Raw genomic sequence first — 70,718 nt, forward strand, 5'->3', positions numbered from 1 at the left:
GATATGAAGATATCATCAAATGATAAGCCTCAGAAAATCAAGGAGGGCTATGTGTTGCATCCTTGGTGAAAGAAGAGCAGTGATCTGTAAGAAAAGATTCAGTAAAAATCAACTGGCATTTTAAGACTCTTGGTAAAATCCAAGAGAGGTTACATGACGTAACTGTTGTAGGAACCCCAACTGAGAGAGGCTGCATGCTTACTTTTGATTTAGTCTAATGCTGAACTTGGAAGAATCCCTGCAAACAGAGGCTAATGTTAACATGAATAAACAATCTGCAATGTCTAGTGTAACATTAAAGAAAGTCTTAGGAAGTCTTCAACATAAATGAATGTTTAAACCTGTTGCTAAGCAATGTGAATAATCAAACTTAAGTTTTATTGTTTTAAAACTCTGGTCTTTATAAATAAAGCCATCTGATAGTCGAGGTATAGCTAAATGACATCTGTTATGAAAGGCACCACACGTACTTTTACCCACACCTGCCAAACCTTTCTGTCTTTCAGTCTTGCTACCAGGAAGTACATCATTGTGCATTAATGGCTGCGTATTAACAGCTTGCTCTTCCCTTTTTTATCTCCATGTCAGATATATTTGATTTCTGCTTGGGCAAACATAATTATTCTTTCAAACAATAACTTTCCGGGAATGAATTATAATGTGCTTTTGCAATTTGGAATCACGGTATATCCCAACTTGCAAGGGACCCACAAGGATCATTGAGTCCAACTCATGGCTGCACACAAGACCCTACAGAAATCAGACCTTATTGTCTGAGAGCATTGTCCAAGTGCTTTTTGAACTCTGTCAGGCTCAGTGACGTGACCACTGCCCTGGGGAGCCTGTCCCAGTGCAGAATGTCTCTGGGTGCAGAACATTCCCAGCCTGACCCTCCCCTGTCCCAGCTCCATGCCGTTCCCTCGGGTCCTGTCGCTGTCCCCAGAGAGCAGAGCTCAGCGCCTGCCCCTCCACTCCCCTCGTGAGGGAGCTGCAGGCCGCCATGAGGCCTCCCCTCAGCCTGCTCTGCTCTGGGCTGAACAAACCAGGGGACCTCAGCCGCTCCTAATACGTCTTGCTCTCTAGAGCCTTCACTATCTTGGTAGCCCTCCTTTGGACACTCTCTGATATTTTTATGTCCTTCCTCAAGTGTGGTGCCCAAAACTGCACACAGTACTTGAGGTGAGGTGGCACCAGAGCAGAGCAAGACAGTCTCTTCACTCAACCAGCTAGCAATGCCATACTTCATGCACCTTGGACATGGCTGGCCCTCTTGGCTGCCAGGGCACACTGCCATCTCATATTCAACTTGCTGTTGACCAGAACCCCCAGATCCCTTTCTGTGGGGCTGCTTTCCAACCTCTCATTCACCAGTCTGTATGTGTAGGAGGGTTGCCCTGTCCAAGGTGCAGAATCCAGTACTTGCTGTTGTTAAATTTCATACTGTTGGAGATTTGGTTATGTTACCTGTTGTGTCCAACTCAGTGTAAGAGCATCTCTGAGAAAACTAGAGAAGATAACTACTAACCAAGTAGGGGGTGGAAGGAAACAAATGTTTGCACATTTTTGACCAATTTTTGTACAGTTTCAGTTTGTCAGCTGGGTGACAAAACAAAGTATTAGGAATTCTATGGGGCCGGTGAACCTAACTGCTGCCAAGGTGAGAGCTATATGGATCATGATCTATAGGATCTCTCCCGGGCAGAGCCAATGACTTCCATACCTGGCCAGGCCCTGCTAAGTGGTGTGAGGGCTACTTTGCAGGGTAAACTGAAAAGAAGACGGAGTCCAGCTGTCTGAATTCAAAACTAGATGTACATCTCTTTCTCTGCAGATCCACAATCGGCAGATGTAAGCTGACGTACCAACATTGATTTTAGTAGTAGTATATCTACTTCACTGTCCCCATTTGTCTTTATCAGACCTCAATAAAAAGATCGTTAGGTTAAGATGTTTGGCCCTTAGTGGAGACAAACTGAAAAAAGGAAAGAGAGATATGTTAGATGATATGTTAGATGTTAGATAGCAGTATTTAGCTAGTACAATAATAAATGCTATCTGAAAAACTTTGGAAGGTCTCTAACAAGGATTGGGGAGTATATCCTACAAAATCTATGACGTAGCAGTGACTACCTTACTAGGCCTAAAATTCACTCTATTTTTTTTGCTCAGTTTAAGGGACTTGGTGCTAAAATGTCAAAGCTTCTTGTTATTATATATTTACCCTAAGATTTTCATAAATGTTTCAGAATGATGTTTTGATCTTTTCAAAGCTATTCATAAATTTGACAGGAATTACTAGGGAAGTTTTGCCTGAAAATTAAACTGAGCTGGATATTTTGGGTGATTGGTGTCTGTGAGGAAGAAAAAGAATTCAAACAAAAAGTTCCTGCATTCACAGTGAGGGTTCAAAATCACCGGAATTGCGCAAGCCCCTAGATGATCATTAAGGCTTTGCAATACTTCAGTTTTCTCTGAAACTATGAGACTTCCTTGCTTTTTTTCCCATGAATACTCATCACAAATTTTTATCAACACAAGCAGTGGGCATATGTTTATGTTACACCTGAAACAGCAGCTGACGTTTTGCTTTCCCCACAGACGATTGAGGGAATTAGGGTTTGAGGCGCAGATATGAACCTCACATCCTAGCACATGGTAGTCCTCATGCAAACAATTAGTTCAGCTCCTTGCCAAGTTTTAGCTCTTCACTAATGCTTATAATTCCTCAATAAGTCAACACAACTTTAATGAAAAGTTACACCTGTGTGTAGTATTTTTCATTACTGAAATCTATTTTCTAATTTCTACCTAGCGGGTTGGAAGATAAGTGCATAGCTGGTTAACTTTCTTAGAATTCAACATAAACTCTTCCAGGTGAATAGGATTTGTTGCATTCTTCTCCAACTTCAGAAAGATTTTTATAAATTAAAAAATAAATTATAAAAATTAAATTATAAATTATAAAATATAAATTTCAGTGGTATTTGAAAGCTACTATGGTCTATATGACGAAATATCTTTCCTTATTTCCTTATTTCCTGCTTTGTTTTAGTTAAGAATTACATTTACAGACAAATATTTTATTGTCAATTCTATTTCATAGATTCCTTTTCAATTAATAGAATACGTAGTAACCTTCACTATGCACAGTATCAGATTATTCCAATTTTAGTTGGTCTTGTTCTGCCATTAAAAAATATTAACTCCTTCCTACACTTCTTTTTACTCCTGCATCCTTACACCATCAATGCTACAAGGCTAGGAGGTCATCAAAATACACATTAATGTTAAAAGCAGCAAATGATGATGAGTTATAATCATGTAATTGTAATTACAGTGTGTTTTTTATATTGTACATATTTCTAGTACAAATTCACTAATGCCGTGAGAATATCTGGACAGTTCAGATAAGTGTGTAAGTATGACTTACACACTTAAAATATTGCATGGTTGTTGTAAATATTTTAATACTTTCACAGATGGAGGCTCCAAGTGCCTTTGTTAATTATCAATTTTTTTCTGAACTGACAGATAAATTAAGATATTGCTGTCAATAAGCTAAGCTTCTGCTTCACAAGACCTATCATCTCTATTTTTTCTAGCTGATACACAGGTAGACACTAGGTAAGACTGTTATGGATATCTGTGGCTTCTGTAGGAAGTGCTGTTTGTCTACAGCATCAGTTTTTGAGAGGTTTATTTTTAGAAGGCGTGCTGTAATTACTTCTCTATGGGCTCCATGACATATTACAGACTTCAATAAGCCACTGAGAAGTGTTCATATATTAGCTGTGGTAAGCCTTATAATAATTACCTTTATTAACCTTTGCAAGTCATTGCTCTTTTCAGTTTTCCTGCTTTGATGGTGGACAGTGACCCGGCAAACAATATCTGGATGAGGTGGGGGCTACAGTTTGGTTCTTGGTTAATTAGAAATGTATGAATTCTTCATCTCAAACACAGGTCATGACCTTTCTGTCTGTCATCGACTAAATCTGCACTGAATCTGTGTACTTAGGAATGATTACTGTCGGTAATTCACATATGATAACATGAGTTGTTCGTAAATGTTTAGTATCGTATTATTGTGGCTAATAGTTGTACAATCTCTGATTGTGCCTCACTGGTCCATGCTATTTAATGGATAACTTGAGGTTATAATGATTAAAATATGTGTACAAGAACAAGGCTGTAGTGTCCTGTTCTCTTAAAAATAACAGATTATTCTGATTCTGTCACTCTACTGTTGCTCAAGATCTGCTTGCCTTAATTCAATGTGGACAATATAATATATTAGATTTTACACAGAGCTTAAATTTTCCCAAAGGTGTTACCAGTCTTACTTAAGTCAGCCATAAGATTTGGATTACATTTGTTTTAATGCAGTATTTTTCTACCTTCATCTGAAGTCTTGCATCAGTAAAACCTCTTAAGGACTTGTTTTTCTCTCTGTATGATCAGAGACACTGTGTAAAGGCGTGTCTTGTTTGCTTTGGCCACCACGAAGGAAGCGTATTGACAAGAGAAGAGAAAGCTTTTCCAGTTCCAAGAAGGATGGAGTTCATGAGGATACCATCTGGAGTAGCTTTTGGGGTGGAGTCACAGACATGAATTACATTAAAAAATAATTTGAGTCTTCTTTGGCATGTTTACCCCAGAGTCAGCAAACACTCTTGATCTTTCAGAAACTCAAATACTTTCCCCTAAGGAAAACATAAGAGAGGCTATTTATTTGTTTGTATGTTTATTTATTTATTTCACAAAAGATCAACTAAATTCTCTTTTCTAATTTCTACCTAGCAGCTGGTTAAATTTCTTAGAATTCAGCGCAAACTCTTGTAGGTGAATGGGATTTGTTGCATTCTTCTCCAGATTCAGAAAGATTATTATAAATTTCATGTCAATTTGGAATGCATGAAATACTCGGGATTTAGAGTATGAGCATCTTGAAAAATGCTGTTTTGCGAGTGACACTGGTGATCTGTGAAGCATGGAACATCTAAAACGTCCCAAAATAACTCTTTTTTTTTTTTTTTTTTGGATTAACATGTAAAAGTATTGATGCCAACCAGTGAAATAATATTTTATTCAGGTGATTTGACTACAACAAAAACAGAAGTCAAATTATGTTCACATGCAGCTACAGTAGAAGTTCCTCTTTTTTTTTCCCTCTCTCTCTCTTTTTTTTTTTTTTTTTTTTCTACCATGCTAGTAAATCTAGGCAGGTTAATAAAAGCATATTTTGCCTGAAGTGCTGAAGGTGCAGCTGAGTAAGAGATGGAGGTGAGTGGCAGGGTGCATAAGGAAGTCCCTGGAGTTTGCAGCTCTTGCAGCACCTGTGTGGTAAGAGGGCTGCAGGAAGCAGCCTTTTTAAAATTTTAAGGTCATTTTCAGTACCGGAGTTTCAATGTCAGGGTAGCACTTGCCTTTCTCAGAGCATTTGTGAGGCTTTAGTTACTCTTTTACCTCTTTAGGGGCACATGGATGAGTGAGCAGCACTCGGAGAATGGATGGGAAAGCACCACCTTAGGGACCACCCCCAAGGCAAAGCTCCTGGCTGCTCAGCTGCAGAGACACTTCTCAGTCTATGTATGTGGCTGATCACACCCAGTGCAAACCAATGGACCTACATGGTCAACAGGTTGACACTGCAGGTCTTCATAACCAACATGCTTATTCTTGTTTGTCCTTCAGAAATTGCTGCTGGTTACAAACCATAAAAGTTCCTGGAGTGTACCAGACTGGCTTGGGGAGCAGGGATCAGCTCCCACCCATCAGCATGGTCTTCTACATCTGGATATTGTGAACCCTGTACCCATTACGCACCCAACAGTACTGCTGTTGAGGAGTCAACTGCTCGCTTGACCAAAACCTGTTTGATGAAGGACTGTCCTGGGTTACAACCTTAGGCCAGGTGAGAAAAGGGTGAGATGCTGGACAAGCCACAAGGAAGCACAACCCTGAGGGCTTGCAAGTTTGAATAACTGCTCCCAAGTAGCACAGTCCCTCCCCTGAATATAAACTCAGCTATTTTATTTCCAGGATGAAACAAATCCTAGGAGGAATCTCCAAAGTTGGACGCTGAGAATCAGCACCACAAGGAAAACAAAAATAAGAGGATTACAACAAATTCTGGATAACGTATGTTGGTGTGCTTGTGGTGGGAAGCCACAGAGTTTTTCTATTGTGCCACAGTTAGGGCAGCTCAATGCTAAGCATAGTGCATGCTGTATGCCAGTGATATGAAGGGCAGTAGATGCAAAAGTCTATGGGATAAGTATTAAGGCAGGGAGTACTCCAAGGCATACATGGTGAAATGAGGCCTATTCGCTGCAGAACATGGTATATATAAACCAGACCCAGGGCTGCCAAGTTTCACATGACCCAAGTAATGGGACGTAGATATAATAACATCTAGAAGTCCCAAATAATGCACATTTCTCATACTACATGGTCAAATGTGTCTCGGGTACTAAAACATTACATATTTCATTCATTTCCAGAGTTTTGAAGAAATTTTCCAAATACCCAGTGGAACGTTCTAGTATACTATGTTTAAGTATGATCTGAAATGCTTGGACCCAGCATGTGTATGCCATGATTGCCATGTGTGCCATGCAAGCTCAGAGAGATTGCAGAACTGAAGGTCCTTTACGGAGCAGACTTGGTGTCTGTGTGGGTCATGGAGAACCACTTTCTCTCTCTGAGATTGCACCTAAAACCATTACAAAGCTGGTTTTTTCTTCATAGTTAAGTACCTTGGTCTGAATGCCATCAAGGCCCATTGAGCATTAGGAAGGCCCTGCTGAATGGTGTGTAAGGCTGAGGAACATGGACACTTTTTCATGCAGTGTTCATGCAGTCTGAAAAACAGGAAGGGACAACAAGGCTTCTCTGGGGAAGATTTGTTCAGCATTAAATTGGCAAACTTCACGTCACACATTTTAGTATCAGTGTCTGACTAGTGTTATCCTGGCAACCTACATTATATCTTTGAAAATAAAAAAAAAAATCTAATCAGAGACTTCATCTGACTGAGCATAAATAATAATTGCATTGGCTCAAGCACTATTTAAATGATGTACCACTGATATAGGTACACAACAGAGTGTTCACATCTCTTTCTCCTAAATAAACCCAATTGCTACAACTGCTAAACAGAAGTGTAAGACTGCAGAACAGGAATGATACAGGATAACTGCCACAAATCATGAGGAGCTCATGGTCACCGTGGGAAATTCTCATTCTGCCTATGCTAATTGTGTAACAGTTAAGGAGTTACATTATGGGGAGTTTCGCAGGGGATGCTTCAGGTCCTTTTCGTAATGTCTTCCAAAAAGTGTTGCTGTTAGGAGTGGTTTTGATGTGCTATTCTTACTTTCCAGACGTCCATCAGGTAGCACCTAAATGAAAAGAGAAAGAGTGATTCTATTACCCACTAACAGAGTAGCAGTATTGCATGGTACAAAAGGGATAGGCCTTAGTGGTCAAATAATTATATACAGAACTTTTTAAAGAAAATCCTCTGTTTCATGCATGGAAATGTTCTTGCACTTCAGGCACTGAAACAGAGCTCAGAAAATTGAAGTATCATGCTCAGCTCTGCCACTGCCTTCCCACATTTCAGTGGACCTGAAAGTCTTTAAAGTCTTTCCAGCTCCATCTTTGTAAGAAAGATAATTTTCTCCATCTCTAAAGAATACAAGAGTGGCAATAGCTGGTTTGTTATGTTTTCATTAGTTACTTGTACATGGTGATGTAGGTTATATCTAGGACAGTAATATTAAATCTTTTTTTTATTTGTAGACCCCTAAACAATTTCCAGATGGAAGTAAAAAGAATTGTGGTCTACTGGACATATGTTGCTTTTCTTAGCTACTTTTTACAGATCTGTCTGAAATCATTGTACACAACCTATGGGTACCTGTAACCTTTTTAGAGCCTCTATGACAGTAGTACGCATGTGTATGATAAGATAAACTTGTTTCCTCTAAAGCTCTATGAGCTTTTTTCACTGACTTCATTGTCTCTTGCAAGCTATTAAACAACTCTTACAAATCAATAAAGATTTCATCTAGTCTTTTACATAAATGTAATCTGAAGTTTATGAATGGAAACATATTTTGACAAATATATGAAATTTCATGTAAAAAAAGTATTAAACCTGACAAATTACTTAAAAATACCTTTCCGTATTTTTAACTGCATTGGATGTCTACCCTTACGCATAATACTCATTACTAATTGAAAGCTGCTATTTATAGCTTTGGGCTGTGAAGTGGGAATGCATACTTGCTAAAGAAAACACTGAAGAGATTATCAGCTTTAGCATCTATATGTTCTTCTCGATGAGGATGAACTCAGTACATGTGTTTAACTGTCCTCTTCTGCAGAACCGGAGTGGTTCTGACTTAGCTGCCATAGCAGTTTCCCTTCCAGTACCACAGCCTTGAAAACCTTGTGTCAAACAGTTTTGGAGTGTCCCATTACCTCAAATTCCCCAGGGGCCAGCTGCATGTCGCTGTACAAGACCTCTGGAAAGACGTAGTTAGTGCCAAACGTGCCACTGAGAGAGAACATGTCAAACTTGGTCTGCGCAGTCTCCACTGGCTGCCCACATGTGCTCAGGTCTGTGCTCTTACACTTGAGCAGTGTGCATACCTGTGGTGAGAGGATATAGAAAAGTAACATGCAGTAGGATTTCAATAACCTAGAGCTGGACTTGATAGAAAAAAAAAAAAAAAAAAAAAAAAGTTCTTATGATGCAGGAATGAGCAAGTGTTTTGGAATGATTCATTAATTTTGGTATATACAACCGATTCTCAACCCTTCTGAACCAATTACCTGCCAGTGGTATTTTATGACAGAACCATGAAGCCCATCAAATGCACCAAGTACATAAATTTCATCGTTGCTCTTGTTTGACATCCTGTAGGTCAAATGACAACAGAGGTCCTTCTGGCAAACTGTATAATTTCCATCTTCGTGCTTGAGTTCACTGAAAGTGAATATATCACGCCGGACAGCTCCCAGAAAAGTGCTATCTTCTGTAAAGTTTTTGACACTTGTAGCATATGAGCTCCAGTTGACTGCAGGAGGGTAGGTGGGAGAAAGACGGGGTCGTGCACTCAGCTTGGCTACCAGGAGACGTCCCTCTTCTGTCTTACTGTTGTAGTAGTAGGCGGCCGCTCCGCCCGGCGTGAACAGCCCGCTCCCTGCAAAGGACACGCACGGCACCCACTGTTACCACCTCCCGGCGGGTGGCACCATGGGCTCTGTCACCTGTAAACACGAGGCTGTCTTCAGACAACTCGTTAATGAAAACTGCGGAAGAATTTTAAAGTGTGGAGACACTAAAATACACATCATAATTTAAAAAAATGTAAATCTAAAATCCAAAGGTTTTTTGCTTCATTGCATCTTGAATCTGAGCCTTCAGAGGCAATTTCACACAAGGCCATATATATTTTTAATGACTTACATAAATTATGACGGAAATTAGAGCTCTGGAAGTGATATATATGCCAAGAAGGAAACTGTGGGCATAATTACATTTCATAAAAGGAAACCTAGAGCAGTGCCCAAATTCAACGCAGTATTTTAACGGCAGACAAAAATGTTCCTTTGTGGCTTTTACTTCTGCTTTGGGGAGTAGCTACATATGCAGCTAGAACAATGTTTTCTCAGTTAACAGAAAAAAAAAAAAAGGCAGTAGACATCTATTCATATCGAACCAAAATATATCATCTCGAATTCTTCATCAGCAACAAAAATCTGAAAATGCTTTATTCAATACAAAGGAGAATTCCTTTTTTTTTTCTTTTTTTTTCTTTTTTTTTTTGGGGGGGGGGGGGTTATTAAGTTCTGTTTAAAACATTTTTATCCATTTAACTGTTGATTGAAATTTAAAAAAAAAAACAAAAAAATGCTGCCTCTACACAAGATGGTGAACATTTAACTGAATATTTGTGCCATTTCTGAAAGAAAACCTTGCTTTTGAAATACCAAAATTTAATGTCATTCTAATTTTACCTCTCCCTGAACTTTCATCATTTTCTTGCCAGTAGTGGTTTACTGCATTCAATACAGCATCAAGAATATTTTTAATCTTCTTGAAATACTGTTTTCCAGAGACTTTGCTATTTTAAAACAATGTTGCCTGCTTCTGAATCCTGTACTATGAAGACTATTCCCCTTTTCCCCAGGGCAACTCACCTGTCATAGACATTCCGATGTTGTGAGTATTTGCTGACAATAAATTGACTCTCATGCCCATTGCCCATGCAGAATGAAACTCCACAGCAGTCAGAAAGGGCAGGACATTCATCCAGGCTGTTGGGAAGAGCACCGTGTCCACCTGGAGCTCACTCACCAGCACCACAGCAGGCTCCCGGAAAAGGATGTCGAAGCAAGTGAAAATGCCAAACTTTCCAAAGGGTGTCTTGAAGGTGACAAGTTCTGGCTCTTTAGGGTAATTAAACTGTGTTTCTTGTCTAAATAGGTTGTACTGCAGGCAAAGAAAATGGCATATCAGAAACTATAAATAAGGCAATATTATTAGCTGCCACTTTTTTATCTGAGATTAAAGCAAAACTGTGGGTTGAGATTTCTTTGGGTAAAGGAAATCTCAAAGCTTCCTCGACAGCCACTGGAGATGTCCAGAGGAGGCTCAGTGGTGACTGGGAGTCAAAGGAAGTAAAACCCTCACCCAGAGGTTTGTTGAGCAGGAGGTGGATGTGTCCCTAATGTCTACTGGCAGCAGTGCTGAGCAAATGCTAACTGCTAAATGCTGTCAAGGCATCACCTGAGAAAGTGCTGCCTGGTTTGGCTAAAACCGTGCTGAGAACCAGCTAAGATTTACTGAGCATGGCCAACTGTGCCAATGTTTCATTCCAGTTTGCTCTCATTAATGTAGTCTTGAGGCATTTGATAGCCAGCATGCCTTCTGCAGCTGCGGTGCTCCTGGGAACAGTGCCCGATGGATCAAGTGTTTGCCTGCTCTTCCCTCTGGCCACAAGAGCCTTGCATTGGATTGGCTGTCACTCTACAATTACCTAACGTTATTGTATAAATCTGCTGAAATCGGTGCCAAAGAGATGAAATGTATACTGATGATCAATTACAGAGTGATGCAGAAGTGCCTCTTTACCTTGTGGTAACGAGCCACCAGTTTCCCTTCTGAGTCAAAGACAACATTGGTGTTGTACTGGTAGCGACCGTCACTGGGGCAGCTGGGATCACTGGAATTGCACGACTTCTTGTCCCCGATGTTTGCAACCACATAGATGGAGTTATTCCTGGCCATGCAGCTGAGTCGTTCCAGCACTGCTGCTGGAGCAAATCTAAGGTGTTTTATATGAAATAAACAAAAACATCAACAACAAAATTACAAGTTTAAGTTTGAATAAGGAATGTATTCAAACTTACTATTCCACTAACTGCATATCCCCAGGTGGCGTAAAAGGGAAAGATTGCTTCTGTTCTTTTTCTCCTCTCTGTTCATAGCATCATTTTAAATTCCTGGTGTCTTTTAGCTTTAAAAAAGGGGCTCCCTGTGCTCTTCTTTCCTGTACCCTTAAAGAAACTAAGTTGTTGTTTTCTGTGTGCATATAATTCCCAGCTAACATACAAACAAAGCTATGGACAGCTTCAGAAAACAAGGGAGAGAATAAACCAATATATAGGTATAAACTTAAAATAACTTAAAAATTAATTATCAGGAAAATCTGAGTCTCAGTTTCAAAAGACCTTTTTAAAAACTCTTCACTCTGTTTAAGGCAGCTGTCTATAAACCATTGGTAAAGAGTGGTCACAACATTTACAGACCCTTGAAATCTTGCTACATAAAGCCCCAGAACAGAAGAATACTAAATCTTAGTTGAGAGGCAACCCTTATCCCCTTGGTGTCCCCTGCTGACACACATTCAGAGAAGCCTGGTGTGCCATAGCAGACTGTGTAAGTAGTTGGATTCCTGAAAGGCATTTCATTCAAATCTAATTTTGTGCTATTTGATTAAGAAATCATCCCAGCCACATGAGCTGAGATCTGAATCACATTGTTTAATCCATGCTTTTGCCGTGATAATTAACTGGTTTATAGTTACAGAAAACTTTCTCGAGTAGTCAGAAGTGGTAAGCTTTTGCATGATTTCAAAATAATGATGTTGCCTAAAATTTCCTCATTTTCCTCCTCTTCTAATTTTCAAAAGTGAAGTTGTCTCAATGCTTTTTATCTTGCATATTTCAATTACATTTAATTAAGAGTTCTTTTTGAAGCATTTAATTTATACAGCATTTGTGATTTTTAAGAGATTAAAAAATTCATCAGTTCTTAGGCATTTTTTAGGAACAGCTCACAACTCCATGGGACACCAGCTTAAAATCAGACAAACAGCTGCAGAAGGAATCACCTTGTGGGATCAGTGCAGGGAATCCAGTTCACCTCTGGATCGGGAATGTCCTCCAGGTACGGGTAGATGGCTTCTCTTGTGAAAACCCAGCCATAAATGCCATCCTCAGGAGTCACAATGATGTGCGCGCCCTGGCAGAAGAGGATCCGTTAAGAAGTCTCCATCAGTACATCCCCGCGGAGGGGTGTCAGCGGGAGAACACACGATTAACACCACTCGGGATACGTCTCATACCTGCTGGGCTGCTTCCTTGATGGCTCCTTCCAAGATGTCCATGTTCTTGTTCATCAGGGCCAAAGCATCTTCAGGAGAAACTGTCTCTTGAGTGGCATGTGGCAGGATGACAGCGTGCTCGTACACGGCCGCAATGAAGGTGTCTGAGGCCAGAGCCTGCAGGGCTGCCAGGGCAAACACGGCAGCATGCACCACAGGCCAGGGAGGGACCATGGCTGCTGCCTGGCAATTGCTTGAATGCTCTGAGTCTGGAAGAGTCATGAGGAATATAAAGTAGATGGGAAGAGGAGGAGTAAAGTTTGTAACAGGTTTGTTTTGGAAGTAATCTTCTATTGAGTAATCTGGGGAAGTACAGTGCATGTCAACATTCAAGAACATTCATTTATGGTAAGAAGAGAAAGAAACAGTTGCATAAATTGGATCATTTCCAATTTAAAATGTCATAAATAAAAGGTGAACAAATGGCTAAGAGAACGTGCTAGGAGCAACACAGGTCTACAAGAGTCTTCACAGAAGGATCGCTTACAAGCTCCGTTCGCATCTTTCTCCAGGCTTCCACACTGATCTCTGCGCTAGCCCAGGCTCTCATGGTGAGGGCACACTGTTCCACACAAACTCGCTCTCTTTGGCTTCTATCAGTTAAAAATGCAGCCAGGGCTGAGGGCAGACCACCTGCATGCAGTGGAGCGTGGCTGCACCTGATATCACATACAGTTATAAGCTATGTGGTCTTGCCATGCTATGCTCTTGTGGCTAATAACTTATCATAGCTAGAGTACTTTAGAGCATCCTCCCTCCCAGGTACACACTGTAGTATACACTAACCCTTGAACTGTTCTGATCTTTCTGTCTAGAGCTGAAGTACTAACTAGTTTTGTGAAGATTAATTAAACAACAAACCTTTTTTGCTATTTTATGAAAAGCAATTTTTTTCACAGTAATTAATTAGAAATTGCTTATAGCAAGCAATTTTTATTCCTCACAAAGAGTAATTTTTTGCATATTTTGGAAATAGCACTTTACTACAATAGCTCCAGGTGCTTCATTAACAGTCCACTGTTAGAAGCTGCATCGTGCCTGTGAGGATGAAGGAACATAACCTGGCTAATCATCTTGACTTTTCAGTAAGACATCAACAAACGTACTCTTCATCCTGACAAAATCTTCCTCTTCACTATGCAGCTCCATCCAGAAATCTTATTTATATCCATCAGCATCAAGGCCTTCTCAGGAGAAGCAGGCAAGAGCACACTGTGCTCATAGACGGCTACAATGTAGCTGTCCAGGGCCCAGGCCTCAAGAGCAGACAGCACCAAAACTGGACAGCAGAGGCATGAGCCCTCAAAAGCCCCATACCTGAAATCTGGGTCACCCAGGAGGAGGACCAGGGTGAGCAAAATCAGGGGACTTTAATAATTTCTTGCAGAAACCTGGGAATTCTCCAGAGTGCCAGAAAGTTGACACCATGCGATGCAATCACTGTGTCCCTAAAGACTCAAACATCAAAGGTCGGAGAGCCACAGGCATTGAGCAATCCTGCCCCATGGTTACACCACCGACAGAGAAGTCGCCACTGTGCTGCAGCTGAAGAAACGCATTGCCGGCCAGATTCACCAAGTGTTCAGGCCCGGCATTACTCTAATAAGGTGAAAGCAAGCCCAGGTCACAGTGGGAAAACAAGCCAGAGGAGTTTAGGAAATCACAGCAAAGACCGGAACAGACACATTCCTGGCCAAAGTGCAGGGTGTGGGGTGCAGGCAGGGCTGCAAGAGGTGGGTGCTTGGGCACCGCCTGTGCCACCCCTGGCTCAGGGCTGTGGGGCCTCTGGAGGCCACTCCACATCACAGCAGGGATGCCAGCAGGCTGCTTGTCTGGGCAAACCTGTTAGCACACCGCTCCATAACTGAGCTCGGCGGATCTCTAGTCCTCAAAGATCTCTGTTAGAGCAGCATTGTCCTTGGGAGCCATAATTCCTAAATTTTGCCCATTGCACCCTGCTTTAGTTACATCTACAGATCACCCCATTGAAAATCTTGAAGCTGAAGCTGCACATGCAGAAAAAAATCACATTTGCTAAGGTTTCTTACCTTCTTTGTTCCTGATTCAGCTGTCAGATAAAGAAATGTTTTTTGTTTTTTGTTTTTTTTTTTTCCTGTACTGGCCTGGAAGAACAGTCTATTGTTATCAGTGGTTACGCACAGACTTATCTTTATGCACAGTGAGTTGGTATGTGGATGAATGGGTAGATTTGAAAAGGATTATACTTTGTATGCCTGCCTCACTTCATACAACAAAACATTTCATGATTATGAATATTATGCAATCTTTGCGGTAAAAAGAATTTAGTGCAATAACGGCTTATGCCAGCCTTCTATGAGAAAACATTCAACATTCAAACACATAAATCTACCTAGTCAGACAGCAGTGGTTTTTGAACCAAATCCTAAATTCAAAGTACTTGCCAGGTTCAGGGTTGGGATCATATACTACGTGCACATCCATTTCCTTAGCCAAAAGACTTGTACCAGCAGGGAACAGTCCTGAAGGAGCTGCCTCCCAGCCTCACCACATGCTCCCACTACATCCTTTCTACACTGCAAGATGAAACCTCCTTGCATACCATAGCATCCTTTAAACTCAGATCCTTTCCTCAGGCAAGTTGCATCATGACCCGCCAGGTTCCTTGGGGACAAGGAGTGTCTGCACTGAGTCTGTATACCTGGGAAGAGGATCAGACTGAATAACCCTTGTTAAATTGAGATCTGTCTGGGGGCAGGCAACAACTGACTGAAACAGCGAAGAAGGTTTCGAGAGAGCGTGGCTCTGGCAGCACTGATGTTGAGCTTCCATGAGTCAGAGCACGGTATAGGGTTAGGAAGATTTGGGATTTTGATGAACAAGTTCATGCTATTGTGTTGTGTCACAACTGTTTACTTGTCTTTGAAAGCAGAAAGGTCATATGGTGCCCAGCAGTGATAACTAGTGCTGGAGTCCAGATAGGATTTGCATTTCTACCTTCTTGTCAACTTTGTAACCAAAGTACGAGGAACTGAAGACCTTGAGAGTGCTGTGCTGGGACCAGAAATGGTGCCTGTGTGGGGAAAAAGGAAGTGGAATTGGGACTTATAGGGGTGTCTGACCCCTTTTAAAAGTCCACAGAAAGAGATGCATATCTCTATACACCAATATGCTAAAGGAAGAGGATATGCTTCCCCTGGTCACAGGGGAAGATGAGGAAGCAAAGACATGAATAGTGCTTTCTCACCAGGAGTTGCTAGTATCTAGTAGAAATCTAAACCCCCTAATCCCAACAGTTAATGCACTTGCAGGGCAGCACCACCCATCATTATGATCAAGAAGCAAAGGGTAAGGCTTATTTCACATATGTTGGTGTTACATGACAAGGAAGAAATAGAAAAGATAGGAGGAAGAAGCTGCTACATACACTGTCACTCAGTGACCTCTTATCTGGCTACACACAGTTCCAGCACTGTATCCAGTACAGCCAGAAGGTCTTGACAAACTTGTTCAGAACCGGCAAGTGGAATATTTTGGGTTTTCAGTTTAAAGTTTTGGTTTAACAGAGATTTCTGAAAAATGATGATTCATCTTCAGTTCTGTACAAGAACAGACAACAGATTTTGGCTCAGGGTGGGCTCTTTGATTGGAGTTCTAGCTTAGCCTCCATGATGCACTGTTCTGTGCTGCTACATGCCACACAATGGTAACCTTTGGCATAAAGACAACAAACACAAAACAACACAAACAGAAGAAAGAATTGTGTAACTGTGATAAAAGAATAGACTTGTAAAATAATTAGCATTAGGAGCTGCATATCAGAGACAAAACATTACTGAGCTTTGTTGCACGGAGCTGTCACAAACTGCATCTTTCAGTGTTTTATTTACTGATCTCAGCAATCTGCAATTATAAAATATGCAATGCAATTTTAGTAAGAATTTATCTTCTGTCCCAAAATACAGAATTTGAGGGCTAGAAAAATAAAAATTCCAGAAAACAGTGAGAGAAACACAACTGCTATTTTGTACTAATAAAAGATTAATATTCTTATAATATAGAAATAGTTACTTCTCAATAAATGGTAGCAATAAAATAATGTTGCCGATTTTTTCCTAAACAAATCACATTGAGAAGTTTGTTCAATGTGAAGAATGAAACAATCCTGATTATTGTTGTAGAGTATCTCATTTGGACGTGAGATTATTAGTGTACAGCTTCAGTTATGGTAACATCACGGGAAGGCTGTCAGTTGTGGGTCTTGTTATAGATGATCCTTTTCATACCACCGACCAAAAAGTGTCACAGTGACAACTGGTTTTGTTGGTTTTGTCTTACTTATCAAACGCCCATCATTCAATACCTGATTGGAAAAAATAAGAGAAAGACATAATTAGAGAAATACTACTATGAACAAACGAAGTGCTCAGAAAGATGTAAGAAAACAAGAAGAAGGTACATCAGACCATATCACGGCAACTAGTGACTTCATTGAAAAGTATAAAATATGTCTGATTATTCACTAAGAAAAAGTTCTTTTTGGCTGTTTTGATGTAGTTATTCCACTACTAGTACACAGAAAGTCTAACATGAACCAGTTCCGGAGTGCCCCATTACCTCAAATTCCCCAGGGGCCAGCTGCACGTCGCTGTACAAGACCTCTGGAAAGACGTAGTTAGTGCCAAACGTGCCGCTGAGGGAGAACATGTCAAACTTGGTCTGCGCAGCCTCCACTGGCTGCCCACATGTGCTCAGGTCTGTGCTCTTACACTTGAGCAGTGTGCATATCTGTGGGGAAGTCAAAAAGACAACATATTAAGCAAGACAGAAATATTCTGATATGAAAGCCTTGTGCCATTAAACCTTGTGCGTGTTGGAGTAGGTGACAGTCACTTAATTTCTTTTATAATCTTAAATCAAAATCTCTTTCATAAACTTCAGTTGTAGCTTACTTTTTCACCCTTGACCTGACTGAGGGTATTACACACCTGTACTGCCATAATAGTTAGAAATAACCTTTGTTTCTGATGTAAGCACTACCAGAGTTCTTTACTTGATTCCTGCAGGCCAGTGGCATTTCCACTAATTCTTCTAGTTGCCAGTTCTTATTTGAAGATTCCTTTCTCACAAGTCTTATTAAGATGAATTTGTGAATGGAAATTTTAGGAAAATGAAACCAAGTCCTCCTCATGTGTGCACTGGATTACCGTACACACAAGTCCTCTTACTGGTATGCGTACGTGTTGCTAATAATAGTTCATTAGATTGTCTAGTCTATTGTGAGAAATCTGGATTTCATGTTCTCCATCCAACTTCTGGTGAATACTGCAGTATCACACTGAATCACCTGCAATACTGTGTCCAGTTCTGTCTGCCCCCTCCCTTGCTCCCTATACAGGAGACACTTGGACATACTAGGAGTCCAATGTAGGGTTACCAAAATGATCAAAGAACTGGAGCACCTCTCATGTGAGGAAAGACTGAGAGAGTTAGAACCATTCAGCCTGGAGAAGAGGAGGCTCAGGAGGAATCTTACCAATGTCTACAAATATCTGATGGGAAGGTGCAAAGAGAATGAGGACAGGCTCTTCTCAGTGGTGCCCAGTGCCAGGACAAGAAGCCATGGGCATAAGCTAGAACACAGGAGGTTCTGCTGGAACATCAGGAAGCACTTCTATACTGTGCAGGTGAAGGTACTGTGCAGGCACTGAGCCTGCTGGAGTTCAAGAAGTGTTTGGACAACGCTCTTAGACATCTGATCTGATTTTTGAGTGGTTGTGTTGGGTGCCAGGAGTTGAACTCTATTATTTTTGTGGATCCCTCACAACTTGGGATATTCTATGCTTCTATGATAGGGTCCTGGGCAACCTGGCTCTAGGTGCCTCTGCTTGAGCAGAGGTCCCGTCCCACCTCAACCATTCCATGACTCTGTAATAGATGACCATGTAATGAAGTCAGCATCCTCTGTTACAATTTTGTATTAGCAGCTGCAGCACATAAAGGAAAGTAGGAATGGTAACGTTTTCCATTTGTCCTTATGGTTTAACCATAAGCATTCTCCATCTTAAAGCTGATAAATGTTTAGAGACACTATGATGAAATATGAAATAGGGCTAGCACTTCTGTGAAGATTCAAGTAACACTGGCTGGCTTTGCTGCCAGGTGATGGAACTGTTTTGTCTACTCATGCCAGATGTTGGGAGCCAGAAGAAGCATAGCTGCAAACAACCAAAGTATTATTCATCAGCAAATATGCTTTCCTATTGAAATGCAAATATGCAGACAAAAAATCTAATTCTCTCAGTGTGTTCTGAAGAAATTAAAAAAAATATTAAAACAACAACAAAAAAGTAGAAATTCCTATCTGCTCTATCATACTCAGTACTGGCAGAGACCATTTGGCAGCTTTCACAATCACTGAAATAGATTTTCCAAGTGAGCTCACCAAGAACTGATTTTATTCAAGCTATCTTCTTAGATGCATTAGTTGAGCTGTTCATTGGCTAAAACCTCTCTACATATCCTGGAGTCTATGCCAGCTGGTATGCAAAGGCCCTGCTGGCAGAGAAAAGTAACTAAAAAAAAATAAATTAATCTGCTGGCACAATAACTTAATTATGAAGGCAAAAAATACAGCTTTAAACAAACTATTATCTAGGATGCAACTCAGTGTCTTCCCACATACTTGATTAAAAAAGAGGAAGAGTGGATATTCCAAGTAAAAGTTATATGCCATTTCAGTAAAATTCATAGCTATAATTTGAAAAAAATGACAAAATATTAACTTCTTCATGAATCCAAATTATCAGAGCATTTCATAAATATAGATAATCAAGTGATTTTTTTAACAGCAACCATTTGATAAAGATTAAAGGAGAGATTCATAACACTTACTGCAGATACTTACAACAGAAGATTAAAGCGTAACTCCCTGTTTAGCCAATACTGTATGTCTAAAAAGTAGCATGTGGTCTCTGGGAACATAAAAGAAGTTGAGAGACCTCTGCACTGCATTTCTTGGATTTAAAGGCACATGTGGATATTTGGACATTTTAGCAACTACTTCCTATTGCTACCAAATAGGACACCAGGACCATAGCATACAAGAAATAAATTATTGTCCTTATCCCCTCCTGCCCCAAGGAGCTGAAGGTTTCTCCCTGCAAAGAAACTTCCTAAAATTTCTAAAATTTCTAACCACCATCCCTCCACCCCCCAAAGAATCTTTACCTGCAGATAGTATTGTCCTTCAACAACATGAAGCCCATCAAAAGCACCAAGCACATAAACTTCATCTTCTCGTTTCTCTGCCATCTTGTAGCTCAGGTGACAGTGGAGGTCTTTCTGGCAAACAGTGATACTCCCCTCAGGCTTAGTGAGCTCAGTGAAAGTGAACTGGTCATAGAAGATCAATCCACTGAAGTCATGTTCATCTGGTATGCATTTTTCTACACTTGAAGCATATGAACTCCAGCTGACAGCAGGAGGGGAGGCAGGAGAAAGGCGAGGGTGTGAATCTAGTTCAGCAATGAGAAGACGGCCATCCTCAGTTTTCATATTGTAGTAATAAGCTCTGGCTCCATCTGGTGCATAAATGCCGCTCCCTGAGGAGAATGCAATTTTCAGTCCAAAATAGTTCAAACACTTCACATTGTCCTTTTAATTGTCATTATTGCTAGCTTATCCAGTCTTTTATAAATATTGTAGAAATTTTATTCTCACCGAAGACAACTATTATTAACTCAGTATAGAGATCATGCTTTGGCAAAGAGTAGCATTTATTTCTCTACATGAGGTCTGCTCAGTATAGCCTAAAGGCAGATGGTGTTATCTTATGATTGTATTCATGACCTCCCCAGTAACAACAGAGTTGACTGAAAATTCCTTCTTTCTTGGCAATTTGATGTAAGAGGACTAACTACTGATTGAGACCATCCAAAACACCACACAGACAAGCATCGCAAGCCCATCCTGATGGGCACAGCAAGAGATAATAGCTGTCTAGCTCAGTTTATACCATCTGAAGACTCCACACTTGGGTAATTCACACCTGGCCAGTGCCAAGTGATGGATGAAAATCAAAGAAAATCTGCCGTGCCCATTACTGTCAAAGAGCTCTGCCCTTCAGCTACACAAAATGGACAACAAGCAGTATCCTATTAAGGATTTCAAATGAGAAGCCCCAATCCAATATTGTGACCTCAGGGCACAGTCTAGCTGAAATATATTATCCCATAAGCTAAACTCTAGAAAATCAGTGTCAAACTTTTAAAAGAAAATGCACACTTCTTAGCAGTGTTACTACAATAGGTCTGAAAAAATGATTTCAACACTTTTCCACAACTGTATTTAATACAGCTACAATGAGTATTTCATTTGTCCAGAATAAATGGAGCTGTGCATTGGGTGTACAACACAGTTCTGCATTTAAGAACAGACTTGAAGGTCTAAAGGAAAAGAGCTTAAGTTTCAGAAGGTTCTACTCATGTAGAAGCAGCAGTAACTTACTACTTGTTTGGAGGCATTAAAAGAAAGAAATGAAACTCCTAAGAAGCTAGGGAGGAAAAAAGATAATACAAGAAATTTTGCTATGCCATATATGGCACCAGTAGGGACAGGGTTTGCCAGGTTTAAAATCTGTTGGCTAAACTCTTTACCTTCCAGATAAACACATTATAGTCCTCTGCAAAATGACATTGCAAAATAGGGGATAAAGATTCCTGGTTATAATGATTTTTCAGACAGAGTTAAAATTAATTACCTGTCATGGACATGATGGTGTTGTGAGTATTGGAAGCTAGGAAATTGACTTTCATGCCCATTGCCCATGCAGAATGAAACTCCACAGCAGTCAGAAAGGGCAGGACGTTCATCCAGGCCGTTGGGAAGAGCACCGTGTCCACCTGGAGCTTGCTCACCAGTACCACGGCAGGCTCCCAGAAAAGGATGTCGAAGCAAGTGAAAATGCCAAACTTCCCAAAGGGTGTCTCAAAGGTGACAGCTTCTGGCTCTTTAGGGTAATTAAACTGTTCTTCTGACATAAAGAGATTATACTATAGGGGAAGGAATAAAACCAGAAAACAGTTAAAGGTACCTACTGCCATATCCTGGAGTCATTCTGCAAAACTGTTCTGAATGACTTCAGGTTTTTATCCTGTGATGGAAGCCATCATATGTATGATCACTGTAGTGACCAAAAAGTTGACATGGGAAGACACGTATTGTCCTGGCACCTAGCTAAAAAAAACATCTGGCTATCTGTTGGTCTATTGTGTCAGCTACCTGCAGCTCCTTTAAAAATTAGCCTTCCCATCTCCCCACCTAATTTTAAAAACCTGGTGAGCCAAAAGGCACATAGCAGAGAAATGATAATGGAAGAGGAGCATAGAGCATCTGGTGGGTTGGTAATTTTGATGTGAAGATGCATGGACAGAATGTACCAACACAACAGTACTGGAAGGAAGCATGAGACAGCAAAAGGTGACCACAAAACAGAAGAAAACAAAGGTGGTGGTGATGAAGAGGAGGTAAATTGTCACAGCTGACAGAAGAACCCAAGTCTGTGATGCTCCCTGCTTTGTAACATTTCCATTCTTCCTTTGGGTTCTCCTTAACTAAAAGAGTCCTTTAATATACAGGCAGCCTAGGCAATAAACGTACGTAACCGAGCCAGAAAGTGGGTTCAGCGTTACTGAACTTGGCACTTGTGCCATGCCTGGTTGGCACATGGGGGACCAGCCTCAGCATTAGGCTCATCCAGTTTGTGAGCAAGCAAGTATCTTGGCATCACCCATGGAGAACTAGGTAGAATACTAGGTCCAAAGTGCATTAAATAAACAACTGACTTCAGTCTAGCCATGTCAGTATGATATATCTGGTATATGAACCCCAAACAACTTTGATGACCCTTACAAGTAGGTTGCCTTGGGTTTACATGGTGAGTGCTTGGTAGCAGGGGGCTGCAGGGGTGGCCTCTGTGAGCAGAGACCAGCAGCTGCCCCGTGTCAGGTCAGAGCCAGCTCCAGCCAGCTCCAAAGGGACCTGCTGCTGGCCAGAGCCGAGCCAGGGAGCAATGCTGGTTGAGCCTCTGAGAGAGAAGACTGAAGAAAGAGGAAAAACTGCTGTAAAACTGCAGCTAGGAGAGGGAGTGAGAAAGTGTGGGAGAACCAGCCCTGCAGACCCCAAGGTTGGTGCAGAAGGAGGGCAGGAGGTGCAGGAAGTTCCCCTGCGGCCTGTGGAGAGGCCCCTGGTGGAGCAGTTCTTGAAGAGCTGCTGCCTGTGGGCAGCCCCCCAGGCTCAGCTGGGGAAGGACGGCATCCCACGGGAGGGACCCCACGGGGAGCAGGGGCAGGGAGGGACCGTGAGGGAGCAGCAGAGATGAAGCATCAGGGACTAACCACAGACCCCATTCCCCATTCCCCTGCACTGCTCAGAAGGGAGGGCATAGAAGGGGTTGTTTGGGGGCATAGAAGGTGGTTTTATTTTGCTTTTAATTTCTCAGTGTTCTAGGCCTGTAGTGATAGGCAATACATTATATTAATCTTCCTGCGATGAGTCTGTTTTGCCCATGACAATAATTGTTGGGCGATCTCCCTGTCTTTATCTCAACCCTTGAGCCTTTTCCATTGTATTTTCTCTCCAGATTAGGCTCAAGGCCAGTGCTTTACTGCACAGTGAGCTGACAAAACCAAACACAGCCTTTAACAAATTCTCCAGCTTGATATACAGTAAAAGGGAGAACGTGTCATGGATCATATAAAACAGGATCACATAGAGAAATAATGAGAACAACCCAGACAACATTGTGACTAGCAACTGTTAACTAAGTACGATAACTGTAAGCTCCCTCTACAGCGCTCTGATCAAATCTATTTCTATCTCAAGCCTCCAAGCCCAATACTGGGCAACGAAAAGGACTGTGGTGGAGTTTGGCTGCCAAGCAGGATAAAACCACCAACAGGTACATAAAACTAAAAAGGAAAAAAAAGAAAAAAGAAAAAAGAAAAGAAAAAAGATACTTTCATTGGTTGTAAATGTTTCAGTGCTCTCATAACTTTTTGCTCCCAGCAATTTCCACAAATCCTGTTTTTTTTTTTGTTTCCACAAAAGCTGTCCAGAAGCTGTGCTGAAACATTGTAAGAAAAACATTGATAGGAAAGGGCCTGTTTTCCTTAAATCAGACTGTTCATGTAAAATGAGATGCAGGTGAACATTTTAAAATGCTGGAACGTGAAGGGGTGTTCTGGTAAAAAGCTGGCACATAAAACTAGGGTTGCTCAAGCAGCAGGATTTCCAGTAAAAGGAAGTTAAACTGAGGCAGTCATCCAACTAACATTGGACCCAAGCAATCAGTCAAACTGTTTTCATTCTAGTCTGCTTTTAGAAACTTACAAATACAAATTTAGTGTCAATACTTCACAGGAACAGAGAATATTTTAAATTATAGCAAAAACCTATACGAGGGAGGTATTTGCCATAGAGCAATTACTGGCATTAAATTGACTTGCCTAATGGAGATATTTTGGAAGATGTGAAAAAAATGGCTTCCATGACCACTGCTTACCTTGTGGTAACGAGCTACCAGTTTCCCTTCTGAGTCAAAGACAACATTGGTGTTGTACTGGTAGCGACCGTCACTGGGGCAGCTGGGATCACTGGAATTGCACGACTTCTTGTCCCCGATGTTTGCAACCACATAGATGGAGTTATTCCTGGCCATGCAGCTGAGTCGTTCCAGCACTGGTGTTGGAGCAAATCTAATGTGTTTTAGACCAGGAGAAAAATAAAATAAAATAAGAAAAGATGTACTGACCATGGTGCCCATCACTGGATCACTGAAGGCATGCTGACAGCATCCCTGATTCTGCAGTCACATCAGGGCAGGCATACATAGGGTGGCTGCAGTACTCCTGTGGATTGCTTTCTGTGCCCTGGGGCAGGTCCTGAAGCCCTGAAGCCTTCCCATTGGTGTCTAGAGGGAAATGCTATCGCTGGATTGCCTGCCAGTGCACTGGGCACCCAGAATGGGGTCTGCAGAGAGTAGATAATCCTGGGGCTGGGGGAGGGCACGCTCATCACCGTTGTTTTGTGAAAGGTCATACATGAGATGGACCATGCAGAAGGACTGTTATGCCAGTTATGTAGGGAGCACTAAGGAATAGGGCATGCCAGAATGTGATAGCAGGCATTATGCACAAGGCTGCTGATGAAAAACCTGATTTAGGACAGTGAAAAGATACAGACATCACCTTCACAAAACCTAACTGAGGAACTGGAATAAAGACATGCTTAGACATGTTGCTACCCCCCATACCTCACTTATTGAGAAAGAATCCTTATATTTCAGTTAACTTATGTCTCAGTAAAAAGCTGCTCATCCTGCACTTCTCCCAGCACACATTCTCCATTGTGAGTCTTCCTCTTGGGACCATTGAGGAATCTTATTACAGATGTCACACCATGGTCTTAGCATTTCATCTTTGAGCAGGTGAAGAAAGCTGCATTGCAAAAGCCAGACCATGTTTTTAGTTCTGTGACTGAGCACCTACTGCATACTGTATGAGCCTAAAGTCCAGTGTGCAACTTCATGTTACCACAGTCCTGCTAGAACATGACACTTGAGTGACATATCATGTTCTAGAGCAAAGAGAGTCTAGCAATTAGGACTTTACCTTACTGTAATCATGAAAAATAAGATTAAAACTTTCTGTGTTTGTATCACTTGCAGATTTTGACTTTGACTAGTGACCTCATCACCGCTGTTACTAGCTTTTCAGAAACCAGTTTTCAGTTCTTCACAAGAACAGTATGTGTGCTTTGATATGAATGCAGCATTTATAAACAAACCAACAAAACAAATCAAAAACTAGCATTAAAAATTTCCAATTATTTCCATTCAAAACAACGTGGAAAAAATGAAAATGCAACAAGCAGCAGCATATTCTGGAATCAAAGCTTTTCCAAATGGAAAAAAAAAAAAGGTTTTGTCTACATTTAGCAACTCCAATCTCCAATTCGATATATTTTTAATACCTCTTTAAAGTGTCTTTAAACTCTAATTATTTTTGAATTAAAAATATTTTTAACAGGTTTCCCTTGTCAATCTTAGGTTGTGATTTACCTTCATATGATGTGCAACTATAACTGAAACTTGCCTGATGTCAAAAGCATTAGCAGTTCCTAGGCATTTATTAGGAACAGCTCACAACTCCATGGGACACCAGCTTAAAATCAGACAAACAACTGCAGAAGGAATCACCTTGTGGGATCAGTGCAGGGAATCCAGTTCACCTCTGGATCGGGAATGTCCTCCAGGTACGGGTAGATGGCTTCTCTTGTGAAAACCCAGCCATAAATGCCATCCTCAGGAGTCACAATGATGTGTGCGCCCTGGCAGAAGAGGCTCCGTTAAGAAGTCTCCATCAGTACATCCCGGGGGTGGGGGCAGTGGGAGGAGAACACACGATTAACACCACTCGGGATACATCTCGTACCTGCTGGGCTGCTTCCTTGATGGCTCCTTCCAAGATGTCCATGTTCTTGTTCATCAGGGCCAAAGCATCTTCAGGAGAAACTGTCTCTTGAGCGGCACGTGGCAGGATGACAGCGTGCTCATACACAGCCGCAATGAAGGTGTCTGAGGCCAGGGCCTGCAGGGCTACCAGGGCAAACACCGCAGCGTGCACCACAGGCCGGGGAGGGACCATGGCTGCTGCCTGGCAATTGCTTGAATGCTCTGAGTCACAGACAAATGGTGAAAAGGAAGTATACACAGAAAAGAAAGAAGGGTCAAAGTTTAACTTAAATAAGGGAGGGAGGAAGTGCTGGCCAGTTAAAGCATTACCTTATAATCAAATGTCTCTGGTTACATACAGAAAAGTAGGACATCACAACATCAGAAAGTGAGGATGTCGCAACTCAGACTGAAGAGTTGGCAGAGCACACAGGCAGTCACTGAACTGTGGCTAATGCAAAGAGTAATAATGCCAATATGAAAGTATATTATTAAACACGACTTGAAAGAACAGTCCAATTTTTGCTGTTGTACTTTTTCTGTCATTGATTGTAACACACTTTTGCTCAACTCTGACACTCACGTAAAGGTGGATACAGAGGCATAGGATCATCTAGGTTGGAAGAGACCTCCAAGATCACCTAGTCCAACCTCTGACCTAACACTAGCAAGTCCTCCTCTAAACCATATCACTAAGCTCTACATCTAAATGTCTTTTAAAGACCTCCAGGGATGGTGACTGAACCACTTCCCTGGGCAGCCCTTTCCAATGCCTAACAACCCTTTCAGTAAAGAAGTTCTTCCTAATATCCAACCTAAACCTCCCGTGGCACAACTTTAGCCCATTCCCCCTCATCCTGTCACCAGGCACATGGGAGAATTGGCCAACCCCCACCTCGCTACAGCCTCCTTTAAGGTATTTGTAGAGTGTGATAAGGTCGCCCCTGAGCTTCCTCTTCTCCAGCCTAAACAAGCCCAGCTTCTTCAGCCACTCCTTGTAAAACTTGTTCTCCAGACCCCTCACCAGCTTCGTTGTCCTTCTCTGGACTCGCTCGAGCACCTCAATGTCCATCTTGTAGTGACGTGCCCAAAACCGAACACAGTACTCGAGGTGCAGCCTCACCAGAGCCAAGTACAGGGGGACAATCACTTCCCTAGTCCTGCTGGCCACACTGTTTCTTATACAAGCCAGGATTATGTTGGCCTTCTTGGCCACGTGAGCACACTGCTGGCTTATACTCAGCCAATCCACCAATACTCCCAGGTCCTTCTCTGCCAGGCAGCTTTCTAATCACTCATCTTCCAGCCTGTATTGCTGATTGGGGTTGTTGTGCCCCAAGTGTAGGACCCGGCACTTGGCCTTGTTAACTTCATACAGCTGGCCTCAGCCCATCGGTCCAGCCTTTCCAGATCCTCCTGAAGCACCTTCCTACCCTCGAGCAGATTGACACACACACGTAACTTGGTGTCGCCTGTAAACTTACTGAAGGTACACGCGATCCTCTCATCCAGATCACTGATAAAGATATTAAAGAGAACTGGCCCTAGTACTGAGCCCTGGGGTACTCCACTAGTGACCGGCTTCTAACTGGATTTAACTCCATTCACCACGACTCTTTGGGCCCGGATACGCAGTCAGTTTCTAACCCAATGAAGCGTACACCAGTCCAAGCCATGAGCAGCCAGTTTTTCAAGAACGCTGTGGGAAATGGTGTCAAAAGCCTTACTGAACTGAAGGTAGACCACATCCACAGCCTTTCCCTCACCCACTATGCCCGTCACTTTGTCATAGAAGGAGATCAGGTTCGTCAAGCAGGACCTGCCTTTCATAAACCCATGCTGACTGGGCCTGATCGCCTGGTTGCCCTGCAAGTGCTGCGTGATGACATTCAAGATAATCTGTTCCATGAGCCTCCCCAGCACCAAAGTCAGACTGACAGAACTATAGTTTCCCAGGTCTACCCTCCGGCCCTTGTAGATGGGTGTCACGTTTGCTAGCTGCCAGCCGACTGGGACTTCCCCTGATAGCCAGGACTGCTGATAAATGATGGAAAGCAGCTTGGCCAGCTCCTTTGCCAGTTCTCTCAGTACCCTCGGTTGGATCTCATCCAGCCCCATCAACTTGCATACATCTAAGTGCTGTAGCAGGTCGCCAACCATTTCCTTGTGGATTACGAGGGCCACATCCTGCTCCCCACCTCCTTCCACCAGCTTAGGGTACAGGGTATCCAGAGAACAACTGTTTTTGCTGCTGAAGACTGAGGCATAGAAGGCATTAAGCACTTCAGCCTTTTCCTCATTTCTTGTCACTAAGTTTCCTCCCGCATCCAGTAAAGGACAGAGATTCTCCTTAGTCCTCCTTTTTGTGTTTATGTATTTATAAAAACCACTGCCACCTCTGGAGCTGTTGTGGCAAAACTGAAGACCTTAAAAACTGTTTGCTTTATTCTAGCGTCATCACATTCCTTATTTCCTGTGCTAGGTGCCATTATCTGCAGCTTGCATCCCAGACTTTCTTTAGACCGGAGTCATTACATTATCATCTCACTGCACTTAAATGTCATGTACCTAATGTGCCAGTGACAGACCTGTCCCTTGCATTTATCCCAGAGGCTCTCCCAGTTGCTTCTCTTTAGCTGTATGTGAGTTTCCAATAGCCTGTCACCAGCAAATATGCACCTGGAGGGAATGTTTGCTCCTGAAATCAGGCAGGTAAGCCACCAGCCAGCCTGTTATCCACGTGCCTCACTGTTTGGCACCACATGCCTGAAGCAGAGGTCAGGGCAGCTCACCCCACACCACAGCATTCCAGCTCCTCAGCTCACCCTTCCTCACCCCTGGGATCATTCTGTTTATTGATCAAAGCAGTCTTCATTTTTAATCTTTGACTTCAGTTCCAATGTGTTTTTTTATGTCATTTTCCTTTTTTTTTTTCTTTTGACATTCCAATAATTGCAGCATTCTCATTTAGAAAAAGTTTCCTGAATAGTACGAAGCAGAGCAGACTGCCTGCTTATGTCCTGCTACCATGGCAGAACCATCTCCTAGGAAGAGCAGAAATCACAGAATCACAGAATATCACATGTTGTGGGTGAATGTAAGCACCAGAGTTCCCTGCAAGAGCAGTGCTGACCAATGGCTTCAAGCATTAAGAACATCAACTTGCACCTACTAACATTCACCATCAAGTATTTCTCTACGTGCATTGGTAGACAAGACACAAGGCACATTCGTGAGCCTTAAATATGAGCATTTAAAAGGGTGCAGTGGAGATGTTAGTGGTAATTGAAGTAATGTAGCTTGGGAGACTTTGTTGTTGTTGCTCTGATTTTCTAAACAAATGAAACCTGTCTGGGTCTTGTTAACTGCAGTGAGCCATAAGTCTGAAGGAGGAAGTGGTAAACTCTGCTGTGTTTAGGGAGAGCTACGAAAACATTCAGCCCGGAAGGGTGACTACTGCAGCCAAGCAGGCACAGAGGCACGCAGCCGAAGTCGGCCTGCCAGAACGGGGTTTCTACAGCAACGTTGGGTGTCTGGGCCTGGGCCAGCAGGCACCACCGCCAGCTGCCTGCAGAACTGGGAGCTCACCCAGCACCAAGGAACTAACCTGAGGTAAAAATAAATAAATCACCTACATATCCACTGAGTCAACCCCCTGCGAAACTACAGCAGTCCAGGCTATACACAACTACAGGCACTGTGAGAGGATATTTATCTTAGATCTCCCTCTGTTTTTCACACCTCCATTCTCCCAGCCCACTCTCCTCCTTCCCTGCTACCATGTGAGGACAGTGGTTACCGAGGACTTACTTTGGTGACACTGGGTGCAACTCGGTGCTGTCAGCTTAGCCAAAGAGGCAGTCCACCTTCAGATCGTGGTCCTGCTCCTTGTGCTGAGAGAAGCTGCCTGGAAAATGACTCCTTATGTGTTAATCTTTGCATGGAAAAACCTGTGTGAAGGGACACACCTGAAACCACGCAACCCTGGCAGAGCAGCCAGGTCAGGTGGCCAGGCTGAGATCAGCCCCCTCTGCTGTTTTAGCCCAACACAGTGCTGTGCTGCTTGGCTGTAAAAGGACACTGTGTCCAGGGGTGTACACACACATGCAGAGATAGAGTACTTTTTTTCCATGACAAGTAAAGTGTTTTCCATTACTTCTGTTGTATCCATTACATAGGGTTACCATTTAATGGATCTACAGACTGTAAAAAATCTTGTTTTTACAATGTTCATTTTGTTCAAAGTATTTCACACCCTGCAAGTATATTTATTTATAATTTAATTATTCTATGACTTTGGTCAGATTAAATGTGAATGATTTTATTTCAAAACAAACCTGCAAAACAAACAACGGAATTAACCTCACATAGAAATCAGCCAAATACCACACAAAAAAATCCAGCACACTCACTTGGCACACACAAGTGTATTCAGTCCATTCAGGCTATTAGCCAGCCTTTGCCAGCACCCGCTTACACTTTTGACTCTCCTCACATCAGCATCAGCAACCATTTCAGCTGGGAGACAGGTGTGCCCCTGTGAAACTGCTCATTTTGAGAATTTCTGATATGGATCCACCTGACTGCTTGAAAAAGGTGACACAGTTATCAATAGTTATGTGGAATGGAAATGTACCACACTGTAAAACTGTGGTCACGAAGATCAAGTAGCCTTCTTCAATTGCAACTTAGGGCACGACATATTACCGTGTGTGCTGAGCTGACTATCTGATTTGAAGCTGCATTTTTAAGAGGCTTATTTTCTTTTTGAAAGTAAATGATAACTTCAAATTTCAACCTTCTGATTCCAAAGTTTCTGTTATTTTTTTTCTGGTTTAGAACAGGGTGTATTCAGAGTTGGAGCTGAATGATCAGTTCTGGAACTGACTTCTGATTAAAAATCATAGAATCATTAAGGTTGGAAAAGACCTCCATGGTCATCTGGTCCAACCATCCCCCCTACCACCAATATCACCCACTAAGCACTGCATGGGGTTGTTGTGACCAAAGTGAAGGACCTGGCACTTAGCCATGATGAACTTCATCCCATTGGCCTCTGCCCATCAACCCAATCTGTCCAGGTCCCTCGGCAGGGTCTTCCTACCCTCCAGCAGATTAACGCTTCCCCCCAGCTTGGTGTCATCTGCAAACTTACTGAGGGTGCACTCGATTCCCTCATCCAAGTCACCAATAAAGATATTAAAGAGGATGGGCCCCAACACAGACCCCTGGGGAACACCACTGGTCGCCAGCTGGATTTCACTCCGTTCACCACCACTCTCTGGGCCCTGCCATCCAGCCACTTTTTAACCCAGCAGAGTGTACCTGTCCAAGCCACAGGCTGCCAGCTTCTCCAGGAGAATACTGTGGGAAACCATGTCAAAGGCCTTGCTGAAGTCTAGGTAGGCTGCGTCAACAGGCTTTCCCTCATCCACCCGGTGGGTTACCTGTTCATAGACAGAGATGAGGTTAGTCAGGCAGGACTTGCCTTTCATGAACCCCTGCTTGCTGGGTCTGCTCCCCAGGTTGTCTTGCACACGCTGTGTGATTGCAGTCAAGATGATCTGTTCCACAACCATCTCCAGCACTGAGGTCAGGCTGACAGGCTTGTATTTTCCCAGGTCCTCCTTACAACACTTCTTATAGATGGGCGTCACATTGGTAAGTCTCCAGTCATCTGGGACCTCTCCAATTGATTATGACTGCTGATAGATGCTGGAAAGCGGCCCAGAAGTCACATCTCTTTCAGCACCCTCAGGTGGATCCCATCTGGCCCCATGGGCTTGTGACAGTCCGGGTGGAGCAGCAGGTCTCTATTTCCACATGAATCAAGGGGGGTTTGTTTTACTCCCCACTGCAGGCAGGTCAGGAGGCTGAGTACCCCAAGGATAAGTGGTCTGACTATTAAAGACAGATGTAAAGATGGCATTGAGAACCTCAGCCTTTTCCTTATCCTCAGTAGTCATGTTCCCCACTGCATCCAGTGAGGGATAGAGATTCTCCTTGGCCCTCCTCTTATTGTTAATATATTTGTAAAAACATTTTTTGTATAATAATATAATAATAATAATATATTTGTAGAAACAGCGGTAGGTTGAGCCCATGCCTGGCTTTAGCCTTCCTGATTTTGTCCCTGCACATGCTAGCAACTTCCTTGTACTCTCCCCGTTCAGTCTTGTCAGTCTTCTTCCCCACCAGCTCATCTTACAGCACACAAGGACAGCCATCTCATGTGCCTTGAAGACTTCCTTCTTGAGGAGCATCCAGCCTTCCTGGACCCCTTTGCCCTTCAGGACTGACTCACAAGGGACCCTCCCTACCAGTGTCCTGAACAGTTCAAAATCCTCTTTACTATGGGTCTGTATCCCATACCACTAAAGCCAGTGGACTTTATTTTCTGTATCTCTTGTTCCCAGTGGGATAAAGGTCAAGCCTATGACAATCCAAAGCTATCGTATAAAAACAGATACAGAACTGTCTAGCAGAGTAATTTATTTTTGTTGCGAAATTAAGTAAACAAATCAATGTGCAATGGCTATGTTGTTAGTGCAACCTGAGAAACAGAATGCCATTACAATTATGTGTATTAGCATTAACATTAATGTTACGATTAACTAATATTATGATTAATTAGAAACAAGCAGACAAGATCTTAAAGCATCTGCAGTGAAATCATGGTGAAGCTTGCTCTGTGTGTGGGGGGGTCCTTTTCATACCATCTCCCGAAGAGCGTTATACTCAAAACTGGCTTAGATGTACCAGTCCGGCTTATCACACGTCCATCACTTAGTACCTAGTTATGGAAAAGCATAGTAAACGGGAACATAAACAAAGTAATATTATTGTATGACAAGCACAAAGTAACATTTATTGATGATTGTTGAGAGAAGTCTTAGAAAAAAGTTGAGAGAAGTCTTAGAAAAAAGACAAAGCACGGCATATATGAGTCTTTTACATGGAGCTACCATGTTTGAAGCCATACCAATTCTGTCTTCGGAAAGATTTTACTCTAGGAGAACTGGGGGGAAATATGGGCGGATCTGGGAATTTCCTGACAGCCTGTAAGAGTTCCAGTTATTTGTTCAAGTGATAAGAGAATTGTGAAATGGAGTTGCTGTACTCAGGCCAATTACTGAAACTGAGGACAGTGATATCTCCCAAGTTGCTTCCATGTCTCACAGTGGCTTTTTAACTATTTGTTTTACAGGGCTGATAACTCCCAATGGTATCTTAGTACCTCAAATTCCCCAGGGGCCAGCTGCACTCCACTATACAAGACCTCTGGAAAGACATAGTTAGTGCCAAACGTGCCACTGAGAGAGAACATGTCAAACTTGGTCTGTGCAGTCTCCACCGGCTGTCCACACGTGCTCAGGTCTGTGCTCCTACACTTGAGCAGTGTGCATACCTGTGGTGAGAGGGTATAGAAAAATCAAAGTACCAGTAAGCTTTCAAAAAATCAAGAGTTGGATTTTTAATATTTTGATTGATATTATGATTAAAATTACAGTTAATTAGAAAGAAGCAGACAAGATATAATATTAACAAAAAGTCTAACTGCAAAACTTAAAAGAACCTGACAAATATACTGACAAGCCATTTGGATGCAAAGGCTATATCTGTAACTTAGTTTCTTCTAATTGCACATTGGAGAATAACATCAGCACAATGGCAAAATCCACGTCTCTCTTTTGTGACATGAGCATCCCTATGAAGACACTGAGATCTCTTACATCTTCTCTCCCTTTTGTACACATATATGGAAACCTTGAAGTGTTAGAGCATAGGAGATACCTCAGTCTGGATTTTCATAATTTATAATATACACAGAAAGGCAGGATCAATATCAGTAACAAAGTCAAAATACCTCATGAAGAAAACAAATGTTTTGAGAGGGGCATAAAAATGCTTCCTTCTGAACCACCTCAATTAAATATGGGACAAATGCAAAGGGGCAGCAAAAAGAACATTCTAGCCTGTCCAAATAAGAATAGAAAACCTTTACCTGCAGATAATACTCTCCTTCAACAACATGTAGTCCATCAAAGGCACCTAGAACATAAATGTCATCTTTCTGCTTCTCTGTCATCTTGTAACTCAGGTGGCAACAGAGGTCCTTCTGGCAAATAGCACGATTTCCCTCAGGCTCAGTGAGTTCAGTAAAGGAGAAGAGATCATGATAAATGACGCCACTGAAATAGTGGTCATTTGATGGAAGCCATTTGATACTGCTGGCATACAACTTCCAGTTAATGGCAGGAGGATAGCTAGGAGACTGACGTGGATGTGAAATCAGCTCTTTCACAAGTAGGTGACCATTTTCTGTTTCAGTATTATAATAATATGTTCTTGGACCATCTGGGGCATAAATACCACTCCCTGCAAACACACAAAACCAGGAAGCAATCTGAAAGCAAGTGTTTATGGTACAAGGAAGCAGTCTTCACTAACTGAACATGTGCCAGATTTTATTCTAATGTTTACCAGACTCTTCTGAAACTAAATTAAGCCTTCATACACTACAATCCTGATCTAATGCTTTTTGCAATCAGCAGAATGTAGACCAAACTCTGATGTTTCTTGTAAATGACAAGATTAGTACACTATGCTGTTATACAGGATTTAAGAGGTTGAAAATACATATTCCTCGTGAAGAGAGGAAATCATTTCATCAGAAATCAGTATTTCTGATTAAAGTGAATTGTAACGCTGTCAATTCAAAACAATCCTGTAAGGGAAAGAAATCACCAAAAGTCACACTTCTATGCAAGTTATTTACATAGGTGCATCTTTAAATCCCAGAATAAAACCTATCCATAAAGAATATGAATTATCTATCTTAGGATCATCAATGACTGACAACAGTAATGGCCCATATTTGCTTTCATTTGGAAAGTAAAGTTCGAAGATGCTTTTCAGCAACACCAGCATATTTCTCTCACTTGTTAGAGTTAAAAAATAGCATTAAATTTGCGCTTGACTTCTACCATCTGTTCAGTAAAACTATACATTGAAAACTTCACAAGATCACCAGTCCAGAAGCAGTATTTGCAAGACTTACAAGAGCATTTCTCAGCACTAGGCTTCCACCTAGTGGAGGAAAAGAGTTTGGCCCTTCGCACTAACAAAACACAGATAAACACCAAGGTCTGGGTCAGAAGATGTAGAATCACATGCGTTAAATCTCAGAACTGAGCATTTAACAAACTAAAGGTGTTCCAGCTATCTTAAAATATTTCTGAGCTCTTACATATCGTATTTTGATTTCCTCTTTATCTGTACAAGTTCTATTGTCCTAATCCACTCAGAAGGCGGTGAGGCACTGGCACAAATTGTCCAGAGACGTTGTGGATTCCCCATCCCCGGATGTGTTCAAGACCAGGTTAGATGAGGCCCTGCACAACCTGATCTCGTGGGTGGCATCCCTGCCCCTGGCAGGGGGGTTTGAACTAGATGATCTTTAAGGTCTCTTCCAACCCGAGCCATTCAATGATTCTGTGATAATCTTGTTGACATGCACATGCATGCCTAAAGCTTATGGGTATTTCAGCCCAGGTCAAATGGACGATGTAGATATAATAAATATAATGTTATCCACATGAACACGGTCAATTAGACCAATATCACATTACCTGTCATATCTAAAGTGGAGTTACGTGTATTTGCCGAAAGAAAGTTGACACCCATTCCCATAGCCCATGCTGAGTGAAACTGGACAGCTGACAAAAGTGGAAGTGTATTAACCCAAGCAGTTGGGAATAGAATTGTGTCAACCTGAAATCTGCTTGCCAGGACCACAGCTGGGTCATGAAAGAGTATGTCTGCACAAGTAAAAATGCCGAAATATCCAAATGATGTATTGAAAGTCACAAATTCTGGATACTTGGGATAATTGAATTGTTCCTCTGTCACAAAAAGGTTATACTGTTTGTGGAAAGAAAGAAAAGAGAAAACAAAAACAAAACATTAGAAATCAAATTATTTGATTCAGAATAATATTCATTACAATACTTATTCACTTAAATACAAATAATGGAGAATATATTTTGTGGACATGTTACTACTTAATTTTTAAAATAATTCTTACCATTGTAAGAGTAGTTAAGCACAAATATTCGTGGTTCTGATTTACACCAGCGAAGGGGATTTGTATTTAGTTAGCAAGAATTTAGGATGTTAAAGTTTTAATATTTCATGCGTCACTTCCTACTGAGAAACAGTAAAAACAGAGGTCTGAGTTTAATTAATTTCATTTAATGACTTGCTATTAATTTCAGAATAGCAGGAGTGAAGGTATCTTAAGGCAGTGACTTTTACTCACCATGTGAAACCTGCTAAGTAACGACTCTAATACACATAAGCCTGGGAAGTAGCCTTTGTTCCAAATCTTTAATCACCCGCGGATCATATGCTTCCTAAACTTTGTAGAATTGTCTTACCTTGTGATAACGAGCCACCAGTTTCCCTTCTGAATCAAAGACAACGTTGGTATTGTACTGGTAGTAACCATCAGCTGGGCACCTTGGGTCACTGGAATTACATGGCTTCTTGTCTCCCATATTTGCAACCACATAGATGGAGTTATTCCTTGCCAGGCAGCTCAGTCTTTTCTGCACTGGTGAAGGAGCAAATCTAAGCAGCAGGAAAGGAAGAAAATAAGACATCAAAACCAGTGAATTGGTATAAATGCCAAAAATAAGGCTACAGATCACAACAGTAGGTTTAAGTAAGATACTCCTAATACAATATAGTTGTTTTCTGTTATTAAACAGGACACGGTGTTTTTGTTTCAAAATTTAGGATGCTGAAACTCTGGCTTCACCTCACGTCAAAAAACTGAGGAACGCAGCAGTTTCCTCACAACGAAAGCGAATCTTTGCACCCTCTAATTCTCCCTTCTGCTGCTGTTGTGCAGCAGAGCACTGATGTGACAGCGACATAAGGGCTAATCTCAGCATTCTGCTCCAGTTCTTGATTCAGCTGCCATCTTGACATTGCTCAGGATTTGTTTCTTCTGCATTGTGTTCCATTACCTTTCACCATATCACAGAATCATGAAACCATCAAGGTTGGAAAAAAAAACCTTGTAGATCATCCAGGACATCTGGTGAGTCCTATCACTAAACCAAGTCCCTTAGTGCCATGTCTGCACGTCTCTTAAATACCACCAGGGATGGGGAGGCCACCACTTCCCTGGGCAGCCTGATCCAATGCCTAAGCACCCACTCTGTGGAGAAATTCTTCCTAATGACCAGTCTAAACCTCCCCTGCTGGAATCTGAGGCTGCTTCCTCATGTTCAAGAGTGTCACCATCCGCACTGTAAACTCCTTTCAGGTAGTTGTAGAGAGCAATGAGGTCTCCCCTCAGCCTCTTCTCCAGACTAAACAACCCCAATTCCCTCAGTTGCTCCTCATAAGCCTCAAAAAATGGTGTGATTTATTAAGGAAAAACTTTGCCTTCCTCCCCTTTACAATGCTGTGATGTTAAGAAGAACTGATTATGCTTTAATTTGACGGAAATAAAATATGTTAACAGAATAAAAAGGCCACCATATCATACTTCTTGTTCACTTAGGGTCAAGATTAAAAAAATATAAATCTAAAATAGTGCAGAATAAGCTTTGAATAGTAGCAGTTATTTTATTCACAAATATTTGTAATGTTCCTAAATCTCAAACATAGAATCACAGAAATGTTCTACAGCATGCATGGAATGCATTATGAAATAGTAAAATCAGCAAGCCTTTTTATTTGTTTGTTGTTTTATTTATTTATTTTACTTTTAAATAAATCTTGACTTTCGTAAGTATACTACCAAAACCCAAAAGAATTAAAGTGAGAAAGACCTATGGAGAAAAACGACAAAGGAAGCTGTCTGAAGCTACTGATGGCAACTATACGTCTATCCTGCCTTCCTCTCACAGCAGTTGTGTGTAATTTTAAATGTCCTGGACCATTAGCACTGCTAAACGCAGCTGTTTTTCCCACCAGACCACTCCCCCTCGCACAGCAGAGACAATACCTTTCAGGATCAGCACATGGAATCCAGTCCACCTGTGGGTCTGGAATATCTTCAAGATAAGGGTATACTGTCTCCCTTGTGAACACCCAGCCATAAATGCCATCTTCAGGAGTCACAACGATGTGGGCACCCTAGTATCAACATACAAAAACAAAGAACATTTCCCCCCCCCCCATATCAATGATGAACATTTAACAAAGCCATGTCTCTAGGTCATAATACCTGTCTGGCTGCTTCTTTGATGGCCACTTCCAAAACATCCATGTTTCTGTCCATCAGCATCAAAGCCTCCTCAGGAGAAGTAGGTTTTTCAGTGTCCTCTGACAAGAGCACACTGTGCTCATAGACGGCTGCAATGTAGCTGTCCAGGGCCCAGGCCTCAAGAGCAGACAGCACCAAAACCACAGCAGAGGCACGAGCCCTCAAAAGCCCCATACCTGAAGTCTGGAAGTCACCCAGGAGGAGGACCAGGGTGAGCAAAATTAGGGGACTTTAATAATTTCTTGCAGAAACCTGGGAATTCTCCAGAGTGCCAGAAAGTTGACACCATGCGATGCAATCACTGTGTCCCTAAAGACTCAAACATCAAAGGTCGGAGAGCCACAGGCATTGAGCAATCCTGCCCCATGGTTACACCACCAACAGAGAAGTCGCCGCCGTGCTGCAGCTGAAGAAACGCATTGCCGGCCTGAACACCGAGTGTTCAGGCCCGGCATTACTCTAATAAGTTGAAGGCAAGCCCAGGTCACAGGAGGAAGAAAGCCAGAGGAGTTTGGGAAATCTCAGCACAGACATTGCTATGCAAACTGTAGGGTGCAGTTGGGGACTGGTCCTGAGGCCGGTGCTGCTGCATGGACACTGCAGTGGCTCAGGGCTGCTTGGATCTAGCTGTGTGCTGTTTGGCTATACCTAGCACTTACTCACAGCTTCACAGACTGTGCAGCTGTTAGCAAAGCAAACTGGGTATTGAGACCTGCCATCTGATGAGACAGGCACAGCACAGGCTGTGGGAGTGCTCGGTCTCCCATAGGAGACCCCCCTGCTCTCCTTTAACCATGGTTTCTGGACCCCTAGACAATCATGGCAGGAGAACACGCTTGTGAATTAGCTGATCTGAAAAAAAATCTGGAAAACAGGATCCCAATTCAGGTTTTCACCTCCACTGTATACATGAAAGAAGGAAGAGAAGATGTAGTGCCAGAGCAGTTAGTTAAGCCTGACCAATTTCTAGTGGACTGCTGGCAAAGCTCACAAGTTTCAGGACAGCTCATTATTTTCATTGATATTTATGTTCTGGTAATTCCTGCCACTTAAGTCCTAGCTGCACAGATCAGGTAAGTAAACAAGTAATTCCACAGCAGAACTAATGAAGCTCATTTCTACAGATTTGCACCTTATGCACTTGGCATTTTCCACCGGTTCTCTCAGCTCCTTCATACCTGCCTCACTGTCAGCACATGCAGGACTGGCATTTTATACTAGGCTGAGCAGTACACTCTGGATCTCAAAAAGGATACAAAAGGAAACAGAGCTACTGCCAGGATGTTCCTAGAGGAAGGTTGCTCTTTGCACCCTAATGCTTCACAGTTCAGCCAGCTATCAGAGCAAATTTTTGTGCTAAGCATCTAGAGGAAGGGCAGATATTTTTTTTCTTCTGTTGGAAAATAGTAGCCCTAACTTCTCATAGATTTACTGTTGCAGAGTCATTTAGTACAAATATTCCAGATGGCATTTATTAACAAAACGGCTCTCTCACAGACCAAACTAAGTCTTCATATATAATACGACCATGTTTGTACACACACACACACACCCAGAGTGCACTGTCTCCTTCAGGACTCAAAATCAGTTCTGTGTGGAGATGCTATGTCTTCTCTTCATTACCTTTGCTTCCCATTTTCAGACACTCATATAACGCAACTGCTGGTACACAAAGACTGTTCCTTTCCAAGAAAATTCACAAAACTTAGGAAAAAAGTTGCTTTATTGAAAACAGTATTGTGCTTAAGTGCTTTGCCATTTCAAATGCTGTCTCAACATTTTATGTTATCAGTTAAAGTATTACAAGATAACCTTTCTTCTAAAAAATATAGAAAAATCACAGTAGCAAAATAGTAGCTTTATCCAAGAATAATGCACAGAAGCCAGACATTTGAAAATGCACCTCTTCACATACAGTGGTACACTGCATATGGAATACAATTAAAGAGGCCAACAGCTGAGGGTTACTCATCAGTGCAACCAATCCACATGAGGACCTCCAAAAGAAAGGCAGTCATTGTTTAGTGTTTCAAAACAGTGATGCAGCTCCAAATAAACCACAACTGGCTGTTCACTAGGGGTTCGTGTATCACGACTCCAGAATAACGAAACACTGTTAAGTCCACTCATCTCAGACACTAAGTTAAACCACAACAGTAAATGGAGAACCAAAATAATTTCTGGCTATGTTTCACTAGCCAACAGATGAGTTCTTTCTTCATTATCAACAGGAGGATTTTGCAGGCTGGAACTCGAACTGTTTGCAGAAGGAAAAGAACGGTAGGGAAGAAACAGGTTTAATATTCTCTAGATATTTCTATGCAATACCAACATTATGACATAAAACCCACATATAATGTGGAAAAAGCTACCTGGATCATTTAATTCGGCTCCCTACAATTGCACAGAAACATATGCTATTGCTTTCACACACATTTCTACAGACACAGCTCACAGATATCCTCCTGCAGGAACTATAAGTAGGGTTTGCTCTTTAATGTCACAGTCCTGTTGCTTGTATAGAACTGGCATTGCCAGGTTCAGGTCTCTGTTTAGGTCAGCGAGGATTTAGTAAAGCATAGAGACAAAGTATGTAAGCAATATTTTTACTGCTCATTATTAGCTTGATAGTGAAGAAACAGGGGAAGCACAACTTCCAAAGATTTGCTTTAAATAAAATAAAGAAAAATATCTCTGCATACCTTCGTCTTGTGGCCTCAGCAATATAGAATATTCCAATTGCAAGACCCTTTGAGGAAACAGTCAGTTACAATCACATTAACAACAAACTTATGCAATAGTTCTTAATTGCAATAGGTATAAAAAGCAAAACGTTTGTAATTACTTACACTTAACAGTGCCCATCCTCCTTGGATGGCTGAGGCCCATTCAAAACCCAGCTTTTCATTTAGAAATCCTCCTAAAGTGGGACCCATAAATGCCCTGCAACAAACCAAAATGAGGTGATGGCATCCCAAACAAACAAACACACACAGATTATATTCTGTGGACAAGTTTTATTGCACTTTGTGGCCTCCCTGCATTGATTCTCTTCCAAGAAAGCAGTTGTCTGCCACAGACCTGACTTGCCTATAATCCACAGTAAGTATTAATTCTTTGTTTGCCACAGCCCCAATAAACCCTCTCAGTTGCCTCCTCAGCTGGAGATAGGATCCATGTCAGAGGGCAGAATGCACTCTTTTCTATATCCAGGATGGCTTAGGGGCTGCGTTAAAAACAATGTTCTAACTAAGTGTCTAGACAGACTGTTTCTACCATAAAAGAAATTTAAACCCTTGTCTCTCAAAATTTAAACCTTCCAGACTTCAAGACAGAAGACTGATGGGTACAGGCAGGTAGGAAGGCACACTGCGACAGATGTGGTTCTCATTACTGTGGTCATTACAAAGCTGAGCTTTATGTAACATCCCTGCACCTCCGTCTGTGTAACAATGCCATGAAAGGTTATGCTGCTGTTGTCACTTTATGAAAGATCTTATGTGGTATCAACACTTGCTACAGGAAAGGATAAAACTTTGTACAGCTAGAGAGACTTCCTCGAAACAAGCCATAATAAAACCACGTTTAGTAGAAGCAGAAAACTGTGTTTTGCTAAAACTATGCTGCATTTATCTGTACTGAACCCTACACCAAAAAAACAGGACATCTAGCGCTTCAGCTGGCTTACAAAAATGGTGCAAATACATACCATTGAAACCCACAGAGGACTAGAAGGACTGATTGAAAAAGCATCCTGACAGTGACTGCCAAGAGGGGGACTCTTTTCCCACTGAGGGACAACTCAGAGAAGTCACTCAGAAGGTAGCATCTTGCACTCATTTCTAGGGCAACCACTGGGTAAGAATCTCAGACACCCTCTGCTAAGCTAAGCAAACACAGACCCCCAAATAACAGCTGTGGTTGAAAGAGAATAGATGATTCTAACCAGGACAAATGCAGGAGGAAAAAATAAATAAATCAGAGTCCACCCCTGTCTATATTGCACATTAAAAAATCCATTGGCAACAAAATGACCATACAAAAGTGTAAAGTTAACATCCACTTAATCACTGAAGCTTTCTGATAAGAAAGTCAATGCATTTCAAAGAAGACAAGGTCAGAGGCCATTACCTTTCTAGGATAAAAAGCTTTGTTTCCACATGTCCACTATGCACCTGTTCAGCAAGAACCTCTTGAACGAAGGTCAATACGACGACTGTGGTGAGCAACTTCTATTTGTAATTAGCACACTTTCGCATAGCAATAGTGGAGAACAAGCAAGCACTACTAGCTTATAAAAAGGTGACTGTATACCTACCCAAGGGACCACATGGCACTGAAGAGCCCCGACACCAGCCCCAACAGACTCAGACCTTCTTCAAACCCATTCTCACTGCAGAAAGACAGCCCAGTTAGAGTAGTGCAATACATCGCTGCACCTCACTATATTCTTCTCCTATAAAGCTTCTCCCTTCTTTTAAATATGCTTAACATGAACAGTTAACAAGCAAAAACGTACACCAGAATCATGACTGTTTACCCAATACTTTCTTCTTTCCTGTTTCTCTGGAGGATTGCAGTGCTACTTCTCATCTCTTACATCTTCTGAGGGAGATTGCTACCAGCACGCTGTCACTCAGTCCCCATATTACACATGGCAAGTGTAAAACAATGACAGGTGGCTTTTAAGAAGAAAAGACCCTGTTTCTAGAGGAGCAGTAAATCAAGATCCTTTTAGGTCATTGTTCCCAAGCTAAATCATAGACCTTGTATTTTGAGCAAGTGCAATTCCTCTATGTGCAGCTGTTAATGTTAATGCAGCCCAAAAATCCATTGAAAGTTGCTGGCTACTAAATAAATCATATGTACATGAAAACACACCCAGGTCATCTCTTATGACACAAAGTCAATTCATTGTGCCTGCAGCACAGATGTACATTTTTACAAAATTTTATTTGAAATATAATGACTGTGCCTTATTGGGGTGCTCAGTCAGAAAACCTTAGACAAAAGAGTAGAGGAAACATTTAATTGTTACTCGCTGCCTTGGTCTCAAAAGTGGGAAAAGGCCACACCAAAACCTACTTTGCGTTCACCTCTGAAATTACAGCTTGAGCTTCCTACTGTTAGAAACGTGGAAGATGTGTCGGACAGTTACTTACTATGCACACTGCAGTATCTCTGGAAATACTGGGATAGCACTCATGCCAAGGGAAAAGCCAATCAAAACCAGCACTAGGACAAACATCCACAGCTGACTGCAAAAGAGGCATTTAAACAACAGCTGAAGACTCTTTTCAAATGAGGACACCACCTGACTGAAGGCTGTTATATAAGCTCATCATGACTGACCAGAAAACTAAGTTTCTTGAAGCCAAAAAGAGTTTTATTGTAAATGAACAATAAGGCTTGAAAAATAAAGCTCTATGCTTAAAAAAGACTTCGCAAAAGCTTTTAAAAATCCTCAAGCGTTTCTCTATCAAAGGCAGTTCAATTTAAGAGGAATACACAGAAGTGGACAGACAAGTTTAATTCAGCAGTACATACATCCAAGCTCCAGCCTCAGTTTGTTGCACAAGTAAAGGATTTTGCAGGTAAAATTATGTACTCTAATATAATATACCCAAAGAAAAGAATGTTGAAGAATTTACTGATTTCTTTTTCTCACCAGCTTGGTTTGAAATGCAGAAGTCTAAGAGGAAGACTAGCTCATTTGAAAAGCAGAAGTCTAGGAGGAAGGAGTTGACTAACTGCATATTAGCAAGCCTATCACCACCTTTAACAAAGTATATAACCCAAGACAGGAGGACTAATCAGTTCTTGTCTAAACGTAGCAGGGTTTTGCAGTGAATTAATTCAAAGATTATGGCAATGCAGAGTTCAGGTGAAATAGACATAGTCTCTACTTGGCTAGCTGAAAACAAAACTACAGCTCAGTAATCTATAAAGAAAGAAGAAAAATCAACAGCACTGCATAGCCACGCAAACAAAACCCACAGTTAATAACTACTGATGAAATTGAGAAAATTGAGAAGTAAGACAGAAAGAGGATTTTGGTTTGCTACAGTGTAAGTGTCAGAGAATGGGGAGGCAAGGAAAATATAAAGCAGTACTTGTTCCACCACAGCCATTAACATAAGCAAACAACATAACAAAATGCTGAGGAGAAGGATGCATTTCAAGAAGCTGCCATTTCTACCTTAGCTACGCCTCAATTTTCAGATGCTTCCACTGATTTATGGTTATTATCTCATATTAGAAGTAAAAAACAAACAAACAAAAAACACACACCATTTCATGGTCAAAGGTACTAAATTATAGACTTGTAGACAAATATGATTATAATCATGACACCCATCACTAAGACATCACCTACGGAGACAGGTTCAAGAAGAGGCAGTTCTGTACCTTTCAATGTGCAGCACAGGAGCAGGTCCTAACATGAAAAAGCACAGGGCTGTTATTAAGCTTCCCGATACCATCAGCCATTTCCTGAGGTGCTGTGAAAGAAAAGAAAGAGATATGCAATTTAAAAATGTGAATATTTAACGCAACAATTTTGTCTTTCCAAATAATCCAAGAAGTATTGCTCCTCTAGAGACCACCATTACCCACGGTTTCTCTACCAGTTCTGAACACCACCAAGAACTACCAAATTCATGTTTCCTCACCACCAATGCAATCACTGCTTAATACGGAGATTTCAGGATACTGAGTAATGGTGCTGCTCTGTTAGCAAAATATTTCAGGTCTTACTCTTCCTTAGTATAAGAAATATACTACAGCACTGCATGCAATTCTCATATACAAAGGCCATTATTAGTTTCTGACAGGTGGTGGCAAAAAAGTCAAGAGAATTGGCACCACCATTCATGCACACCTTCCAAGTCTGGTTTTCCTTGATAATTAGCAGTGGCTGTCACCCAGACACTTTTAGATCTTGCTCCTCTTCTCAGGAGAAGATAAAATTAGGTGTGGACAACAGCATGAGCAACTGCAAAATGCTTTCCCATTATCTGTTCCACATTGGCTGGAAACATGACCTTTAAGTTGGCAGTATTTAGCAGACATGCAAGGTCCTGAAACACAAATCCCTTACAGCAGCAGGCCAACGTCCATTGCTTCCATATGGGAAGCCCTCCAGTTCCAACTAAACGTACTGAGTGCGCTACTACCACTACACAGGATAGTACTCACTGGCAGTTTGTCACTTATGAAGCCGAGGAGGGGAGAAGACAGGGAGTACGAGAGTGCCAGACCTAGGAATACCAAGCCCACATAACCAGCTGGAAGTTTGAACTACGAGAAGGAAAAAAACACAACAACACACAAGCCATGTATGTTACATTCATTAAAGGGCAATCAAAGAATTATAGTTCACATAACTGCCATCTGTGCATGATTTTATGTATTTAATTGATGCCACACACAGTTTGGCAAGTATTTGAAGTCATCAGCGGAGATCCAGTTTTCTTCCATTTCTGTACATGGAGCAGCAAAGCCTCACGTGACTGAACTCAGATAAGGCCTGACCAAGGCACAAACACCATGCTACGTCCCTACACCAGGGCAACTGGGTTCTAACACTGATAGCTGCCAAATTTGAAGGAGACACTTGACGCACTGAAGTTTAGGTGGATTTAGTCTTTACCTCTCCAATCTTCAGTTTTATTTTCATTTAGAAAAGCATAAACACTGCAGTCATCCACTGCTAATCAGGGCACCTTAGAAGAAAGCAGTGCTGCAAAACACAACTATGGCTTTTCAACTAAAGAAGGATTTTTATGAGATTAAGAGGCTTTTAGCAAATACCCCGAGGCCTCCATTTTCCTAATGCAGCAACATCTCTATATTGAAAAAAAATGCATAACGAATAAAATGCATGCTAGACTCTCAAATTAGGGTTTTAACTACCAGTTACAAGGTATTCCAGGGTGTTTCATGTGGCACAGACTACATAAATATTCACTATTTCCTTGCTATATGCAAGAACACAATAACGACTCTAATTTTGTGGTTAGAGCACTTGCCAAGAAGGCTGCAGTCATTTCACAGCAAGTATCTGCTAGCACAGAGGAGAGAGAAAGCAAACGAGCCATGCCAGCGCACACTGTTCTACAGTGGGATAATTACAGATCCTGCCTGGGTGTCAGAAGACATACATTCACGTCTCTCTGGGTGCAAGAGGTTAGCACCAAGCCTCCTCCCCATCCTGGATGGGTGCTCTTAGTGCTGAACTAGACCCGGAAAACATAGCAGCAGTACTACAAACTGTGAAATGGTATTCCCTAGAAAAACAATTAATAAGTAAACCACTCAAAAAGCATTGCTTAATTTCTGGCAGGAAGAGAATCATAAACCGTTTGCTTGAAATTCATTACCTTAAACAGTATTAGGAAGATAAATAAAATTATATATAAATAAATACAAATATTGAAATTAATTAAAAGCAAATAAAAAACTTGTCTCTGTAATGAGTGCTGAAGAACCCAGCTAGCAGGGTACATAGTTGCAACCAATTTCACTTTGACATTGTTGTGAGAAGGCCAGGCTGTGATGCTATGCTCCCCCAAAACCTAGGTGCCCATCAAGAGACACAACACTGCCAATGACTGTTGCAACTTTACAGAAGTTGCTTTCAGAAAGGAGAAAAACGTCCCTAGTTTATAAAAATTGCCCATTCAGAGAATGGCCTCTGCAGTTGAAAGCCAATTAAAAAGGAAAAAGCAAGTATTTAAAAGCCCCCAAATGTACTCAAAGTTACTGAGACCCTGTGGCAACAAATGGCATAAATGGAAACTGATTTATCAGCACTGTGGAAATCAAATCATTTGAAAATCAAATTAATAGCTAATTAAACCAATTCAGTTAGATAAGACAATGTTGTTTGGGATACTAAGCTATAATTTTTACCACTTATTCACTGCAAGTCAGGACTTTCTTGCATGTTAGCAAGACTTACCTTTTTTAGAATAAACAGAGACATTGTAGGATCCAAAAAGCCCAAGCATGCACTTAGAGAAAATATAGTAAGACACAGAAGTAAGACTTTTGGCAGAAGAATGAGCTTCCAAAAGGACTCCTTGCTAGGGGTTGAATCTGTTTCAGGAGAAAAGGAGGGGAAAAAAAGTCACATTCTTTTCAGCGGCATAAGCTTCAAATGAAATAAATAAAATCAGCATTTCCTCTTTTCTAGTCCTATTAAGCTTGCAATTTAACAAACAAAAGAAAGTCAGTATTAGACTATTATGCTTATTTTATATTCTAAAAACCAAATTTGATAAGTAAATAAGAGAGAAATACACAACTTAGATTCCAACTATTGCATGTATCCCCACTCAACTGGAACAAAAGCACTTACTATTCCTAGGTATGTGAAAATGCAGTTATTTCTCTGCTAGCTCTTTTAAAAGGAAAATCTCATAGATGCATTTCATTTTAAAACAAACAAAAGGGGGGGAATAAAATCTCTTAGTACATCCCTCATAGATGAAATATTCATATTCAACAAGAGAAACATACGCTGAAAATAAAACTATTGTTATTTATACATTGAGATCTGTTTGCATTTTTAAGCAACTACTTATTCAAATCTCATTCTTTAAGCAACTACTCATTCAGGTCTCCTACATGTTCCATCTGTATTCCAGACAGGAAGCTTCCTTCAGATCTCTCTGTTAGATGTCATTTCTAAATCAGGCTCTCTTCTTGCTGCTGCTGGTGCTTTAATAGTCGAATGTAATCTCAGAGTATTATATATAAAACTAAAGTTCATTTATTAGCATCTACTAGCTCAGAGCTAACATTTATTAATGCAGCTTCAAACTGGCCAATAATATCATTATTCTGCATAATTTCAGCACTTAGAAAAAAAAGAAAGCATTAGCATCATCTGGTTAACCATCATAAATTTTCTGTCAATGACGGTATATATGAAGTTAATCTCCAAGACATTTATATGAAAAAAAAAAAAAAGGAAAAAAACATGTATTTTAAAGTTTCTCCTAGAGAAGACTAACAGAATTGGAACCTTTCAATTGCCATCCTCTGCGAAGACTTACCTTTAAGTTAACATTTTGTCCAAACAAGATCACATAAAATCTAATGAAATGTGTATGACATCCAGCACTTCAGTTAAACACCTCACTTATTAATTTTAACATTCTTTCACATTAATTTGATCAGGCATCATTCAGTGCAAATAACCCCCTTTTGTTCTCCCTGCAATTGTTTCCCCGTAAACACTATTAACCCCTCAAACATGTCAAACTCTCTTGTTGTAGGCAAAACCAATCTCAATCTTCAAATAGCTACAACAACCAGATGATACTAAGATACAACCGATGCTTCACAGGCCCTGAAGCTGAGAAGATACAACAAACCAAAAATCTCTCTCAGCTCACTTCCAGAGTTCTTAGTGTTTGTCCATCTTAGAGACAGACATGACATGTTGGATTAATTCCAGGCCAACTGCATGCATTATTTAGCATTAAAACATGGGCCTGATCAGGATCACAAGTTAATTTAACCCTTTGAGTTGGATAAGACTCTAGAAGCTGACAATTTTCTGAAGGAGTGTTATATATATATACATATATATATATATATATATATGCACATGTATATATAGACTACATGTAGTCAAGAGAAGAAGGTAAACAAAGGAGGCAGGAAGAAGGGTGCTTACCGTATTTTGGTAGCATGCACATGTTCACAGGTACTAAGACCAACACCACACATCCCAGCGTAATGAAAGGGACCTCGTAACCAAAGGATTGATATAAAAAGCCACCTAAAGGTGGGCCAAGCACTAGTCCAAGCCCTGTAAAAATTTCAAGGCTACCCTAAAGGATGAAAAAGAAAACAGAAAAAGAAGTCAGTATGCTGAGAAATTCCAATGTAACAATAAAAAGCAAACCACTTCTCTGAGGAGCAATATAACATGGTCAGGCTAGTAAAAGAAAGAGGCACTTGATTGCTACAGGAGATAACAGCCAGTGCAGACTTTAAAAGGTGGGACAGCAAATAGAATTTAAAGTTGTCTGTGGGACAGCAATTATCTCTTCTGCTTCACTGAGGTGAACCACCTGTACCCAAACCCACTGCAGGGTTGACCACGTAGCTATCACCTATGTGTCCAAATCCTGAGGTAAAACAAACGCTCTACTGATGGAAAGCATCTGTAGGCCAACCCAGGCTGAAGTCATCATCTCTCCCACTCAGCACGTGGGAAAGTAGAGATGATCCCACAGCCTTTGTGGTGGAGTAGATCTTGAACGAGCCTACACGGATGAGTCATTATTTCATGAGATGAATGCATCAAGTTAAAGGTTTCTCTCCACAACTGACTGGCTGGATTTGCTGACTATGGGGCAGGAAATAACAGTGAAACTGCTGCAGGGAAAACTCAGATTATTAAGTTATAGTCAAAGTAATCTGTTATCTTTTATAAGATACTGACTTTAAAAGAACAATAACGCAACTACATTTAAATTTTGTGTTACAACATCAGTTACCACCACCTGCCTCAACACGGGATTAATCAGTGCTTGGACTGCCCCCTTTTAACAAGTAGCACCTGGTGGTAATAGCTGCTCACAGGTAAAGTTTTGGTAACTTACAGGACTCACAAAGATACCATAGGGATTAATCTACACATGAATGTTGAATATCTACTTTTACTGACACAAACCAGAGGGGACAAATGCCCCTACAGAGGGTGCAGTCAGTAACAGCCAAGTCCTTTAGCCTAGGGTCCCAGCCTATTCCTTTCCTAGCAGGAAAGGAAATAAGTAGTAACAGCAGTTAACTAGCTAGTCCTCAACATTTCCGGACAGATCTGAGAAATTTTGGTAAGCTTCAACACATGGAGTACCCATAAATTAACATAATTTCATCCAAATAATGCTTTTACTTGTGTTGTTCTAGAACTAAAATATTTATGATCAGTGAGACTTCAGTTCAAATCTGTCTATGCACCATCTAAGTCCTTCTGAGTTAATGAATTAATGCGAGTGGAGGAGGTGCTGTGGCACTGCATTATTACAGGTAAGGGGAGGACAAGGTACGCCTGATATTCTAATAAAGTGATCCTGTTTGTGTTCTCCAGTGTACGTATCCCTCCCATAGAGGGAGGACGTTGACAGTTGCTGAATTTCCCACTTCAACACGGCTGATGTGGCTGCATTTAGTAACTCCCCAACATGTTCTTTAGGGTACGGATAGATAAAAGGTGGGCTGAAAAACAATACCAAAATGGTAAGGTGTGGAGAAGTGCTCTTCACTTTTCAGCACTATCATGAAGAGCAGTGGGAAGTGAGGATAAAATCCCTCATCTATTCCTTCAGACTTCACGATTTTACCATAGGATGTAACTTGCTGCAACTCATCAGCTTCTCCTTCTGACTCCTGCCTCTGCAATCACTACAAACACAGCTCACAATACCTAGAACTCTCCAACATGTCCCTTCAAGAAAAGTAATTCTACACAAATGAATCTGAGGAGGTTTTACTCTCATGTAGAACAACACTTCATGGTATATAATACGGCAAATGGACTATCAGTTTAAAGTGTGGACTATCAATTTAAAGTCTTTTGGTATTACTCTGTCTTGATCTTGTCTTGAATCAAGGTAGCTACCAGGCCACCAGCTGTGTCACATTTCTAATTGTATTCCTAAGGAGACCTTCGTTACAACACACTTTTCACTTATGTATCATTTTTACTGTGCTACCATTTGTGTGAATTATATTTATTTTGAAGTCTGGGTATTAGATAGATAACCTATGTAGCTAGGTAGTGTTTTAATAGCCTGGTTTCAACCAATAACTACTACCATTGATTCAGCCAGCCGTCTTCAAAACATATGCAGCATGCACTGCTTTGATTATTTATATTCAGCTGAAGTTATGCTAAGGTCTAAACTTGTTTTAGGATTATAATTCTGGATTATGAAGAAAAACTACGTGACAACTTCGAATACGCTTGCATAGGAAACAGCATATTTTATCCTCCTGGTTTTAGGCTGCCTATAGCAAATTCATTGTATTGTGGGAACTCAGCTGTAACACCACTTTTGGAACTTACCATGACAGTAGCTATATTATTAGGAAATGCCTTTGCAAGGATTGAAAATGATGCTGTCATTGCTGCTGCAAAACCTACTGCATCCATCGCTCTTACCAAAAAGCAAAAACCAATGAACAATGGACCATTTGGCACCTTGTCCAGTATTCTGTGAAGAAAAAAAAAAAAGTTAATACAGACCTCTCCAGATGCAGGAAGTCATCCACTAAAGGATCTGAAACGTAACTTCTTACTAAAGAGCACAGTTACAAGACACCCAATACTGCCTATTGCTACATCATTTTGAATCATATTACTAAAGTCATTCAAACTATCAAACCATTTCAGACAGCCTTCTCCTTTACCCCGTCTTTGGTGTTGGAAAAGGGAATGAAAAAGGGTAGTGCCCTCCCAAGCCAAGAAAAAGATCAGTACCACCTTCTGTTGTATTTCATCGCTTTTCCAAGCAACTATGCAAGGAGTCTGATGTATTGAATTACAGCTACCTAATAAGAGCTTATTTAGTTTTTAATAAAGTTTTTATTTTGCTAAAATGAGTGGCTTAGCCTCACTGGCTGACAGGTGAATCTTGTCATCTGCGTTCAGTGCTGCTTTATTAAGAAAGCAACAATTAAAACACTAAGTAGTTCCTTTACTGCTGGACTTTGACAGATTTCTTACAGTTCATTAACTGTGGAAGTTATTTTTATATAGAGAAACTTTCCCCTTGGCTTTCAAAGTACTACACAAGCCTTTAAACCTACTGAAATGGAGAAGAGTTCACTGTGCTATACAAAGCAGAGATAAAAAGTAAAGATGCCAAAAGCTAAGTGACCTAAGCAAAACCTAAATGATGCTCAAGTATTTCCAGTTGTGTTTTGAAAACATATCTTCATATGAATTAAGGTAATTAGAAGACAGATGTAAAAAAAAAAAAAAAAATTTTTACTCACCCAAACAGAATTGTCACACATCCTGAAACAAACATCCCTGCTACAAACATGAATTTTGCACCAATCTGCGTAAGCTGTAAATTAAATATCATTTCCACATTATTATTTCAAGCCTATTTCAAATATTCCTCAAAGCTATTGTTAAGAAGTCAAAACATTTTTGGCATTTTATAGCCTAACTAAAAGATCTGGAGACAATTCTCCCGCCTGTGTGCCTTCGCGCAACACTGAACCTAAAAATATTCTAACTGGTTAAGTGACTTAACCCAGTTTTCAGAATGGTAAGACAATGGTGCAGTTAACTATTTCACAGCTGCATGCTGCAGCTTCTTCAGGGCAGTGGATTGCAGCAGCATTCCTCATTACAAGGAAGAGGTAATACATTCCCCCTCCAGTACTGTCAGCAGTGCCAAGTCAGCAATACCTGTCACGTATATGGCTCAAGCCAATGGAAGCCAATTTTAAAGCAAATTTATTGAGGCCTTTAATAGCAGGAAGTTTTGGAATAGGGGACATGGTAAATTCAGGCCTCCCCATTTATTGCCAGAAAAACAGCCCCATCTTCCTCCACTTCAGACTCCATCACTAGAGAGTGAAAGATGATGAGAGGCATGCCATAAAACTAACTTAATCCAGTAACAAAGTACACCTGACGTTCTAATTCCATGCTGTAACATCCCCTAAGGAAAGCAGGTATTTCAGATGTTTTTTCTTGTTCAGGCCTGGACAGAGTCCCCTGTGTTTCAGACATTATTACTGAAACCTGAATTCTGCCAAGTTTCACTGAAACACTTAAGTTTTCTGCCTGCTGGACTGTCCACCTCTGTTGATAAAGACTTGTTCACTTCACCTGCCTTCAAGTGAGGACGGATCTCACTCGCTCTCTCTCTTGTGAAGTATTCAGTGAGGTTGTGCCATAGCTGAATGCCATCATAAGCACCCACAATGGACTTACCAATGGCACTTGTGTGGCACCTTGATGAGCCACCTCATCATCAGGAACAAACCTTTCACCATGGGGTGAAAGGAGACTGCCCAGCCAAAGAAGTTCTTATATAATTTATCTATAATCGCTCCAGACAGAAAAAAAATCCTGAATCTGCATGAAAATTGAAGCTGAAAAAAATGGAGATGTCTATCTCAGGTTGTGATTGGATGAAGTGGAAGGTGAAACTGAGTTAAGCAGCAGTCATAATAGGAGGAAACGTTAAGAAAAAGGCAACATACCAGAAAAGAAGAAGGGTGCAGCAGACTAAAGGAAAAAGAAAACCTTAAGAACACAGTCAAATCAAACAAAGTATATAAATATGTGCAATAAATAAAATGTGGGCTGGGGGTAAGAGAGGTAAATTAAAGGAGAACTGATGAACAGATTATTCTGAAGCAAACAAAACAGTTAACCAGAGAAAAAAAAAAGTTGCATGGCAGCCATCCTATGTTGCCTTCAAAAACTGTAGAAGAGCAATTTTGAAATTGTGCTGACAAGATCTAGGTCAAATTCAGACTGACTGGCCAGACTCCAATTACTGCAGACAACCTTCCAAGAGTACTACTGAATAGACACCTCTTTTCTCACCCTTAGAAAACTATCTTCGTGTAGCAACCTGTGTCATCACAGAAATAAGTCACAGCTGCAATTATACTTACATAATTTCCCAAGATTAAAGAAGTCGAGAAATTGACCAAAGCAAAACATCCAAAAATCAGGCCAACAATTGTGTTACTGGCACCTTTTTTTTCTGCCTGCAAAAAAAGATCACAACCAGTAAAGATGGAGACAAATTCCTCAGGTGAATAACATTCATGCTTTGCGCACATTCTTTTTATCTCTATCAGTGCAGTTACAAACCAATTTCCTTTCTCAAAGGCAGTAGGTGCTCACAGGGTAACACCGCAACAATTCAAAGACACCTTCCACTTCTATTTAAGCTATACGTGATCAAAGGAAAAGTAACATTAATTCTGCAATGAATGGAAACACTCTGTGGTTTGCTGTACTACCGACCAGGTGAACAGACTTCATACCGATCGCTCCAGCTGGCGTGCAGTGGAGCTACCTACAAAGATTTGATCCCTCACACAACGGGAAGGCGGTGAACACAGAAGTCTGTTAACTTTACTGTATCGTGTCTACCCTTTGCTGTCCTCATCTAAAGGGTCTGGAGGGCAAGAGGTATGAGGAGCAGCTGAGGTCCCTTGGTTTGTTCAGCCCTGAGCAGAGCAGGCTGAGGGGAGGCCTCATGGCGGCCTGCAGCTTCCTCTTGAGGGGAGCGGAGGGGCAGACGCTGAGCTCTGCTCTCTGGGGACAGCGACAGGACCCGAGGGAACGGCATGGAGCTGGGACAGGGGAGGGCCAGGATGGGGGTTAGGGAAAGGTTCTGCACCCAGAGGGGGGTCAGGCACTGGGACAGGCTCCCCAGGGCAGTGGTCATGGCACTGAGCCTGCTGGAGTTCAAAAAGCACTTGGAAAACGCTCTCAGACAATAAGGTCTGATTTCTGTAGGGTCTTGTGTGCAGCCATGAGTTGGACTCAATGATCCTTGTGGGTCCCTTCCTAGTAGTGATAATCTGTGATAAAAAGTGCCAGGCAAGTTTTTGACTTAGACAGCTGGTACAGCACACTTAGGTACAAGCAGTACATTGGAATATTTACAGTAAAAATAATGTTAACATTTTTGTTAATAACAGGGAACAACTTGACCATGAGAGAAATGAACTTCTGTTGCAAAGGCATAATGGCAGTTTTTTTCATCCCATATTTAAGCATTGCATTCACTCAACATGAACAGCGACTGTATTTTTTCCTGCAGCTACCAGGTCAGTAAGTTTAACACAGCGAATGATGGCCAAGCATGAGTTAACAACGAGGGTGGGTGATATGAATTAAAAGTCCTTGAGCGATTAAGGTACCGAAATGCAAGTCAGGACACAGCTCAAGTTTTAATCTCAACTCTACCACCAAACTGTTATGCAACACTGGGCAAAAAATATATATATATTTCATTTCTATCTCTAATCTATCCTGTCTGTATAACCCACAGTGATTTGTGATTTACCGTACTAAGAGCTGGATGTCAACTAGCAGACCTGACTCTCAGAGCTGAGAGGGCAGAGAAGCTACCCTCACAGAGGTGACTGCAGGAAATGGCTGCTGAGCAGAAGCCCTATCAGAAAGACAGAGCACACATGAAACCAAGCAAATACACCCTCTCGTATCGTTACTCTGCCGTCTCCTTTACGGTCATGGGGACGATGAAATTAGTCCATGGCCAGGATCCAGGTCGCTGTTACACGCGCTGTGAGCTATTCTGGACAGCATCAAGCTGCCACCGCGAATTCCCATAACTGAAGAGTAAAACTCTGCTTGTCCACAGCTATAAAGGTCCCGTGGTGGCCACGATCCCTTTAAAAGAAGTTTCAGCATGCAAAAAAAAAAAAAAATAAATAAATAAATAAATAAAAATCTAAAGAATAGCAGGCTACATTGTTTACCTCCGCAGGGAAAAAAGGTCCCAGGATTGAATAGCAGATCATCGAGCTGAAGTTTATGGAAGCTGTTGCAACCATGGTGAATAGCTGCTCTCTGGTGAGCCTCCTCGACTCCTCGCCAAGCGTGCTGTCTTCTTAAAACGCGAAATGGCATGCGGATGCGTTGTAAGAGCCGAGAGGACAGCACAGTTTGCAAAGCAGGGCTGACAATCCTGCTCGCAACCCCCATTCCGACCCCTCGCTAAGGCAGGCGCAGGGGCAGCACCTGCCGGCAGGGCACACAGCAGCCCCGCTCGGGCTGCCCGGTCCCGTCCCGTCCCGTCCCGTCCCGTCCCGTCCCGTCCCGTCCCGTCCCGCACCCCCCCCCGCAGCGCCCCTCGCCCCCACCTGGCGGCCGCGGCGGCCCCGCGCCGTCCGAGCCCCGGCTGCCCATGGCGAGCCCCCGCCGCCTCCCCGGCAGGCAGCGGCCACCGGCCGGGCGCCGCCGCTCGGGCAAGGCGAGGCCGGGACAGAGCCGCGGCCCCGGCGGCCGCCGCCACTGAGCATGCTCCGGCCGCGGGGCGCCTCCTGCCCGCCCTGCCCTGCTGTAAGCGCCCCGCCGTGCCTGCGGGTCTCGGTGCTGTAAGCGGCACCGGGATGAAGGGTGGATGGGCTCCAGGGACTCTGCTTCGCTACAGCTGGCTGAGCTGGTTGCAGTTCCTGAAAACCCAACCGCTGTGGCCCAGCTTTGCTCTCGAAGACTCTTCAGGTGTGACTGGCAGCTACTGGAGGGCTGCTAATTCGTGCCTTGTAAGCACGAGCATTAATCCATGACAAAGGGCAATCGGCATTGCTGCTTGGGAGCGGTGGAGCAAGCAAGGTGCCTAATCACCCGCACAGCCTATAGCAAGGTATGGGAACAGTGTAAGAGTAGCAGAAGAGCTGAACAGCAATATTGGCACAACATTTAGTGCCTGTCAGCTGGCCCGGAGTAAATTCAGGCTGCAGCTGAGGAAGAAGCAACACAAACGACACAAGTCCCTATTAGAAAGGGGGAGAGAGGGGAAATGAGGAAGGATATCAAGAGTGAGCTGTTATTATCAAACCATAATAAAAGGCAGAAAATGTATTGCTTCAGGAGAAAAATCAGTAATTACTCTTAAAAGCACTATTTTAAGTATGTCATCAGAACTCCATCTAGTCACCAGTTATAATATTAAGACGCGTAATGGGGTATTTCGGGGCAAATATTTCCATTTATGTAACTTCAGAATCCCACACACAGCAACAGGAAGAAAACAATTGCTTTCTTATCACAAGGTTAGGAAATTTTAAAACTATTTATCAGTCCCAAAGAACGACAGCCATGAGTTCCTTTGCTGAGCCATATTTTGATGATATATTTTGTGGCATATATTACAGCTGTGAAGTTAAAAAAAATCCCTGAGAACTACCTTGATTTTGTCCTGTCTGCCTCCATAAAAAGCCATAAAAATAAATCATTTTCACAGATGCTGCCCCTTGAGCAGCCTTACCCTTCCCAAAAAGGAAGAACACTTGACGTTGATCCTGATTTCAACAAAAGGATAATAAGAAAGTATTCATGTATGCAAAGCATGATGCATAAATAGAGATAATAAAAGAAACTTCTAAAGAGAAATTAAAACTGTGCAGAAAAACTTTTCATTTTTTGGCTAAACAACCAATTATGTTCAGGCGGTGAAATAGTTTTCATTCCAACTACTTGCTTTTTTCAGTGCAGATGCACATTCAGCAGTATAATTACTTTCCAGACCTTGTCTTCCTCTCATTAATAATTACATGCAAGTAATGAATAATCCAGTAAAGCCTGTGGAATCAGATTTCCACAAAGTCCATGTGTGCAACAGAAGGACATAGTATGGGATGTAGCAGTGATGTACTGTGATCAGCACGAGCTATGGCTCACATAATGAAACGGGGCTATGAACTCTCAGTGCATGCATACAGTTTTCATTGTTGTGAGAAGAAAATGGTTGGCAGAAAGCTTGTTAATTCTGTATTTTAAAAAAAGGAAACTACAAAACCAGATATGAATATTTATTAGCCTTTGAACAGATAGTTGTTACCAGTCTGTCACAAAAGCCTGTCAAGTCTTACAAGAAGACTTATTTTTTAAAAGCACACAAGCCTTGTTTATGTCATGTCTGCAGCAACTTTAAAAATATATTTCAGATTCAAATCATATGTAGAATTCAAGCCTTGGAGCAATACTACAAATAGAGTCTACCTCCATTGCCAATTCTGCAAGATAAAAACATACTAAGAAAATTGCTTTAAGAACACTTTTCCATGTGGAAATCCAGGATATTCTGAAATGCTTAGCACATTTGGGAATATGTATCTTATATTATTTTACACTATATTTGCAGATATCTTAGACACACTTTGACCTTACAATCCAGAAATCACTTAGTGCTTATTTGCATCATATTTGTATTTTTTTCCCGAAGTCATAGTGGCGCATGTAGGTAGTTGGAAAGTTTACAATTGATGTAAGGTAACCATGTGATAGCCCCATCCTTTGAGAGTCCAGCACAGAATCTGTGGAAGGCAACAAAAAAAACAGCAAACTTTTTCTTATTCAGTTGTCACGATACCACAGAATTTTCTTCCATTGGAGTTGAAATGCCATAGCTTGTCCTCTTTCTGAACCCCTAGAATTGTCTCACCATACTTTCTACAGGCACTTAAAACTTGCTATATGCATCTTTTGTACTTTAGAGTAGTGGCGCTTGGTTGGCTGTTCTGAACTATTTATTACCTGGAGGTGCTTGGAAATACTCATCTCACCCATCTGGGCTGGGGAGCAAGACTTCAGCTGGAGATAGGGTGAGAAATGGGTAAAAGTAACTTGCCCTCTACAAAAACCTTTACGATGCAGAATGTTTTTCTGGACCATATGAGCAGGAAATAAGATAATTTAGGAAGAAGAGGGTAGAATATGTGATAATGTTATTTACAGGAAGGCTTCCAGCTTGATGTTCCGCAAGACTGAGAAATTATGTTTTGGAATGAGATAATTTTGTCTTGTGACACTAGAAATTTATTATAGTGCTGCCTGTGCTTTGCATTTCTAGAAACAGACTTAATAAGGAAGTAAGTTTGGCAAAGATTGTTGAAATTCAGAGCTGATTGTTCAGAGTTTGGTGGTGTTGTGGACCTTTCTTGGGAGTTTTCAAAAGCTGACCCTTTGGGTGCCTGGCTGCCTCACTGTCCTGTGCACTGTCTGAGCCCCTCATTACTCAGTTCTTGGCAGTTAAGTTAAACTATCATGAGAGTCTGTCATTCTGAAGAAAAGATGGGTTGTGGTTTCCAGGGTGAGCACAAGGTGAGATTAGAGGCTACCAAAGCAAGAGACCAGGAGAGAAACAGAGAAAGAAAAAGCAGCAGGAAGAGGACAGCTGAGACACAGTGAATAATTATATACTCGCTGCAGTACCACTCCTTTGAAAAAGCCCCTCCAGGTTCAGTTGCCATTTTGATCATACAGGGTAAAAAGAAGGCGGCTGCTGCTGTGGAAAGGGGGACAGCCAGAGGTGTCAAGGAATTGAATGGGAAACACGGAGGGTAGCAGCTATAAGAGAAGAATTTTAAAATACAAGCAGTGAGATAGTGAGTCGGAATGGGTTGCCCTGAGCAGCTAGCTGGTGAGAACCCAAATTCTTGAACATCACGTGACAGCACCTTGTACATACTCTTACGCTCCTCCTGAAGTCATTTTGCGTGGCAAGGTTTTGGTGGTGGGGGGCTGCAGGGGAGGCCTCTCTGAGAAGAATCCAGCAGCAGCCCCGTGTTAGATAAGGGCCAGTTCCAGATGGCTCCAAAGGGACCCACCACTTGCCAGAGCAGAACCAATAAGCAATTTTGTTTGTGCCTCTGTGAGAGCAGATTTAAGAAAGGCAAAACAAACAAACAAAAAACTGCAGTTACGCAACAGCTATGAGTGAGGAGCAAGAACCAGCTCTGCAGCCCCCCAGTCAGTGCAGCAGGAGAGCAGGAGGTGCTCCAGGCACACAGCAGCAGTTCCCGAGAGGCCCCTGGTGGAGCAGGCTGTCCCCCTGCAGCCCATGGGTCCCACATGGAGCAGATCTCCACGCTGCAGCCCCCCCATGGGTGGAGGAGCCCCCGGTGGAGCAGGTGGATGTGGCCTGGTGGAGGCTGCGGCCCATGGAGAGCCCCCGCAGGAGCAGGCCCTGGGCCGGAGCTGCAGCCCGTGGGGGACCTGTGCTGCTTGGGAGGAGGAGGTGGAAGAGGGTGGATAGGAGGAAGGTACTGGTTGATTGTTCTTTTTAGTTTCTCACTGCTGTAACTTGTTAGTAACAGGTAATAAATTATAGTAATCTCCCTGTGCTGAGTCTGTTTTCCTGTGATGATAATTGTTGAGTGATCTTCCTGTCCTTATCTCTACCATCAAGTCCTTTTCCATCGTATTTTCTGTCCCTTTCCCTTTGAGGAGGGGGAATGAGAGAGTGCTTGTGGTGGAGCTCAGCTGCCCAGCTGGGTAAAACCACCACAACTCCTTGTAGGAAACTGGACAGAATGGTAGAGCAGGTGGAGTGCCAACAGTGTGCTGTGCTCACATGAATGCTGAGTTCACATTAACACACTGTACAGTGGCGTGGACTTTCAAACTGGATCGTATATTTTCTTTAATTATTGTATACATTTACCTAGCGTGCTATACCAACATTGCAACACAGAGTTCAGTGCCAACGAACACCTCCCCTCTACATATAGATAACACAACAGGTTTGTTGCCTTGCAACTGTTCTAGGAAAACTGTTCTTACATATTTGACCTCCAGGGACTATAATTTCCCTGTGATCGTGACCTTTGCTGTAACAGGGATCTTTCAGATGTGCATACTTCCATCTCGTGGAGAGAAAATATATTGCAGGTACCCAACAATCCTAACGTGCCTTTTGGCAGACTTCTTGTGTCTATGATGATATCGAGGGAGGGAATGGTTTATTGTTGCACTCAGTACAAAACCTTTTTAGATTGAGAATTTCTGGGGCTGTTTAAGGGGAGCAGGAGGACTGAGGGGTAGATATAGGGAAGAACATCACCCTGGGGAGAGGGAAACAGGGTGGGCATTATCATTTGCGTGTGTTTGCGTGCTTTCTGGGGTTTGGCCAACACGAAGCGGCATGTTCCCACTGATAAAACCACTTCTTGCAGAGGAAGAAGGGAGAGGACACGGCCAAATGCCCCCAGGAGCTGCTAAAGGGGAACGTCTCGAAGCTGCAGTGGAGAAGTTCAGAGTTTCAAGCCGTCAGTGGCAACAATTCGGGGCGATCACGTAAACCTCGGTGGCTGGCAGCGTGAGGAGCGGGCAGCGTTGCTCCTCACAGCCCTGCGCTTGGCACCTCAGGGCGCGGGGAGCAGCGCAGCCCCCCACCACCCTCTGGTTACTTTTCGTCAGGCACCGCCGCGGGCAGCCCCCGGCCGCGCGCGCGCCGGGGTCCTCGGCGGCTATAAGAGCGCGAGGCGGAAGCCCCGCCCCCTCTTCGGCGTGCGGCTGTCGGCGGCGGCGGGTGAGCGTGAGCGTGGCGCTGGCGGCGGCGGGGCCTGCCGGGCTCCATCCCCGCGGCCGGCCGGGCATCGCGGGCGGGGGGCGCCGGGCGGGGGCTGCGGGGAGGCCGCCGGCACTCACGGCGCCGGTTTGTGTCTGTATTTGCAGCAGGAAGCCGGGCGGGAGCGGCACCCACCGAGAGGGCCATGGCCGAGGAAGGGTGAGCGGGGATGGGGATGGGGATGGGTGGGGGGCGGGAGGGACGGAGGCCGCCTGGGCCGCGCCGGGCCTGAGCGCCCCGTGCCGCGCTGCTCTGCCTCGGCCGGCTGCTGGGGCTGCTGCACACGCGGGCCCCGGTGTGCTGCCGCCACCGCCTTCCTGCGCTGGGTGTGAGCTCCGGCTGGCAGGGGGCTGTGCGCGTGGCTTTCCCCAGTCTTTGTAAGGGGCGTGTAAGCTGGCTGGCACGTTGCTGGGGTTTCTTGAAATTTATCCCAACTGCTTCTATTTCTTACTTTCTTACTCTGAATTACCTCTTCTTCGGTTTGCTCTTCTGCTGTAATTTTTTTAATGGTTGGATACTTGCAGGTGAACGGGAAGCTTCTGCTTAAAGGTGTGAAGATTTTGGCATGGACAGAGCAATAATGTCTGTCTTCTGTTTAGCATTACTGCTGGAGGTGTAATGGACGTTAACACCGCCCTCCAAGAAGTGCTGAAGACCGCACTTATCCATGATGGCCTAGCTCGTGGGATTCGTGAAGCAGCTAAAGCCTTGGACAAGTAAGTGTCTAGTATTTCCTCTCTGATCTGTGGCAAATAGGAAAAGTGGGTAGGGTATATTATGAAGAAGTATTCTAAATAAGTACAGTGCTTTTTTAGTCCAGATTTTTGTAGCTGAATGTTTTGGCGTAACTGTGCTTTTTTGGTAGTGTTTTTTTTTTTTTTTTTTAAATGCCTTTAACTATGACCTTAAAATGAGATAAAACTCAATGACTTGAGGATAGAAGCACTTAGTGTACTAGGTTCTGTATTTTTGCAGTCCCAGGACCATCAAATTTTCATGTAGATTGATTTTGTAAGGATAATGGATTGACTGTATGAAGCTGTGGAAATCTGAGGCCTAGTGATTTTGTGTTTTAGGAAATGGTGATCTTCTCAACATTGATAAAAATTTGAATTGGGAGGGTTAATACATATGTCAGACTTGCCTTGAAAACTTGATTTAGTTCTTATAAAAAAGATCTTGCCTTTATTTTTTTTCTAGCTTTGTTTTGTTCATTGTAGCTGTAAATAATTGTTTTGGTACTATATCAAAACGATATTAAATCTGTCATTCATATGTCAATTGTAGAATACAGTTACAGTTTCTGGTAGCATGAAGTAGGCTGTACATCTGCATAGGCACAACCTTCTAATAATAGCCTTAATGTTGAAGTAAAGCTACAGTGTTTGAGTGATGACTCCACAAATTGTCGGATACCCCTTCACTCCTCTTATGAGTGATAACAGTGGTCTGACAAACCTGTATGCGAAAAGCTCCAAGAGAAAGTACTAACTGAGAGAAATGGAACTTACTGGCTGAAAAGTAGTTGGTAAGAGTTCTTTTAAGATGCAAACTTATGTAATGTGAGTTCAGGGGATGATGTATGTGCAAGGTTTAAGTGTGTTTGTGTGTGATGGTTCTTGCTGTGAAGCTGTTTCTGAAAGTTTCTGAAACATTCTGGTGAAGCTTGTTGTGAAGAAGGCTGTAGAGAACATAAGATTTATTTGCTGTGGTCAAATTAAATTAAGCATAGAAGACCTATACAGCTCTCTTTGTTGTCAGGTATCCCTTTGATATTCTTAACATTGTACTGCAGTATACAAAGATCCTAATTAGAATTGGGGCCCTGTCATAACAGCTTCTTTGGACGTAAGTAAAAAAAAGATTGTTCTGAAGAGCTTATAACAACTTGACATAGAAATTGATTCTTTTTTTGATAATTATAATCCTAATGTTAAATTATTGCAATATGAGGTAAAGAGCGAAAAGCAACTTGTAACTTTGTTGCTTTCTAATAAAGACAGTAGTTGTTTATGTGACTCCAGTGTCTTTCCAGTCATTACATCTTTTTCCAGTGACTGAGATTTAACTTAGTGGGTTTCTAGAAGCTTCTGAAACTGAAATAGAATCTGATAATAAAGCTAACAATGCATAAGTACTGTGTTGTGTTTGAGAAACAACATGTGCTACAAATTATATCAAAAGTACTTTTAGTATTTCAAAAGAAGCATATCAAGACTAAAAATCATTACAAATGCATGTGCTGAGTTCTGTTTGTTATGGTTTTAATTACTAAAGAATTTGAAGCTACATTTGTCTACTTTTTTTCAGACGCCAAGCCCATCTTTGTGTCCTGGCTTCAAATTGTGATGAACCCATGTACGTGAAGCTAGTTGAAGCACTCTGTGCAGAACACCAGATCAACCTGATAAAGGTGAGTGTCCAAAATTCAAACAAGTCTGTAATGGATACTGTGCTAGCAATCTAAGCTACTTCTTTCATATAAAGAGCTGAACCTTGAAACACTGTGCTGTTCTGTATATGGCTTATCTGAGCAATTTCTGAAAGCAGCAGTGACTTTTCAGTTCTGTGTGGTTCTTGTGTGAGCAACGCTAAAACCACAGACATAAAAATGGCTAAGGATTTGTATCATGTATCTTACAAAGTTGAAGTGAGCTTTTGTCCTGTATACTGAGATACAGAATTAATCAGTTAGTGGTGATGGAGTGTCGGAAGAGTCTTAAACGTGACTTCGTGTTGAAATTAGAAAATGTAGGAGCTGTACAGTGATGAGACTTTGGCTCCCTCTACTGATATTTATGAGGAAAGCAGCCATACGTTACCCAATACTTCTGAGAGTACAGCAGCTTTTCTATTGAACCCAGTTATGTTAGAAATTGCCAGTTCTAATGTGATGCAATATTTTACACAGGTTGATGACAACAAAAAGCTGGGCGAATGGGTAGGACTCTGCAAGATCGACAGAGAAGGAAAGCCTCGCAAAGTGGTGGGCTGCAGCTGTGTGGTGGTTAAAGTAAGATGATACTTGCTTATTTTTTCTGCAAGTGAACAGTAAATATAAGGATGCTTTTGTGGCCCCTTGACAAGAGGAAAACTAAGAAAAACTTACCAGAAGAGAATCTTAAAGAGTAAAATCCAGTTAATAATGTCTGCTCAACTTGAAAGTGTTTTGCAGAGCATATTGTAAAATAATGCTGGTAAAGTAAAGCCACAGTACGAGCCTTGAAGACTTTGTTGTCTTTGAGGTCCCAAGAGATGGCTACATCTTCACCATAAGCAGTAATGACTTATGCGTGTATTTAAATACTTCTTGTTACTGTTTCACATTTTGATTTTATTTGGCCTCCTTTAAGCAGAAATGAAAAGCCTGCATGCATCTGTACTGATGTTTATGTTTAGATCAAGTAGAATAGTCCTTGAATAACTAAGGGAAAGCAGCTGGTGATGTGATTTCTTTTGAGATTACTTTTTGGAAGGGTGTATTTGGGGAGTACCTTGAGAAACATTGTCAGAGAATCAGTTGTCCTGTTGTCCTTTTAAAAGTAAGATATGAACTCTAGAGTGGATCTGTATGTTAATAATGGGTTGTTCTGTGTTACAGGACTATGGCAAGGAATCTCAGGCCAAAGATGTCATCGAAGAGTACTTCAAGTGCAAGAAATGAAAAATAAACTTTGAGCCTGACAAGAGTGTGTGGGTTTAATGTGTTTAATGGGTCTGTGGAATAATTCTTTGGATTGTAAAGGATAACATGAGATTTAAGGACTTAAAGGTCTTGGAATAGTTCTTAAATATTTTAACTGCTTCGTAAAAAGATGGTGGGAATCCCTGCCACTCCTCTTCCATGATGATGCCTTTAATATTCATAACATAAAGGTTAGGGAACTTGACACAGCTTCTGATTTGCATAAGTGCTGACAGATGATTATGATCTCTGCGTGCATGTGGTCTGACAGTGCTTATGCCTCTACTTCTGCATGGGTTCCAGACTACTATGTGTGGGGAAGTCTGAAGTACTGCTGCATCTGTGATGAAAATTTGGCTCCCTCTACTGAAATAAGTGAGGAGAACTGCCTTAATTGTTACCCAAATCTTCTGAGATGTTGCAGGAATTCTTTAAATACCTTGTTTGTTTGTTTTTTCACGAGACTAACTTGGCACTAGGTGTATTTTCCTTCCCTCAGTTTTGAAGTAAATAGTGGGTGGAATTACTTTTGTGTTAGTAGGATTGACATACACTTGCAGGTGTGCAGGAGTTCTTGGCAGTCAGGGTAGCCAAATTTTTCAGATCACTGCTCAAAGAAGGCAGTGCTTAACTGTGACTTGTCCAGTGTCTTGGTTTCACTGACAGTGGTAAGGTACAGAACTCATTTGTCAGTTTTCCATTTATGGAAATGAGGCAGGATTGGAACAGGTTTAAGATCACCTCTCTCCTGCGAGTTTTGGATATCTTGCATTTTCTGCAAAGAGCAGCTCTTAAGTGGGCTCAAGGATTTGCTCCGTTACACTGGTGAGTAGGGCATGAGTATAGTGACAATGTGGGGCTGGGCACCTGTACAAGTGAGGAGGCTGGAATGCATATCTACCTCTTGGGCTGTTGAACTTAAATTTTCATTATTGCTTGTAGCCCCTTTTACTTCTTATCCCCAGCCATTTGTGTAGTGAAGAGGCAGGCATCTAGATGCTGGGCTCAGCAAGTGTATTCACTTTACTGCAGCTCTCACTAAAGGTTTATCTTATGTGGTGCTTTGCTATTTTTTTTGCAATGACACTCTTGGACAACTTCCCAGTAGCTAGATTTGGGTGACCTGATTTCTGAGAGGTTTCTGTGGTAGCCTTTCAAGTTTTCTTACATGTTCCAAGACTGGTTAAAAGCAAGAAGCATATTTATTGCTTAAGTTAGGTACCTTAACTCTGGTCTGCAGCTTCGCAGTAAAGGTGTTAAATGCAACTTTGTGACACTTTCATACATGCCAATCATGTTGCAAGTAGAGGTACAAATTGGGTAAATTGGTAACAAGTTACAGTTGGTATCAACAAGTGTATGAATATTACCTTTTTTTTTTTTTGCATATAATTGAAATTAAATTCTGTTGTAGGTAAGAGCCTTGGTTGCAGATCTCATTGGATCACTAAAGGCTTCTAAATGGTGTAACTTGTATGAATATGCCTTTTTAAATAGAGTTTAAAGACTGCAAAACTTTGTCAGTTTAGTTTGGCTAATAAGCCTTTAGTATATCACTTGTACGTAGGCACATACCAAAGTAGACTTCCTATGCCCTGTTTTAGGGGACTGCATCTTCCACGGATTTAGGTTTTTCTGAAAATGCGTGAAATACTTAGGCATCTTTGTCCTTGGCATTTTTATAATGTTCCCTGCTACATGCTAGAGAAAACTATATAAAATGTTACTGCTGGTGGCAGTCCAGTTACATTTATGGTTTGCTTTGCCTTGGTCCTGTGCTCAATCATAGCTAAATCTACAGTGGGATTTGGAATCCCAAACTGGAGCTTGGTACCTGGGTTCAATGGCCTGTGTGCTGCAGAGATTGAAAGCTGTTGATGCTTCTGTACCAGAATATATATATATATATATATAGGAATAGTAAGTCCTGCCCAGTCCTTGTATCTTTGGACTGGGAGCAACTGATGTGCACTCCAGTAAGCTCCTCTGGGGCGGTGGGTGAAGATTCATCAAGATAAAATCCATGGACTCGTGTGCTCAAATCTGAGAAGTCTCTGAGCCTGTGCAAGCTAACTGAACACTTCCAGATGTTTGTGTTTTGGCTAAAACAATTTTTTTAACAATACTTCTAACATGACAGGAGAATGAAAGGGAGCGATACCTGATTGAGATAGACTTTGCCCTAGACTACAAAGGGAGTTTAAACAAGTAAGTCATGTAGAAATATTTACCTTCTGCACATATACAATCACGTGAGGTTCCTCTACCCTGCTTAAAGTTTTGGAGCTTTTTGGTAGAATTGTGGTTGTTTTAGCATGGGCAAATGATGTTAGGATTTATCATCTTATGCCATTCTAAGTGAAACAAATTCACTGGAGGCCAACTCAACATTAAATTTCTGTTTGTACAACTTAAAACTTGATGGGATCTTTCAGTGTGAAGCACATGTACCAATTCACATTGAAGCTTTGGATGGGACTATTAATTTGCATTTGGAGGAGAAAAATGCAAGGATAGCACTGAGAAGAAAGAGGAAGTGCCAAGGTGAATTGTAATACTGAAGTGATTGATCTTGAAGAACTCTCTGAGATAAGTTAAAGCTGATAACCTTTTCCTTTAATAAAATTACACAGAAGTTGTCTGAATGTTAATTGCCTTCATACACTCAGGATGCGGTAGTCTGTTGTGTAATACCTGAAGTTTTTCCCATTTGTGCTTCTGCTAACATCTTTTATGGAGAAAAATAATTCAAAGTATGTGTTCACTGCTAGATGGCAGTATCATTGCTCGATTTTCTGTCTGGCTATTATGAAAACATCCAAGTGGTAGTGCATTTTGGGAACAAAACCCTAGTCAGTTAAGGCCTACATGTGGAAGACCATCTGTCCGTAAGGATGGATAACTTCCAGCAGTGTGAGATTTCTTAATTTGGGTTGTATTTGTGTAGGAAGAAGCTAGGAAAGCTTTGAAGAAACATCACTGAAGGTGTGAAGTACAGACACCTAGATAGTGTTGGCAATAGCCTATGGGAGATTCAAAATAAAAATATCGTGACTGGGAAAGCTCATTTTGTTTTGGAGCCATCTGCATGTCAAGCTGGTCAGTACTGGTTCTGTGTCCTGTACGTGCCTCTTGGTCTTAGATAAACTCTTGAGCATCTGGATACTCGACCATCCCATGCCCTGCATTTGCACAGCTCCTGCTGTGATGAAGTTGTGGGTTTGGCTGTGGTTCTTGTTGGGGAGCCAATTCCATTTGCCATCCATACTTTCCCATGGCGATGCCCCTGCTTTACTCTCAGTCCCATAGAGTCAGGCATAATGGTAGTGATCTGCTGCTGCGTGCAAGTTTGGTTGGGGGGAAGTAGGTGTCCTTGTAATGTAGTGGGAACCCGAGTGCTCACTGGGAGGGATTTGTTGCCAGGACAACTCATTCACAGCAGGAGCTCCCAGTGTAATATGCTGCTGAGTTTTACACAAAATATCATGGAGATAGGAAAGATGGATGGATGGGCATGGCTTTGTCAGCAAGTTGCTGTGCTGTGCACCCGCATCTGAGGGCTCCACCCTTTCCTTTGGACAGCATTGTTTATTCTGCCTGCTCTGCCAAGGGAAAAGTACATATGCCAATCTTATATAATGCTGAAAGTATGTTATTGCTGGGGAGCATTAATCCCACACGCAGAAAAATGTATTTGGTATTAAAACACACTGTCCTTAACACTTTCTGTTACACACAGGTGCAAAACACATTTTCTTGTTTAATGTTGCTAATTTAGAATTGCTTACACCATCTTGGTTCTGTTGCACTGTAGGACTTACACCCTAGCTGTCTGCCCCTGCCCCCATTGTGTCTGCTGTGCTAAGGCTGGTGCAGACAATGTGCTTCGCTTTCTGAAGGCCTTACCAAGATCTCCCATCCAGTGCTGAAAAGGATCTCTGAGCATAGAGATCTGTTGGTCAGTTTTGCCCTCTACACTGGAACGGATGTGTTTGGGGTTTGAAATCTCAGGAGGATTTTTAACTTTGTGTTTGGCCATTGAACCGGATACTGGGTGGTAGACAAGCACAGCGCTGTGGCTTGATTTACATAGCCTGAAGGAAAACGAGAGTGGCAAATTTTCTCAAAGGTTATAGGCAATTAGTTTTAGACAGTTAAGTAAAGACAGTTAATTTTAGACTTTATTTTTTTTTCCCCAGGCATTGGTCAGCAAGCAAATGTTTATTTTTAGGATCTTATAACCCAATTGTACACATGATGTAATTAGTATGCTGTCGTATGTAACAATCCTACAGAGTCGTTTTCTCATGCATTGGCATTATTTCTGAATGAAGGTCCACCAGTGGAATATCCTAAATCTGTGTTGATTGCTTCACGTAGCTGCTGGAATCGATAACTCCATAATTTTATGGAAGTAAAACATGACCTTTGAACTTTCCAGCATTGGTAACTCTCCTTCCTTCTTTCAATCCCCAAAGTGTCTGGGTCACGTAGTATTATATGAACTGGTGAGAACTAATTTGTGAGTAACCTTGACTTGCAGGAGCATTTATTTCCCCTGCTCTTCCAGTTCAAAAGCAGCTATGGAGACTTTATAGTATTTAAGCAAAAGTATTTAAAATATTTTCACTGGGACTTGTGCCACCAGTACAGTATTACATAAAATGGGGATGTTTTATATAAGGAAAATAATCACATTTTCCTAAAATTTACAAATTGATATAATTTTATTTGTACATGATTGGTTTATTAAAAAGAAATCCTGATATTTCATATTGCTGAAAGATTACTAGGTACAAAGCAGAGTTATACAAAAATAAGTGGAGCAAATCAACCTAGATTTTGTCTTGCCTAAGTGATTGGAAGTTATTTTTAAACTCTTATTAGTTTTCTAGCTCAGTAAATATCAGGACTCTGTTCATCTTTGCTGTAGCCTTATTGAAATTATCATCATAAGTTTTACTGTTTGAAGCACATCAGTAGACTACTTTATACCTTAATACTCTTGTAAAAATACCAATGAATAGGTGGTCAGATATTCTTTTCTAACAGCAATGAAATAATAGGCATTTAGGCCAGTGTCTGGTATGCGAAGTTCCTGCCCTGTAAAATTTTACAATCAAGTTACAAAACTGAAAAAATATATTTTATGCTGACATACAGACAAATGTTTATTAAAGCAAATTTCCTGATTTTTTTGCTCCAAAAAGTTATAATTCCAGTATGCTTCAATTTTTTCCTTTTTTTTCTTTTTTTTTTCATTCCCTATTCAAATGGTTCTAAGATACTTTCCACAGTGAAAGACTTCAAATTCTAGTTAGAAAAAAAAAAAAAAAAAAAAGCTTTGTATTTTGAGGACAGAGTTGAAAAAAGCCATGCCCCCTAAGTAACCTTTTATATTGATTGTACTGTTAGCAGCCAGTGTGTTGGATAACATAATGCAGATACTTAGGACAGGTTTAGGAAGGCA

General features: G+C 41.7%; 5 protein-coding genes across 6 annotated transcripts; 1 reads left to right on the forward strand and 4 right to left on the reverse strand.

Moving 5' to 3' along the window:
• Positions 1-4,828: 4,828 nt before the first annotated feature.
• On the reverse strand, positions 4,829-12,857 carry LOC311208039 (pantetheinase-like; the record flags this gene model as incomplete). The annotated part of the gene is made up of 7 exons (XM_084284456.1): positions 4,829-7,403; positions 8,491-8,661; positions 8,845-9,215; positions 10,216-10,507; positions 11,150-11,342; positions 12,411-12,541; positions 12,645-12,857. The coding sequence occupies 7 exons, from the start codon at positions 12,855-12,857 to the stop codon at positions 7,284-7,286; spliced, it is 1,491 nt and encodes a 496-aa protein (XP_084140582.1). The 3' UTR covers positions 4,829-7,283.
• Positions 12,858-16,907: 4,050 nt separating this feature from the next.
• Positions 16,908-30,009, reverse strand: LOC311208570 (pantetheinase-like). Its single transcript, XM_084285387.1, has 8 exons — positions 29,986-30,009; positions 26,156-26,397; positions 25,921-26,051; positions 24,226-24,418; positions 21,424-21,715; positions 19,893-20,266; positions 17,280-17,450; positions 16,908-17,025 (listed from the first exon to the last, which is right to left on the reverse strand). The coding sequence occupies exons 2-8, from the start codon at positions 26,366-26,368 to the stop codon at positions 16,927-16,929; spliced, it is 1,473 nt and encodes a 490-aa protein (XP_084141513.1). The 5' UTR covers positions 26,369-26,397; positions 29,986-30,009; the 3' UTR covers positions 16,908-16,926.
• Positions 30,010-32,805: 2,796 nt separating this feature from the next.
• LOC311208381 (pantetheinase-like) lies at positions 32,806-38,488 on the reverse strand. Its single transcript, XM_084285069.1, has 7 exons — positions 38,420-38,488; positions 38,198-38,328; positions 36,615-36,807; positions 35,808-36,099; positions 34,181-34,554; positions 33,413-33,583; positions 32,806-32,968 (listed from the first exon to the last, which is right to left on the reverse strand). The coding sequence occupies exons 1-7, from the start codon at positions 38,477-38,479 to the stop codon at positions 32,828-32,830; spliced, it is 1,362 nt and encodes a 453-aa protein (XP_084141195.1). The 5' UTR covers positions 38,480-38,488; the 3' UTR covers positions 32,806-32,827.
• Positions 38,489-40,163: 1,675 nt separating this feature from the next.
• SLC18B1 (solute carrier family 18 member B1) lies at positions 40,164-56,489 on the reverse strand. Of its 2 annotated transcripts, none has more exons than XM_084284060.1 (14): positions 56,354-56,489; positions 55,970-56,097; positions 54,125-54,220; positions 52,478-52,551; positions 51,546-51,693; positions 49,146-49,302; positions 47,421-47,557; positions 45,656-45,757; positions 44,867-44,958; positions 43,621-43,716; positions 42,777-42,851; positions 41,308-41,401; positions 41,161-41,207; positions 40,164-40,715 (listed from the first exon to the last, which is right to left on the reverse strand). In XM_084284060.1, exons 1-14 carry the CDS (start codon positions 56,397-56,399, stop codon positions 40,643-40,645), a joined length of 1,365 nt encoding a protein of 454 aa, XP_084140186.1. In that variant the 5' UTR covers positions 56,400-56,489; the 3' UTR covers positions 40,164-40,642. The 2 variants fall into 2 exon arrangements, with proteins under 2 accessions (XP_084140186.1, XP_084140185.1); XM_084284059.1 differs by having other exon boundaries at positions 55,970-56,100.
• Positions 56,490-61,490: 5,001 nt separating this feature from the next.
• On the forward strand, positions 61,491-65,253 carry RPS12 (ribosomal protein S12). The gene is made up of 6 exons (XM_084285071.1): positions 61,491-61,524; positions 61,671-61,722; positions 62,163-62,279; positions 63,874-63,976; positions 64,475-64,576; positions 65,165-65,253. Exons 2-6 carry the CDS (start codon positions 61,709-61,711, stop codon positions 65,225-65,227), a joined length of 399 nt encoding a protein of 132 aa, XP_084141197.1. The 5' UTR covers positions 61,491-61,524; positions 61,671-61,708; the 3' UTR covers positions 65,228-65,253.
• The last annotated feature ends 5,465 nt before the right edge of the window (positions 65,254-70,718 follow it).

This window comes from Netta rufina (genome assembly GCF_964035555.1).
Source record: "Netta rufina genome assembly, chromosome: 3".
NCBI classification, from domain to species: Eukaryota; Metazoa; Chordata; class Aves; order Anseriformes; family Anatidae; genus Netta; species Netta rufina.

Bases quoted from the DNA above. Each gene is read 5' to 3' on its own strand.
- LOC311208570 (XM_084285387.1), bottom strand. From the start codon at position 26,368: ATGGTCCCTCCCCGGCCTGTGGTGCACGCTGCGGTGTTTGCCCTGGTA. The intron at 21,716-24,225 runs GTAAGCAGTGGT...CTTCCCCTATAG, and splicing joins TGGTAGCTCGTTACCACAAG to TATAATCTCTTTATGTCAGA. The intron at 17,026-17,279 runs GTAATGGGGCAC...TTTTCCAATCAG, and splicing joins TGGCCCCTGGGGAATTTGAG to GTATTGAATGATGGGCGTTT.
- RPS12 (XM_084285071.1), top strand. The intron at 62,280-63,873 runs GTAAGTGTCTAG...ACTTTTTTTCAG, and splicing joins GCAGCTAAAGCCTTGGACAA to ACGCCAAGCCCATCTTTGTG. The intron at 64,577-65,164 runs GTAAGATGATAC...TCTGTGTTACAG, and splicing joins GCAGCTGTGTGGTGGTTAAA to GACTATGGCAAGGAATCTCA.
- LOC311208381 (XM_084285069.1), bottom strand. From the start codon at position 38,479: ATGCTGATGGACAGAAACATGGATGTTTTGGAAGTGGCCATCAAAGAA. The intron at 36,100-36,614 runs GTAAGACAATTC...TTCCACAAACAG, and splicing joins TGGTGGCTCGTTATCACAAG to TATAACCTTTTTGTGACAGA. The intron at 34,555-35,807 runs GTAATGTGATAT...GTGTGTTTGCAG, and splicing joins CTCCACTTTAGATATGACAG to GGAGTGGTATTTATGCCCCA.
- SLC18B1 (XM_084284059.1), bottom strand. From the start codon at position 56,399: ATGGGCAGCCGGGGCTCGGACGGCGCGGGGCCGCCGCGGCCGCCAG. The intron at 56,101-56,353 runs GTGGGGGCGAGG...TCGCGTTTTAAG, and splicing joins GGGGCCGCCGCGGCCGCCAG to AAGACAGCACGCTTGGCGAG. The intron at 40,716-41,160 runs GTATGCAGAGAT...TTCTGCAAACAG, and splicing joins GCTGAGGCCACAAGACGAAG to TTCGAGTTCCAGCCTGCAAA.